At 34.8% G+C, this 59394-nt stretch overlaps 2 protein-coding genes across 4 annotated transcripts in view; one reads left to right on the forward strand and one right to left on the reverse strand.

Moving 5' to 3' along the window:
• LOC106061695 (uncharacterized) overlaps nucleotides 1-22138 on the reverse strand; it is a 305818-nt gene extending 283680 nt beyond the window's left edge. For both annotated transcript variants that reach the window (XM_056043798.1, XM_056043799.1), the window contains exon 1: nucleotides 21890-22138. The gene's annotated coding sequence lies outside the window, so the exon portion shown is untranslated. The remainder of the gene's footprint in view (nucleotides 1-21889) is intronic.
• Nucleotides 22139-46400: 24262 nt separating this feature from the next.
• Nucleotides 46401-57011, forward strand: LOC106058900 (farnesyl pyrophosphate synthase-like). Of its 2 annotated transcripts, none has more exons than XM_013216415.2 (9): nucleotides 46401-46499; nucleotides 49827-49981; nucleotides 50178-50312; nucleotides 50631-50711; nucleotides 51154-51276; nucleotides 52014-52178; nucleotides 52610-52687; nucleotides 52824-52958; nucleotides 55316-57011. In XM_013216415.2, the coding sequence occupies exons 2-9, from the start codon at nucleotides 49832-49834 to the stop codon at nucleotides 55514-55516; spliced, it is 1068 nt and encodes a 355-aa protein (XP_013071869.2). In that variant the 5' UTR covers nucleotides 46401-46499; nucleotides 49827-49831; the 3' UTR covers nucleotides 55517-57011. The 2 variants fall into 2 exon arrangements, with proteins under 2 accessions (XP_013071869.2, XP_055900830.1); XM_056044855.1 differs by having other exon boundaries at nucleotides 46473-46495.
• The last annotated feature ends 2383 nt before the right edge of the window (nucleotides 57012-59394 follow it).

Raw genomic sequence — 59394 nt, forward strand, 5'->3', positions numbered from 1 at the left:
CTATGTTTACTTATGTGAGAGCACGGGCGAGTATCAGACGTTGATCTCCCCTTCCCCTGTCATCTCATTTATCTAAGAGATGTATGTACTTGCTACTCACCGTGATTGGTGAACGTCACCTGTATTACTTATCATATGTCACTTACTACTGTTTGTTATTTCCCTTTATGGGGGTCCCCATTATTATTGTTATCTCCCTTGATGGGACACTTTATTCATTTGTTAGTTCCCTTTGATAAATATGAAACTAGCTTATGGTTTCTATACATCAGTCTGAAGATGTCCTTCACGGAAAGGCATCTACCTCCCAGTGTTATCATTATGGCTAAACCGACGCATACATCATATCGTTGCAGCTTTTATCTATAGGCTACACACGCCTGAAATCTTAGAAACCTAAAGCTGATAACAGATTTGCTGGCACCAGATCTGTAGACATCAGTCCTACTCATCCTTCAAGAGTCCAAGTAACAACGCTAGCCACAGACTCGTCACTGGCTTGACTGATTGGTAGACGCAGCTTAGCTCTGCAACCATACAAGTTGGACTGCAACCGGAGCCTGGATCCACTACGCCAGCCCACCAGCAGACAGCATCAGTACCAGCCACACCCGTCTCACCAGTGCAGCACAGGACCAAAAGCTAAGCAACCAGCCTAATGACACTCAGACCACTTGGTTCTAATATCTGATGATGATAGTCTCCTAATGTAAATACGCTAGATCCCATTCTAGCATCTGTACAGCATTTTACCTTTTAATTATCCTTTGTATAATAAACTGTACATAATTTTACATCTAAAATATAGTATTTGTTGCCTGCATTATAACGCTGTGCTTGTAGTTTATATGTGCAAGTAAGGATTCTCAAACCATAAAAATCCCCTAGACACCCAAAACGGCCAATATCATAATCCGACTTGTCACAGCAGGTAAAATGGAAAGTTTCAATATTTTCAGAAAGAATATCATAATGAAATTCTATCAAAGGCAAATGACAGAGAATAATGTAGAAAGAAGGTTGACAGATCCTGTGTGGTGCCACAACGGTCCATCAGACCAAGGGATAGGTGAAAGTGAAGATGAAGCTAGATGTCAACCTGACCTAACTGATGTCATATAATGATTATCTAATTGATCTAATTGTTTTGTAAAGGGTCAATCTCTTATTCAAAGTCTCAAGATAAAACAACATTTCCTTTAAAAAAAATATTAAAAAATCCGTTAGTTAAATTTCCTAGGATTATGTCGCGCATCTGCAGTTAACGCTATAATATGAAAAACTACTTATAAATTGTTGTTTTAAATTATGTTCTACTTATATGTACATAAAATTTATTTTTTCTCTTTCAAAAAAATAGTAACCATTTTTTTTGGTAAATCTAGTAGTTAGTATGACATAACTTACATAACTTAGCAATACATTTATTTAAAAAAAAATTTTTGTCAAAAAATCTAAAACCGTTTGCATAAATGTGTAAAAAATATGGTATATGCTTATCTTCTTTACTAAACAGCCTCCTGGGTTTGTGACTATTAATAGTGAATAGTTTCAAAACAGAAAAAAGTAGCCGTTGCATCAAAACTTTGAAAGGTCTAAAATATCATGATGTCGGATTTTCTAGTTTACGAGATCTAAACGGGACGGACGGACAGGAGAACAGACATTCCACACAAAACTAATAGCGTCTTTTTCCTTTCGGGGGCCGCTAAAAATTGCAAGAGAAAGGCGACCATAGTTGTTGCTTAGTGAAAAAAAGTTTTGACATATATATTCAATGACTAGATGTAGAACTTGCTAGAAGGAAAAATTTAATCATTACAAGCGAGTGAAGCCTGGCTCGTCCTGGTCAGAGGTTATCTCTGTTTGGGAACCCCTCAACTCAAGAAAACATTAAGAAAAAACTGGAGCAGACACAAAAAAGAGCAATGAGATTCATAACAAACGAATATTCACATTTGACTAGAGTAACACCTTTAGTAAAATCTCTAAATTTAGAAAGCCTTCAGGACAGAAGGCTCAAAAGTAAAGTAGCAATTATGCATAAAACACTGAACCATAATCTTCAAATACAAAAACAAAATTTAATAAAACACTCTGAAAGACACAAAGATAAAGGCACGTGATTTAGAACAAATCTGTACAAATTGCTCCTTCTTCCATAGTGCTATTAGAGTAATAGTAAACGCGACTTTTTGCTAATGTAGAAGTTAGTATGACAGGAATTACTTAACTTAGATATAGAACGGACAGACAAACAACACAAAACTAATAGCGTCTTTTCCCCTTTTTGGGGGCCGCTAAAAATGGTTAGGGCATGTATGGGAATCGAACTCATGACCAACGTGATATTAGCGAGACGCTTTATAATCTGGGCTAACAGGTTGTTACTGTTTTTGAACGAAATTGTATTTTGAATTAAATCCTTCAATTTTTTTATTCCAACTTCCTTAGTCTTTGTGGACAAAGGGAGCTAACAGTAAGCATAAAAAAAGATCTCTTAATTAAGTTCTCTTACAATTGGTCTCTAAACGCTCTCTCTTACCCTCTTCTTCTTCTTCTCTCTCTCTCTCTCTCTCTCTCACTCTCTTTCTTTTCCTCTTTTCCTTTCTCTCACTCTCTCCCCCCTCTTCTCTCTCTCTCCAACTCTAACCGCACATTAGTTATAATAATATTAATAATAATAATAATAGTAACGGCAATGTCTTACACTAGCACGTGAACGCAGACTGATTTATAGCCTGCTTGTAACCAATACTCTTCTAAGTCACGTGATATATTACTGTTATTAATTAGCCATTGTATCTCAGTTATCAAACGATAATTATTTTGATTTAAAGTCGCCATAAAAAAACATAGATTTATAGCCAAATGTTCAATCTGTTTCTGTTTCTTTAACCATTTATCTTCCAAAGTCTCTTCTGGTTTCATTTTCTTTCTTTCTTTCTTTTTTTTTTTTTTGCCCTTAGAGAAAAATAGTACAGGCCTACTTATTTACAAAACAGGTTCAAATTGTTATGTGTTACGCATAACGAAATCAACTTAGAGAATATAGACGCAGGCGTCATTAGTAGAACCGGAGCCCAAGGCGAGTGCCATATGCTCGGTCGACAGAATTTTGTTATGTGTAACCTAACCCTACCCCTAATAAATGCTCCTTATACCTTACGTGCTATTAAACAAAATAAATGGGTTGCCTGAATCAGTCTAGAAAAACAATGATTTATTAGAGTCTTTAATTATCATGCATATTTACATTGACACGTGGATACGGCGTAATTATCTTTTTCTTTGAAGAAATGTCTGTAATTTATAAGATAAGATAAGATAATCCTAACGTTATTTGGTGACTTACCAATTATAAACGCCGACAGAAACGACTAATTATCACGCAGTGGCGTAGCTAGAATATATATATAAAATATGCAGTCTCGCAGCACGAGATTGTTTGTGTGCGAGATTACACCTCAACTGGAAAAGGAACAGCTGTCAAAAAAATATTTTTTTTAATTTGACGAAAGTGTTAGTCAATAGTATGTTATCTACAGACGTAACTTTAAGTCAATCTAGCTATGCATGTTAATCAATGACTTAAACTCTGCTAAGTCGTTGATTTTTATGACTGATACGCGCAACCCATTCTGACTTAGTTGCACTAGGGAAAAAGGGTTATTTGTACAAATTCTTCCTAGCATATGGGACAAGATATTAGCCTTTATCTTCAATAGGGATTGAAAATCAGTTTAAAACAGAGAGAAAAAAACCCACTATAATTCAAGAAAACATTAAGAAACTGGAACAGACACAAAATAGAGCAGTGAGATTCATAACAAACGAATATTCACATTTGACTAGAGTAACACCTTAAGTAAAATCACTAAATTTGGAAAGCCTTAATGAGAGAAGACTCAAAAGTAATATAGAAAAAATACATAAACACTGAACCATAATCTACAAATACAAAAACAAAATTTAATAAAATACTTAAAGACACAAAGATAAAGACAAAACCTGGTTCCATATGCTAGGACAACTTTGTACAAATACTCCTTCTTCCCTAGTGCTATTAGAGCATGGAATGGGTTGCCTGAGCTAGCCAGGAAAACCAGTGACTTGGCAGAATTCAAGTCATTGGTTAGTATGCATGACTAGATGCATGACGCGTAGGACTTAATCATCTTCATTTTTGAAGTAACGTCTGTATCATATAAGATAAGATAAGACAACTACATATCCAATTGTGTTTTCTGTGAAATGAGAACCTGTCTGGCCTGGACATGGAAAGAGTCTAGAGATCACAGCAGACGGTATGAACTGTTATTCAACAGCATCTCTCACGGCCGAGCGGGATTCCCTCACAAGTGGGGGGAAATAAAAAAAAAAACGGTGTCATGCCGAGAATTCATTTACTGCTCGATGCCAGATCTTGAGCAGACGTTGAAACTGCACCACGTGATATAATAAGAAAAAACACAATTCTTTTCAGCGTCGAGTCTGGTCAGACATTTTTTGGGATCAACAAAAAAAGAAAAGATATAAATCTGGTTTTTTTTTTCCTGTCTTATTTCTACGCTGGTTTATAACACTGAAGATAAAATATTTAAATAGTAATACATATAAATTACTTGATTGTAGATCTATTAGATCTAGATCTGATTTAGTGCATACTCAGGTTTATATCAGTAGTGGCCTTAAGGGGTGGCAAGTGGGGTAACCGATCCAGGCCCCGCGTCTAAGAGGGGCCCCGCGATTGGGGATTCCTAGCTAGTGTCATCTTCGAAAACCAGATCAGTTCTCATAAACTAGGATTTGTTAAATTTGGTACACGTTTTATTGCAAATCTTAGGCCTCCTTATATCGTTGTCCATCACTATTATTTACATGTTTATGTTCCTATAACTTTTAGGCGGGGTGATTGTAGCGTAACTGAGTTGATTTTTCTGCGTGCGTCCAGTGTGTCGGAAGGTCATGTCCAGTGTGTGTGTTTCATGTCCAGTGTGTGTGTATAGTACTTCATCAGTGCTATGCGAGACGTGCTGGTTTCATTCATTGTATCTTTTAGTTTGGTTTTGTCGAATAAAGCCATGCTATTGGTATAATAGTATTTGCTGTTTCATTACAGTGGTACGATATGTATAGTCTTCCCTTACTGCTCAGGGCCCCCCATAGGACACTCGCCCAGGGTTCCGAGCACTGCTAAGGTCGCCTCTGGTTTAAATTATTCGGGTTGATATAAGACTCTGCAAAGTAGACATTTTGAGGTCTATTGAAATGGATTATAACATTGTATTGGTTCGTTTAAATGTCTATGGCTTCAAACCTTTTGTTAAAAATGGTGACTAGGGAATTCTATACAAGGGAAAACTCTGGTTTTACCGTTATAAATTTTGAAAATATAACTTTCTTAAATTTGGTCTGGGGATCTAGTCATTCTATATATTTCACTATAAATACTGATTATATCAGTAAAAAAGGACAGCAAAGATTACGATTACTGAGAAAACTGTCCTCGTTTAATGTTATTGAAAGAAAATGCCTTGGTTATGTTTTATCACGCTCATATCTTCAATATTTTAAGTTTTAATATGACTGACTGGTGTGGCAATATGAACATTAAAAATAAATATAAACTTCATAGAATACTAAATGCTGCTGGTAAAGTCATAGGCAATAAAACAAACCCCATTTGGGCAGCTGTTTCACAAAAACATTCATAAAAAGCTAAAAAGATTCTAGCAATTAAACAAATCACCCTTTGTGTCAGGTTTTTATTATTTTACCATCACAAAAGAGATACAAGACACCGATAGCAAAGACAGACACAAACACTCTTTTGTTCCTCTGACAATCAAATCATTAAATAAAAACAATCTGGTATAAACTTTGTCACATGTAAATTATGAGTGAGTCTGGTGTGAATATAATTACAATGTTTTGTTTGGTGTAATGCACTAATTGTGAGACAAATTTCCTTATGGACAATAAAGATTATTATTATTATTATTATTATATCTTGAACACACGTTGTCAGCGAGTATTTCCGCTTGTCTTTAAGAGTTCCCTAGTGCTATTACCTGAGCCAGCCTGGAAAACCAGTAACTTGGCAGAATTTAAGCTATAGGTTAACATGCATGACTAGATGCATGACGCGTAGGATGTAATCATCTTCTTTTTTGGAAGTAACGTCTGTATTATATAAGATAAGATAAGAGTTAAATAAATAAATAGAAGTAGAGAAACAGTTTGCGCACTAACTTATAAGTCCGGATCTATAGCCTTATTCTTAGAATTGTTTGTATACTTTGTGTCTATGTATACATTCGCTGGCCAGGATTTTTTCGAGAGGGAGGGGAAAAAATTGAGACAGTTACCAAAAAAAGCCTTCATTTTAATCTACTAGTTTTGACATCTTCAAAGCAAAGTATTCGCTCTTACAAAAAACTAAATTTTATAAAGGAGAAATGGTCCTTTTAAAAAGTACTTTAAAAATTTTACTAATTAAAAAAAAAATGTCTTTGACAGAAATGTACATTGATAGAAACTAAATAAGTGCAATAATAGCATTGATAATTTTTGAATACTCCAAGATGAAACAAAGTGGAACATATAGGCTATATGAAAAGACTTTATAAATTAAATCCGATCATCGCCCTTAGTGCACTTTGGTGTCAAAAAAATCTTTTGGGAAAAACAAAAAACATATCTAAGGGGAAAAAACTCCGCACTTACAAATATATCGATCAAGAATGTAGACGTTATTAGCGAGTAAAGAGCTTGGCTTACGAATCGACGTCGCGGGTTCGAATCCTGGTGAAGACTGGGAATTATGTTTGGATCTTTTGGTGCCTCTAAACCTACCCAGCTCTAATTGTTACCTGACATTAGTTGGAGAAGTAAAAGCGGTTGGTGGTTGTGCTGGCCACATGACACCCTCGTTAACCGTAGGCCACAGAAACAGATGACCTTTACATTATCTAACCTAGAGACAACAAGGTCTGAAAGGGGAAATTTTTTACTTTTTTTTTTGTTTTCCTTTTTCGTCATCAAACAAAATAATCAATGACCAAAAATTGATTGGCTAATTTGTTAATTATATTTTATTGATTTTCGTTTTGTAATCTACAAATAGATAACATCTTATGTCATAAAATACAGACATTATTTCAAAAAAGAAGATGATTACGTCCTACGCGTCATGCATGTTAACCAACGGGTTAAATTCTGCCAGTAATTGGTTTTCCTGGCTTACTCAGGTAGCCCACTCCATGCTCAAATAGCACTAGGGAAGCGGAAGCAATTTTACAAATTTGTCCTAGCATATGGAACGAGGAATGTGCCTTTATTTTTCTGTCTTTCTGAAGATTTTATTAGATTTTGTTTTTGTATTTGAAGATTATGGTTCAGTGTTTTATGTATAATTGCTACTTTACATTTGAGTCTTCTCTCTTGAAAGCTTTCTAAATTTAGTGATTTTACTAAAGATGTTACTCTAGTCTAATGTGAATATTCGTTTGTTATGAATCTCACTGCTCTATTTTGTGTCTGTTCCAGTTTCTTAATGTTTTCTTGAGTTGAGGGGTCCCAAACAGAGGATGCATATTCTATTATTCGCCTAAGCAAGGTTAAATAAAATTTTAGTTTTATGTTCTTATCTGATTTGTAGACATTTCTTTTTAATAAACCCTAATGCTTTGTTTGATTTGTTGATAGTTTCATCAATATATGGATTTTTAGTTTTTAGTCTGTCTTACTGGTTTACCATGAATAAGATAAGTGAAATTAATTTGTTTTAGTTTGTTTGTTACTCTCAGTAACTGACATTATTCTAGGTGAAAGGCATGTTCCAATTTGATTCCCATTTCTGTAATTCATCTAATTCTCTTTGTAAAATTTCTGTATCTTGTGTTGTTTTTATTGTTCTATATATTATGCAATCGTCTGCAAATAATCTGACTTTTGTTCCTGACATATGCAATTCGGTAAATCATTTATGTAAATTAGTTGACCTGTTGACCTAAGACTGTTCCTAAGGTGTTGATTTAGAACCATTTATTATTACAGTTTGTTCCCTCCCTATCAGAAAATCATTAAACCACTGATGCAATATTTCAACGTTATGAAAGAATGGCTGTGGGAGAAATAATGTTTACAATTATTTAAGGTGACAAAACCCGACACATTTAGTCATATCTGTAAAACTGTAAGATTAATTTCCTTTCTTGGTACCAAACAAAATAAGTAATTACCAATAATTAATTGACTTATTGTTTAAATTTTTTTTATTATTCATTCATGTATTGTCTACACCAATTAATAATTTTGTAAGGTTTCAACTTGATCCGAGAACGGTTGTGGGAGAAATAATGTGTGCAAACATTTTACCAGACAGACAGACAGAATGTGTTGATAAAAACTTTGTAATAATTCTTGTTTTCATAGCTTTTTTTTTTCCTTCCATGATCATTTTATGTAAAGGAGACTTGATCCACAGCCTTTTCAACCCGCGTCTCCAGTCAACCGTGACCGAGAGCAGTTCGCGCCGGGCTCGAATGATAAAACTTGTCGACCCCCTTCCCCACCCCTAAGACTGCGACGCACCAGACTTGCTAGGGGGGATCGTGTGTGGTCCACTTGGGGAGGTAAGGCGAGGTACGCAGCGCCCAGCAAGGTTCAAATACGGCATGTTCTGAAATAAACTTCTAAAATCATTTAACCCGGCGTTCTCTCATTGCCCCCCCCCCCCTGCCCCACCAACACCCACCGCCCCCCTCCAAACCAGAGAAACGTAAGAAGGTAAACAAAGTCACGTGATAATGACGTGTATCTCATGTTCACCAGCTCGAGCACAAGTTGAACATTGCCTCAGCAGGACTGATGACAAAAACATATGTCGGGAATTTCGTTCCGTTTCTTCCCCCTTTTGTCTTCGGCAGTTTTTTTGAAAAATTGTCTGTCAAGCTTTGTTAAGACACCAGGACTACACAACTATGGAGTCTCCCACGTAGACGCGTAGAGGGGGGGGGGGCGGTGGCATGATGCCCCCAAGTGGACGTTTTGCTAACTGCGCCTCTGCTCTCACGATTTATCTTTTGACAATTTTTTGTAGTCTGAATCAATCTAAATCCTTATTTTTAGCAGCCCCTAAAAAAGGGAAAAAAAGACGCTATTAGTTTTGTGTGGTTTGTCCGTCCGTGGGTTCGTCCGCCACACATGGAAGTGTCAAAAAACTAGGAAAGCGATTGAAAATATTATTTCCATATCTTGTAGAAAAGAACGTCCCATTGAATCAGCTATGACCTTCTTCTGACGACACACCGTTTCGCTTTTCTAAGTTAAATATGCAATACAATTTGTAAATATAGAAACAGACCTTAAAAAAAAAAAAAAAAAACAATATATGAAAGACATAGCATTTTTTATTGACAGCAGTAAAAGAAGATCATAGAGATCATAGAGGTGTTTTTTTTTAAAGGTAATAATTTATTTAGTTCTTCTTATAAAATACAGACGTTAAGAAGATGGTTACGTCCTACGCGTCATGCATCTAGTCATGCATGTTAACTAATGACTTAAGTTCCGCCAAGTCATTGGTTTTCCTGGCTGGCTCAGGCAACCCATTCCATGCTCTAATAACACTAGGGAAGAAGGAGCATTAGTACAAAAAAAGCTACCTAAATGCATATTATTTAAGTAACAAATGTAAAAACAACAACATATAATAACAAAACATTTTTTGAAGGGTGTTTATTGAGATAATAATTTTTGTTTGAAAATAAAATGTCAAAATCGGAATGATTTGGATATGGTTGATGAAGGTTTTAAGAGTGTGTTCATGCCCGTTACAACGAGTACCAATATCGAGTCGATTTCTTTGATTTGGGATGAGGTTCATTAACTTCATGACGGAAATGACCAAGTTAACTACAAAATCACAAATAGTAATAATAACCAATAATATGGTCATAATGCAGGATGTATGCAAACGCGACATATGTTTAAGCTACTCGTTTGTGGATATTTCCTGAAGCTGGTCCTGCGTAAGTATGAATTCATCTCCCATTTGGGATTGAGCTCGTCCACGCGCAAAAGGGTTCAATACCTATTAAGGAATATCCAAGTGAAGAATGTTTTTGAATCTTTGATTTAGGTCGTCATAGAAAAGTACCTAATAGACATGTTAAACAGTAGCGAGAGTAAAGTTGATTTTTATTCAACTTATCATATCGGATAAACTGGCGACGTTATTTTAGCTGTATACAATTTTTTTTTATTTCTGCGGACCCCCCTTGAGTCGACTCGCGCTGGGGTACCCAGACCACAGTGTCAAAGGTCTCACCAATTACTATTAACGAAACATGATATAGGATTAACATACATGCAAAGCAACTTTGAATTATTGGATCATCCGCTGCATGTAGTGACTTTCATATATTTCAGGAATTTCTATTCTTTAGTTAGGCTTAAATTAATCTATTTTATTTATTTATCACACATTAATTAATTTTTATTTTTTAAATTTATTTTTCATAGGGCTTTTTATTTGTGTGACAGTAAGTAACGCTACGGCAAAAGCACTGTATATATGTATATAAGTCATAGACCAGTCAGTCACCTACTAGTACCATGCCATTCACATTTGGATATATTTTAATTATAGAGAAAAAATATTTGTGTACAAAATTAAAACCAAACATTTGAAAAGGTGATTTATCCATGTAAACATCAGGTCATTTTGTAATGTATGTACTGAAACAACAAATACTAGTCTACCAATACCATGGCTTTATTCGACAAAATTAGACTACAGTAGACAGTGAATGAAACCAGCACGTCTCGCATAATACTGATGCAGTACTATACACACACACACACACTGGACATGAAACACACACACTGGACATGAAACACACACACTGGACATGAAACACACACACTGGACATGAAACACACACACTGGACATGAAACACACACACTGGACATGACCTTCTGACACGCTGGACGCACGCAGAAAATCAACTCAGTTACACTAAAATGTAGTAATGTAATTTAGTGGCATGTGTGGCTTCGGCTTGGCTTCCCAGCAAGGGTGCACGAGTTCAAATCCTGAGCAAAGTTGTGTTTGCTGAGCGCCTAAAAGTAGCAGGAAAAAAACTTCCTCCAGATGCTTCCCTCCTCCAGCTGCTCCACAAAAGAGATTGGACCCACAGCTCACCGAGCAGCTATAAGCATGAAAAATTGTGCGACATAGTCGCAATTAAATAGTAAAATAAGAATGTAATTTTGTAGCGCTGTGATAACGTGGTGTAATATATGTCATAGTAATATCTTGTACTGATGTAATGATTTATCGATGTAAGGGTGCAATACTGTGATGATGTATCGCTGTACTGATAATGATATTATTTTGTTATTCTATTTATTCATTTGTAACAGAGCATATATAGTAGACCACAGACGATGGGCGACATTGTTTACGCTGGTATTCTGGGCTTGACTTTTTTCTTCTCCTGTACTGAAAGCAGTGTGTCCACTTTGTCAGAGATTTAATTCTTATGCCAAGGCTTGAGCATTAATATATCAAAATAAGGCGGAATAGTGTCCGCCTGTTAATGCGGTATTGTTTACGATGTCAGAACTTTCTAACGGTCTTCAGTTACGAAGGATCCTCTGTCGTCTGCTACGTTTCAAACCACACCAGTCTCTCCCCAACCCTTCAATAATAAATCATGGTCATCCTACGCCCTAAGTCAGCTTCTGGGTTGTCAACGCGGAAACAAGGAAAGGCCACAAGAAGTCAATCTGTTTTAATGGTAGGGGCTCCGATTTCTTTTTGTGACAAGTGATTTCATTTCAAGTCGGACCCGGGATGTCACTTTCAAATGGTATAGGACAAATGACTGTTTTTCCGATCACATGAAGCCACAAACATAAAAAAAAGACATACACCATTAATTTAAAGCCAACAAGTAATTTCAGGCAACCAAACCAGAAGAGAAATAGATCTATATCAATGTTTTAACTCTTTCTCTCTGTAATTATTTACCACATTCTGGTGGAATCAACGCTGGTATTGTCAGTTAGGAGAGAAAGAGTTAATGTATACAGAAAAATGAATGTGTTACGACATCTTACAAAAAACAAACAAACACAAAAACATTATAATAAATAAGATAAAGAGATAAAAGAGAGAGATAAGAGAGTTGTTTGTGTGTGTATGAGAGAGAGAATAAAGAAAACAAAACGATAGAGAGAAAGAGATGGGACGAGCACTTGAGAAGTCTTAGGTCAACTACTGTTTCTATAAATAGCCTACCTAAATACATACGTTAAGTAAAAAAAAAAAAAAAAGCTAGATTACCTACTGTTGTGGTGTTTAAGTAATAAATGTAGATACTTGATATAACTATTATACTTTATTAGATCAAATCACTCACAGTCTGGATTGCGGTTCATTCACCCAACATATATTCAAGTACAGAACTACTTGATAACTCTTGTTCAACATGAAAATAGAATTTAATCCATAACATGAAGGGGCACACTCCATATGTCAACAGTACTACTGAGTTGTTGTCTTGCATACGCCATAAAAGAGTGAGTCGTTACTAACTGTAAATTATCCCATCATTCCTTATCCGGTTAATATCCCATAATTCACTAGTTGCGTCTAAAATAGTCTATTTATAGTCTCGTCAAATTCCAGATTAAACTAAACCTATAACTCTACAGATATTTGTACAATATATAAAAAAAACAAGATACAGACATGCTACAAACTGAATTACATGAAATAAACATATGGGTTTCGAATTTACGCTAAGAAAAAAATTATAATTATCAAGAAAAAAAATGATTTAAATTAAGTTGTTTGTTTTCAAATATTTTTGTTCTTATTTTGTAAATCATTCGATATTTAAATTGTACATTTTCTATTCGTTTTTTTTATTGCGCTCTGGAGAAGAGATTCAAACTACATTCTTATCTTCTTATCTTATATAATACAGACGTTACTTCAAAAAAGAAGATGATTACGTCCTACGCGTCATGCATTTAGTCATGCATATTAACCAATGACTTAAATTCTGCCAAGTCACTGGTTTTCCTGGCTAGCTCAGGCAACCCATTCCATGCTCTAATAGCACTAGGGAAGAAGGAGCATTTGTACAAATTCGTCCTAGCATATGGGACGAGGAATGTGCCTTTATCTTTGTGTCTTTCAGAGTATTTTATTAAATTTTGTTTTTGTATTTGAAGATTATGGTTCAGTGTTTTATGTATTATTGCTACTTTACTTTTGAGTCTTCTGTCCTGAAGGCTTTCTAAATTTAGTGATTTTACTAAAGGTGTTACTCTAGTCAAATGTGAATATTCGTTTGTTATGAATCGCACTGCTCTATTTTGTGTCTGTTCTAGTTTCTTAATGTTTTCTTGAGTTGAGGGGTCCCAAACAGAGGATGCATATTCTATTATAACATTTTAGTTTTATGTTCTTATTTGATTTATAGAAATTTCTTTTAATAAATCCTAATGCTTTGTTTGATTTTTTTGTAGTTTCATCAATATGTGGATTCCATGACAGTTTTTCATTTATTATAACACCTAGGTATTTTGCGTTTTTAGTCTGTGTTACTGGTTTGCCATGAATAAGATAAGTGGAATTAATTTGTTTTAGTTTTTTTGTTACTCTTAACAACTGAAAATTTTCTGGGTGGAAAGACATGCTCCAATTTGATTCCCATTTCTGTAATTCATCTAATTCTCTTTGTAAAATATCTGTGTCTTGTGTTGTTTTTATTGTTCTATATATTATGCAATCGTCTGCAAATAATCTGACTTTTGTTCCTGAACTAATGCAATTTGGTAAATCATTTATGTAAATTAAAAATAGTAGTGGACCCAAGACTGTTCCTTGAGGTACACCTGAGTTTACTGTTATCGGTGTTGATTTAGAGCCATTTATTATTACAGTTTGTTCTCTCCCTATCAGAAAGTCTTTAATCCACTGATGCAGTGGACCATTAATGCCGAAATATTTTAATTTTTTAAGCAAACTATGGTGGTGAACTTTGTCAAAAGCCTTAGAAAAATCTAGTAAGATAGCATCTATTTGTTCACTATTATCTAAACCTTTTGAAAAATCATCAATTAGTCCTATTAGTTGTGTTTCACATGATCTATATTTCCTAAAGCCATGTTGGTATGGTGTGAGGACATTATGTTTGTCTAAGTGGTTTATGATGTTGCTACATATTATGTGTTCTAGGATTTTACATGTGATGCTGGTAAGTGATACTGGTCTGTAGTTTCCTGGGTCAGATTTTTCTCCTTTTTTAAATAGGGGGGTGACATTAGCTTCTTTCCAGTCCTTTGGTACTCTGCCCTGGTTAAGTGAAGCCTGAAAGAGTATTTTGAACACTGGGGCTAGCTCATTACTTAGTTCTTTGAGTAATCTAGCTGGAATACCATCAGGTCCAGAAGCTTTATTTGGTTTGGTGTTGGCTAATAGTTTTTGAATTCCATTTTCTTGTACTACTATATCTTCTATGTTGTCTACTTGGTTCAAATTCAGTAATATGTCTTTGTCTCCTGGGGCTGAGAATGCTGATGCAAAGTATTTGTTTAGAATGTTTGCTTTAGTTTCATTATCATTATGTATTATGTTATGTTCATCTTTTAATGGCGCTACGCCTGTTGTTTCCATTTTCTTAGACTTAATGTATGACCATAGGTTTTTGTTGTTATCTTTAGATATTACATTGTTTATGTATTCACTCTGCAGCTGTCTGCTTACTTTTTGGGTTAAGTGTTTAATTTTTATATACTTTTTGTAAACTCTTTCTGCATTAGTTTCTTTAAATTTTCTATAGAGGTTTTCCTTCTGTTTACAAAGCTTCTTTAGTCTATTATTAAACCAGCATTTATTTATTTTGTTTGATGTGTATTTAGTTGGTATATGATTTTCTATAATGCTTTTAAGATGGTTTTTAATGAAATTCCAGAGGTCATCGACTGGTTGGTTAATGTCTTTTTCTAATAAGAATGTTTGTTGAAAGTTTAATGCAGCTTGGTGTAGTTGTGTTAGGTTACATTTATTCCAGAGTAAGATTTTTCTTTTGGGTTTTCATCGCATGCCGACTGTGAGAACTATAAGAGACAGTTTTAAAAATAAAACTAATGCACAAATTGTAGATCTAAGACAAATTTCCTTATGGATAATAAAGATTACGATCCGACCCGCGGCGTTACATACGCCCCCCTTTTTTTTTTCTGAGCCTCACTCTCTGTCATCGCGAAGGTTACGTGGGAAAACTCTAGTCCGACTTGCAGGAATAAAAGAGTTATCTTTCCATGACTTTTTCATCATGGTGTCCCGAATGGTTGGGCCACGAAGAGAATTATATGTATAGATTATTATTATTATTATTATTATCATTATTATTAACTTCTAATACTGGCTAGAAAAGAAATCCTGCTTTCAATAATTAAAAGTTTTGACAAGTGTGTTTGCTTTATGCTTTACTGTTCATTTTCTATTTGGGGAAAAATTGATTAACTATGTAACATACTACGAGGCCAGATAGCTGAGTGATAAAGCGCTTAGCTTCCGATCAGTAGGTTCACGGGTTTGAATCCTGGTGAAGACTGGGATATTTTATTTTGAGTTTAATAGGAGAAAAATAAATGCGGCGGTTGGTCTTTGTGCTGGCATTATGACACTCTCGTTAACTTTGGGCCACAGAAACAGATGGCACATAGATGGCAAGGTCTGAAAGGGCAACTTTACTTTACTGTATATAAACCGTATCATATCCAGAGAGGCCAAGAAATATACAATTCATAAGTTTTAATATGTGAAACAAGTAAGATTCTTGGTAATTTCACATTTATTTACCAAAAAATTTTGAATTAGTAGTTATTAATTGTTATAAATTAATAATTTTAAACTGATAGCTATAAACTAAAATCTATAAACTAATATTTATAAATATCTGGTTAAGAAAGTATATCTACAAACAAACAAAAAACACTGTATATTCTGGTCTGTATTTAGTGAGCGATTCCAATTAAACATAACACCACATTTAGGAAGCCAAGGGGATACAACTCAGTTTATATCAGAATTTTGTCAAGTGCCTATCTGCCAGTGAGTCCTCCTCTGTCTACTTTTGTGTGTGTGATTTCTACTGTGGTGGAGACAGTGTTATCATGCTCATGAAATACTTCAAACTTTTTAATCTGGCACTAAAACATCTTGCTCGGAAGTCTACGTATCTAACGGTATCATTCAGTTCAAATAGATAATCCTCCTCAAATATTGTATAATGCAAAAATAATAAATTAACAAAAAGGTGATAAGAGATAGTATTTCGGTGTATCTGGTGTACGGAATTATGGGAGATTCGAGAAGTAATCAATACATACAGATCTATGTTTCTCGTGCACAATCAGATTTTATATGTTATATTCTCAGGTAGCCTGAAGGCAATAGACGTTTATTTTAGCGTCCTGAACATAAATTAGTTTACCGCGATGATCCCAACATATTCACTTCTTTAATGATGTTAATACTATATCGATATGTTGAATAGATAAATGGTCATTTTAAGCATTACACATAAGGATAAAAAAACAAAACAAAAGGCCGAACAATCACTAGAAGGTAGTCGACGCTGATACTGAATTTCGAGCAAGTTTAAAAACAATGAAGGGAACCATCGAATGTCAGCTAACGTCTATAAAAATGCGACTTATTTCTACGTTGTCCTGGAAGTACATGTAATTCCGTTTACGACGACTTCTATTTTGTTCTCTCTAAAACCCGATCCTAGTTTTTACTAGTCACGTCAGTGTCACTAAGTCAAAACTTCCCCCTATTTCCGAAACAAATCATAAATTCCTAATCGTGCCATGACAATATATAAGGACTTCTTTATTTCACTTTCAGTCAAGGTGTTTCAATGGCATCTGTCGTCACAGAGATGTACACAGAAGCCTCTTTTATACGGCGCTGATTGTGTGTGTGTGTGTGTATGTTTATGTGTATGTGTGTGTGTGTGTATCTATGTGTGTGAGTCTTGTTCGTGTTTGTATCAATATTGTTGTAGCCTAGTTGTTGAAGACAACTGAAGTCAAACTGAATTTCCATTTGTTTGAACCAATAAAATTATTTTATGTTATCTTAATAATAATATCAATTTAGAAATATTTATATAAAAAAAACGCTATGTGCAAAAAAAATAAATATTTTGTGACATACAACTTATTACATATTAAATTAAATAATTAACATTATTATTATTATTAATAGCTTTGTTTAAAAAAATATGCAAAATGTTATTTAAAATATATATGCATCTATTCTTTTTAATGATACAATATGCTATAAAAATTGCAAGTAGATAACAACAGAAAATATTGTCAACTTCTATTCTCAGTATTTGTAAGGACTTAAATATTAGTATATCATAATTTTATTTCAATTTTGGAAAAACCGTATGGGGAGAAAAAAATAAAAGTCTCGGTAATTTTTTTCTTCGACATAAATAGTTTTTGGACAAGGTGAAACCTCAGTTATGCAAATATAATGCTCACTATGAAAAGAAAAAAACAACATTTTGAAAGTATCATATACTATAATTACAAAATATTAAAATTACAGTATAAAAAAAGCAACAAAGAAACTACAACTAAGAAAAAATACAGTATTCCTTATATGAACATGAGGCGAGGTGGTTGAGCGTTTTACTTTCCGAACCGGGGTCCGAATCCTGGGATTTTTATTTTCGGGATCTTCGGGCGCCTCTGAGTCCACCCAGCTCTAATGGGTACCTGACATTCGTTGGTTGTAAAGGCGGTTGGTCGTTGTGCTGGCCACATGACACCCTCATTAACACCGTAGGTAAATTAAGATATTTTATAGATAATAAAAAGAATACCTTTTGTTACATTTTATGTAAGAAAAAAAAACTAGACTTTTGTGTCGTCTTTGAAAGTAGATATCAATAAGTAGAAAACATTGTACAGGTTTAATTTACATTTACATCTAATTTACATTTACATCTAATTTACATTTACATCTAATTTACATTTACATCTATTTTACATTTACATCTAATTTACATTTACATCTAATTTACATTTACATCTAATTTACATTTAGTGTGGGTCTTATAACGGCAGTGAACAAAACTGGACCTAGACTGACTAGTGTAGTATTTTACGAGCCCTCACTTAATTATGTAGAATTTGAAATTTTAGTTCTATCTAAATTAATTCAACACTACCAAAGTTTTATCAAGTAAAAAAATCGCAAAAATTATATATATATTAATATATCAATAATATAATAAATAAGTTGGCAATAATTAATAATTAATTATAACAGAATTAATGTTTGCTTTTTAAGTCTATTTTTTATAAGTCTATGGTCTATTTCACATCTAGGGTCCATAAGTTAGTGACAAATATGATTTTCGGATACATAGAGGGTTACTGAAATATATTTTAAAGTATATAGATATTCAAATAATACATCTTTTAATTAAAAATATTTATTAGTATTAATAACAAACTCGAGCTAATGTTTAGGAGGTCTCCAGAAAAGTTTGATCCAAAAGCTATAAATTGTGTAGATTCTCTACTAGCTGTGAATATCTTTTAACAATTATTTGAACCAAGTTGCTATTTTTCAACAATGCCAAAATAACTTTTTAAAAATTTGCAACCCCATTTATAAATGTTAAATTAATCAGTAGTTACCCGCAGTTTTAATTCAGAAAATTTTGTTTGGTAATTGTAATATAAACACAGGCGGATAGCTATAGCTATAGAACATAGAAAAACCGTATGGCGAGAAAAAAATTTTTTTTTCTTCTACATAAATAGTTTTTGTACAAGGTGAAACCTCAATTATGCAAATATTATGTTCACTATGAAAAAAAAACATTTTGAAAGTATCATATAATTACAAAATATTAAAATTACAGTATAAAAAATTTAATTGTAAAAAGAAATAAATATATGTAAATTAATAGTAATAATATTATTCATTTTGTAGTAGTTAGATTTTTTGCAACATTTAATAGCAAATGGCATTTTATAAAAAAAACTTCTAATTGATTCAGTATACCCAGTAATGTGAACACAATCTGGCTTTACGGGTTTATTTTAAATTGGCAATACTAAACCATAGGGCATCACACCATAAAAACTTTAACAACGAACGTGAACTTGTCATTTAGGTGACACAACGAGGCGCCCCCCCCCCCCCACTACACACACACACACAGATATTATACATTTGTGAGAAAAGGGTTAAAAGGACAACATCAACAGAAATGTCTGTCTACCAGCCTACACGTTTACATGTCAATGAAGCACAAGGATAGCGATATATCTAATACATCGAATTATTTAAACTAAAATTTGAAAACAGAACGGATTTAAAAATATTAATAACTCAATTTCATTTTATAATCTGTATAAAATTTCATATATTTATATATTATTTATTTATATTATATTTGATTGACTTTTGATAATAAAATACGGTCTTTAATAGAAAATGTATAGTCATTTATATTAGAAAACATTTCTTTATAAAGTAATTTAGAATAACATGTAAAGACCAAAACATCATCTCCTCATAATTTATATATGTAAATTACTAATTAGAATAAAAAAAAATACGTGACATATTTTAATTTGTATAGATATCTTTCGAATTGCTGGAATGTTTATTATATTCTTCGATAAAAGTGTAAAGAAGCAAACTAAAAGTATAAGTATAAGATTATAAGACTATAAGAGTTTTGTTGTAATGATTCGAGTACTATCATCCTAATTTAGACCCTAGTTAGTCCATACAGTGTTCCTCTTGTAGCATCCCTCTTTCTTTTTAGTCAAAATGTCGTTAATCATCGCGTCATAGTTTTATTATGAAAATGCAATTACAATTAGTGCATTAAAGAAAAGCTTTTTTACAACAACAATTACTATCTAGATAAAATATTGTTATATGTCATAATGAGGTGGCCGGAAAATAGATCTAGATATTATCTGCAACTATTGATATTCCCTTGTAAAAGTGGTTTAGTTTATTGCCATAATTTTAAAAAGCTGCTTATGAGCTGTTATTTTATATCATCGTAATGTAGGGTTGTCGTTACTTTACTTTGTAACGTAGTCCGGTGGAGATTATTATTTATTAAATGTTTCTATGCTTATAAAGAAATACAAACTTGAAAGTATCTAGGTTGAGTACAAGTAGAATATGAACATTTGATATTAAATTAGGTCAAGATAGTTTAGGAATGATGTGCAATTGTGAAAGTATTTTTCCTGTTAGTCTCCAGATGACACAGTAAATAGACTAGTAACACAACTAGTCATGTCAGTGTTACAATTGTGTCTAGATGACACAGTAACTAGACTAGTAACAAAACTAGTCATGTCAGTGTTACAATTGTGTCTAGATGACACAGTAACTAGACTAGTAACAAAACTAGTCATGTCAGTGTTACAATTGTGTCTAGATGACACAGTAACTAGACTAGTAACAAAACTAGTCATGTCAGTGTTACAATTGTGTCTAGATGACACAGTAACTAGACTAGTAACAAAACTAGTCATGTCAGTGTTACAATTGTGTCTAGATGACACAGTAACTAGACTAGTAACAAAACTAGTCATGTCAGTGTTACAATTGTGTCTAGATGACACAGTAACTTGACTAGTAGCACAACTCAATTGAGACACATTAACACTATTTAAGAATTCACCATAACATTACTTAACTTTCTATCACAATTCTTATACACGGCCATAATTATCATGCAATAAATGTCAAGATTTCCTACAATAGATCTAAATCTAGAAGATCCTGTTTGTTTTGCATTTCTTTCTAATATTCCTTCAGAATTAAAGATGATCACATCCTAGCCAACACCACCCGAAGGACGGGGGAGGGGGGGATGGCAGAGGGCAGGGTTTGAAAACGTAACCGTGGAGAAAACATTCCAAAGCGCATACCACAAGACAGTGCAGCCTTCAATGCTTAATATTTTAATAAATAAGTAGCTACTTTTAGTCATAGTTGATGTTTCTGTCAGCTACGTTTATTATTTCAAGTTATTATTTTCGCAAAGCAAAATGTTTCTGACACAGACAGGTCATTTCTGTGCAATTATTATTGCAGTTATCACCGTGTATGACATGGTTGTTTAGAAATATCCTGTTTTAAAATTGAAGTGATTGTGAGGATGGATGCCTGGTCGAGCAGTATGCGCGCTAGACTGTCGTTTGGTCGTCTTGATGGCTCCGGGTTCATACCCACCCCCCGTCGTCCAGCGGGAGGTTTGGACTAGTAGATTATCGTAAAACTCTGGATGAACAACCAAAACATGTAAATCATTTCACAAACGATTTGATGCTGTCCAAAACACACTGAGCTAACACACTCAACTAGCACAATCAACTAGCACACTGAACTAACACACTGACCTAGCACACTCGACTAACACACCTTCATAAACACCTACATTCACATCTAAAGGCATGTTTAATTGTATTCACTAAATCTAGTTAGTGCGCAATGAAAAATAGTTCATTCGTTCCGGTGTCAAACTGCATAGCTCTAACCATCCAGGAAAACCAATGGCTAAGCAGTGCGAACGTGCCCAATTAACACAAACGACTATATGACTAGATTAACGACATAATTATCTTATCATTTGAAGGAATGTCTGTAATTTATAAGAAAAGATACAAATAGGCCTACACGAGTAGACTCTTCATTTAATTAGAAATGTATATTATTAATTGTATTACATTAGGCATCTTTCCAATATAATAATGTAATAATTAGTTCAACATAATCAATTAACAAACCTTAATTTGGCCTTGAATTAATTATCGATTCTTTCGATTCTATGTATTTCCACTTTGAGATTAATCCAAGCTAGAATAGTCCGGTCTCGGGGGGGTATCTCGGAGCTATCCAACACTCAGGAGTGTCTATTAAGTGGCTAAGCATCGAATGTACTATGTCCTCTTTGGGTATCGATTCCAAGTCTACTGCACCAATCTGGTTCTCGTGTTTAAATTTTTCTCTCCTCATTTACATAATCCAGCCTTTCGCCGCATCAATCAGGTAGCGAAACCATTGCTGTGAACTGGCGTTGATGCCTCCCCCTGGTGGAAGAAAAAGGGGGGCGACGGAAGGTGGGTGGTAGATGTACGCGAGTGTGTGCGTGATAGAGTGTCTGTGTGTGTGTGTTGCTCGCACCAAGTCCTGTTTCCCTTCCCGCCCCCCTCCCCTCTCCGCCACACACCCGTATCGTTTCGCGTGCGCGACGAGGCGGTGCGCGATGGTCCCTCTTTTTGTGTGTGTGTGTCCGCATGGATGAGGGCGCCAAAGAAAGGGGGAGGTGTCAGCAGGTAGAAGAAACGAATGTACCGGGTGGTCGCCATCATTACAAGCGGCCCCGCGTTGAACTCCTATTGCAAGATTTACTTGATTGAACCTAGCAAACCCGAACCGCTCACTCCCTGGTCAGGTTGTGTAACAATTTCTTCCATTTTTTTTTAAATCGTTTCCAATTCATCAAAATATACAATTTTAAATTACTGATTATTCTAAATTGGAAGTAGATACAATCAATCTTATCACACATATAGATTATTAGAGATCTATACATCATTGGAGCTTTCTCATAAATAGCGGAAATCTTATAAATAGCTAGCTTCTTGGTGTATTCGGTGTATAAAATATATGAAGCGTTGATAAGTTAGTTTCATATTCAAGGTATTTAAAAATTTTATGCACTTTTTACGGAATAAAATATTCTGACCTCTTCCGTTTATAGCATAAAGAAAATTTCAAATTATTAAAGGAAAGAAATTACTTTAAAAATTCAATTAAAACAAATGGACAACTAAATAGCGATTATATTGAGCTCTAATATGAGGAGGAAGTTCAACGTATTGAAATATTGTTAAAATAATAGCTAAGCCCTTTTTTAGTGGCCCTCGAAAGGCGCTTAAACGCTATTAGTTTTGTGTGGTCTGTCTGTCCATCCGTCCCGTTTAGATCTTGTAAACTAGAAAAGATAGTGAAAATCCGACATTAATAGTAACAAACACGGAAGGCTATTTAGAAAGGGAGACAACAATTTACCATATTTTCAGAACATTTATGCAAACTGTTTTTAGACTTTTTTGTCAAAAAATTTTTTTTTCTACAATTGTATTGCTATGTTAAGTAAGATTTTCATACAAAGTCATAGCTTACAAAAAATGTTTACTTTTTTTAAAGAGAAAAATCTATTTAGTATGCATTTAATAGTAGGCTTTACATTTAAAAACAACAATTAATAAGTAGTTTTTCATATTATCGCGTAAATTGCTATTACACGCATTGTACACTTAACTAAAAGAAATTAAGAAAATTTTATTTTATTTTTTCTGAATTTTTTTTTTTTTTTTTTTTTTTGTGGCTTTGAATAAGAGATTGACTTTTTACTAAGCAATTAGATCATTTAGATAATCATTAAAATACATCAGTTAGGTCAGGTTCACATCTAACTTCACCTTCACGTTCACCTATCAGTTGGTCTGCTGGACCGTTGGGGCACCACACAAGATCTGTAAACCTTCTTTCTTCATTCTTCTTTGTCATTTGCTTTTGATAGAATTTCATTCTGATATTCTTTCTAAAAATATTGAAAGTTGCCTTTTTACCTGCCTGGGTGGACCACTTTTGATAGAATTTCATTCTGATATTCTTTCTGAAAATATTGAAACCTACCTTTGTAACCTTAATTTTAAATGTATTTAGTTTGGAACTGTGACGTTCCATTGATATTGTTTAGTTTATTGAGAGAATCTATAATAGAGTATTTTTTTTCTTAAGATACTTGTTGCAGTGTGGCAAACAGTCTCAAGAGAAAATGTTCAAGTGATGGCTGCCTGGTCGAGTGGTATGTGCTCCGGATGGTCGTCACAATGGTCCTTGGTTCGAATCCTTCCCAAACCAGCAAGAGGTTTCTGCTAGGATGTACCGATCTCCGTTTTTAAAGGAACCACCGAGTCATAACACAGAAAACTTCAGGATGGTTTTGCCTAGCCTACTACCCGCGGGCCGGATTCAGCCCGTGACAAGGCTCTATCCGGCACCAGGGAATTCTGCTAACAGTATAAAATGAAGCTGCTAAGGCCTTGGTTTTCATTGTAGTAAAGTAGAAATAAAATCCCCCTTTCAGACCTTGCGATCTATAGGGAAGCTGACGTAAAGGTCATCTGTTTCTGTGGCCCACGTTTAACGAGGGAGTCATGTGGCCAGCACAACGACCGACCGCCTTTACTTTTTCCCAAACTAATGCCAGGTACGTTAGAGTCCCTGGTTTCGCTGCCATTGCCCTCATCGTGGCGCCCAGGTGGAAACGGTCGTATTGAGGGGACGACTAGGCCCAATGGGCGGCGACCAAAAAGGCTCCCGCGCGAGTGCCTAAGAGGATACGAAAGTAAACTCATTGCACTGGCGGGGATGTAACAAAGCTCCTGCAAAGACCTGTCGATATCCAGGCGCCGCTTGACCAATTAATAAACTACTTTAACGTTGTAAAAAAAGAGCAAGCAATATGAGAAATGTAGTTACGGTAAAATGGCGCCTAGAAAAAGATAGGAATCGAAAAAGAGGAAGGCTGGAAGACATTTGAAATAAATAGACACAATAAACAAAGGCAAGGACACCATAAAGAAAGTTCACTTTTACCAAGTAAATAGTAAAAAAAAAAATATTAGTGTTTCTGGCAAAGCACAAAATATATGTAATTCTAGAGTGCTCAAATGTGCTTGCCTACATGTATGAAAATAATTTTAGAGTGCTCAAATGTGCTTGCCTACGTGTATGAAAATAATTTTAGAGTGCTAAAATGTCCTTGCCTACATGTATGAAAATAATTTTAGATTGCTAAAATGTGCTTGCCTACATGTATGAATATAATTTTAGAGTGCTCAAATGTGCTTGCCTACATGTATGAAAATAATTTTAGAGTGCTAAAATGTGCTTGCCTACATGTATGAAAATAATTTTAGAGTGCTCAAATGTGCTTGCCTACGTGTATGAAAATAATTCTAGAGGGATTAACGTGTTTACCTACATATAGATATGAATCATTCTATAGTGCTTTATCTTGTTAGGTTTTGTTTTTGTTTTTGTATTTGAAGATCATGATTCAGTGTTTTATGTATGATTGCTACTTTACTTTTGAGCCTTCTGTCCTGAAGGCTTTCTAAATTTAGTGATTTTACTAAAGGTGTTCCTCTAGTCAAATGTGAATATTCGTTTGTTATGAATCTCACTGCTCTATTTTGTGTCTTTTGCAGTTTCTTAATGTTTTCTTGAGTTGAGGGGTTCCCAAACGGAGATAACCTCAGACCAGGACGAGCAGGGCTTTACTCGTTTTTAATGAATACTTCTTCTTCTTCTTCTAGCCAGCTTTATTGCTGCTGAGCTGTCAGCTCTTTTGCAGACTGTGCCAAGGAAAAAAAGTGTGCTGTTTTCTTCAGTTGTTCAGCACTGCCGTACAGGGTGTTGGTTATGTTGGGCTGTAGTGGAAGTAGGGTCTGCCTAAGGTGGATTAGGTGGATTCGAAGAGGATATGGTTTACTGTTTCATAAGGGTGGGAGCAGTAGCAGTGTCTGCAAAGGGGAAGTTGTGTGGAGTTTATTTTGTTAAGATGGTAATTTAATAGAGTTGTGTGTCCTGTTCTTAGATGAAAAATTGTAGATTGTTCTTTGCGGGGGAGGAAGTTAATACTGTCCAGTTTGTTAAGCGTAGTCATTTCTTTGTACAAGGCTCTGCCTGTGTTTCCTGATGCCCATTGGTTGAGCCACTCCTCTTTGTGATTGTTGACTAACATTGACCTTAGGGTGAGGTAGCTTACTGGTCTGTCTGATTGTTCCATAGATGAACCTGCCTTTGATAGCTTATCTGCCTTTTCATTTCCCATGATGCCAATGTGTCTAGGGATCCACTGTAGTGTGATATTGATATTTAATTTTGATATCATCTGGTGAATGATCACAATTAGTGTTGTCAACTCTCTTAGGTTGTTTGAGGTGTTGCTGTAAAGACAACAATATCTGATGGTGATTGCACTCCCTCATATAATTTGTTTTCCACTGTCTGTAGTGCGTAATAATTACATTTTCCCTTCTGGCGAGTCCTACATCTAGTCTTTGAATATCTGTGTCAAAATTTCACTAAGCAACAACCTCGCCTTCCATTTTTTTTTTTAAATTTACAATTTCTCTGAACATTTAAAAGTGAAATAGGATCGCATCTTCTTTGATACTTGCTATTGAATCCGACTGGATTAATGTCTCTACCATCAAATGCAATAGTTTAATCCCCAGGGATCATAAATTTCTCATCTCACATAGACTACCAAAGAAATGCCCCGACGAACGACAAATCTGTGACCAAACTCCTTCCACTTGAACCCTTAGTCGCTAGCATTAAAATCTCTTTCAAAATACTTTTTCATCTAATCGCTCATGGTATCAATAGATGAAGGACCTCCCAATAGCCTGGCTTCGTTCCTGGGTTTTGTGACCGGTAATCCAATCAATGGGCTATTCCCCGCTGCAGTGTATTCATATTTTTACTATATAGCTAACTCCGCCAATTCAGATTTTTTTTTTTTTTTTATGTATCGCCAAAATGCGAATGAATAGAAGCGGGAAGTTCCAAAAACCGAAATAAGAAACAAAAATTCTAACGATGCTTCGGCATTTTATTTTTAATTCGCACTTTTATTGGCCTTTTTTTTTTTTTAATGGACGAGAAATTTTTGAAAAGGAGAAACTGGTGGCGGGCTTTCTGTCACTTAACCCCCAACCCTCTCAACCGCCCTCACCAACCTCCTTGACATGCATTGTTGGGACAGGGATGAATACCCACGATCGTACGACATGGGGGGATACCCCTTCCCACAAACAACATGCGCCTTGGTCGTCGCTAGCAGTTTATCGTTTGAACAACAGACGCCGAAGTTAAAGATGTTGACACTGCTTCGCGTTGAGGTGTCCGCGCGCTGGAAGAAAGTGTTGGAAGACGGTCAACACCTGGAAGTTTCATACCTGTCTCAAAAGTGTGTGTGTGTGAATATCTGTGAAAAGATCGTGTGGTTAACTATCTATCTATCTATCTATCTATCTATCTATCTATCTATCTATCTATCTATCTATCTATCTATCTGTCTGTCTGTCTGTCTGTCTGTCTGTCTGTCTGTCTGTCTGTCTGTCTGTCTATCTATCTATCTATCTATCTATCTATCTATCTATCTATCTATCTATCTATCTATCTATCTATCTATCTATCTGTATATTGGTTATGTTATGTAAATACATCATCAATCATTACAGTCACAGATCGATGCATGAAAGATACTAGATAAAATACAAGAGATAAAAACGTGGTTAACCTTGACCTCTGAGGTCATGACCAAACTGTGGACAATCTGGGACAGTACCATTAGCCTCCTAGTCAAATTAAAACTGTATTCTTTTCGCTAGTAGACTCTACACTACTAAATGGTTGTGAAAGTTGGACACTGAACGCCGAGGCTAAAAAGAATCCAAGCTTCTGAGAGTAAATGCTACAGAAATATGCTGGGTAACAGATACCAGAAAAAGAACACAAATGAGTTTGTACTTTTACAAGTCAAACAATGTGGCTGGTAGGTGCAAGCACCATATATAAAGAGACAAAAGCTGACCTAGTTTGGTGATTCACTATACAAAGTCATTCTTCAAAGTACAGTGAAGGAAGCACAAAGAAAGGGTCATCCAAAGAAAACCTGGCTGGACAACGTAAAAGAATGGACCGGCCTCTGTACTGATATCCTGCTAAGCACAGCTGCTGACCGGGAAAAGTGGAGGGATTTGGTTACGCAAACTGTCACTGCACCCCTACAACAAAAGCCAAGAAGCAGTCGAGATGAAATACATCAACATTATATCAATAGCCCATTAATACAAGTTTATGAAGCTGATGGCGGTCTTTAATTTCACATTTTATTTAAATCAGTAGTTCCTCAATAGTGTAAGGAGTCCTTCTAGTGATCCTTGAGCAATCTATTTCTGCTATCCAATCCTGCGAACTGCTACGTAAGATGGTGAGATATTGAGTGCAGGAACGTTCAATTGATTCAACTCTTTACTAAACACAAAGAAACATTTGAAGGGAGTGCGGGAATTCCCATTGAATTGTGTTTCTAAAAATAGACCTAATTTAATTTTAAGGTGATTGTATGTTGAAAAATTATAACGGTCAAACCAGAGCCTTTACCGTGAGAATAATTGGGCGTTTTTGTTTTTTTTCAAAAAAGATATCCAAAAAAACAGTTACATTTCTCGGAAAATCATTAGTGCCATTTTCGAAATTCGTGTCCACACAGTGTTCGTCCTCCCATTAAGAGTTCGTAAGCTTATAAGAGGTATTGTAAACAAAACAAAAAAATACTTTCAATGTATAAAAAAAGCATATCAAAGCGGAAGAACTCTACATTTACAACCATATGTGTCTAAGTACTGTAAGATAATGTTTTTTGTACACTAGTGGTTTGATAGAGTACACACAATAATAAATCCAGTGAATAGAATGGTGCCGGTATTTGAAAATAAATCCAACTTGTATTAACTTGTAATAGGCTACATTTCTAATTGATTTATGTTTTATGTATCGCTGTTTTTTTTTATGTTAGGTACAACAAATAATTGTGGAAACTTTCAACTTGTTCCGAGAATGAGTAGTGGGAGAAATAACGTGTTCAAACTTTATACCGGACACACCGAGTGAGTTGATATAAGATTTGTAAAAATAGGTAAGTACCGGGAATCAGGTTGCACAACAAACGATCTTAATCTAAGCGTCCTCTACAAAAAAAAATAAATAAAAATGGCGTAGTTGTGAGTTTGTGTAAGTACAGTCCCAGGCACGTCCGGTCTGTGTCAGGGCTATGACCTTAACCCCAGTGTCCAAGTTAATGGAGAGCGGGTGACGGGTCGGTTACAAATAATTGCAAAACCGCGAAGACAGAGATCCTCAATTAGTTGATCATTAGTGTCTACACTCAGACTGGACGCTGACACTACAGTATCAGTCATTTGAGGACCAGGTCATTAAATACACAGACAGTCACGTTGTAACAGAATATAAAAAAACATAAGAAAAAACCCAGACATAAATCTAGATATAGATAGACACATTCAATTATAAAGCTTCTCTTCAAGTCCGAATAATGGACTTACTTCGCAGTCCCAGCTGTGATCCATATATTTTGTAACATTTAGCGCATCTAAACAGATTCAGAAAATGAGACAAGACTAAATGTGGCTCAACAAAGATGACAGAATGATTTTAGGAATCAATTATAGAGAACGGATCTCAAACAAGGAAATCCTATGGCGAACTGGGAGTCGACCACTTAGTGAGGTTGTGAAACAGAATATCGCATGAGGTTTGCGGGACATGTTCTCCGACAAAATGAACAACGCATACCAAGAGTTGCGATATGGAGGCCAAAAGGGACGCCCTCGTATAGCTTGGCGCCACACTCCCATGTAAGACCTCAGACAGTGGACACCAGGTGAAAAGAAGCTTCAGACATTGCCAGAGATTGCCACCTAATGCGCCGAACAGCGAAAGAGGATCTAAGTCCTAAGTAACTAATCAGATATTTTTTTCTTTACTTGTTTTTGTTTTTTCAAAAAAAGTTGTGGTACAACAAAAACAAAAAAAAAATTTTCTGGCTCATTCATTTAAAAATTGACAATGACAACCCTGCGCTAGGATATAAGACTGTAAAGTAAGTGTACAGTTGTCCCACCATCCGTCCTTTTTTTTTTTAACGCGCATGTAGAGAGCTGTGTTTGTCGACACACACAGGGCCGGCCTTAGGAATAGGCAAACTAGGCAGCCGCCTAGGGCTCCCATATCATGTCACAAAATAATGCAAATATTTAAAGAAGTGGAAAAGTTTCTTTCTTGAGTCCCTTTGCAAAAGCATCACTTAAATGATTATTCAATAACGTAAGGTCAGGCTCACACTGAACCATATCTTAATAACAATCAGTTTATTGAATATAAACAATGTTGTTAGTTAAGTTAGTTAAGTAGGCTACATTAAGTCTAATGCTTAAAATGATGCTTTTTGTTTGAGTAGTCTCTCTTTAGTTTTATAGTTTATTATGATTCCATGCAATATGGAGGCAGCCAGGAATGCAACTTGTTGACTATTAAACTACCTGTCGTTTTAGTTGATCACTCAAAGTGTTTGTTGAGTCTTTGATCATCTGGCTATTAACAAATGTAATCATAACAAAAATAAATCTCGGCATCCTGCGGTATCATATCGTCAGTCGGCCTAAAAAAATAAGTCAAGTTCCCCTTTCAGACCTATGGGGCAGATAATGTAAAAGTCACCTGTTTCTGTTCGCCAAGTGGCTCCTAACAAAATAATAATATCGGCAACCCTTTCGAAATTTGCACGTCTCTTCTGTTTGTATTAGCAGAGAAAGGGTTGTGATTGTTGATAGTTTGAAGTTCATAGCTTCTGGTTATCATGCTGAAAATATTGAAACCTGCCTTTTTACCTGCCTGAGTGGACCACTTCGGGGGCCGATTCGGAGTTTGTGTTTCCACGCAAACTCCCTCTGCAACCTTGCTTAAAGAAAACGAAATAGGAACGGACGCCTTCTTAAGCCACTCGTAGTAAAGGAAAGTAGAGCAAAGTGTGTGTTTGCCCGTTGGTGTTGTTACATGAAGGGGGGAAATGTTAATTAAGTGATATACATCTTGACATGATTTTGTAATATATTTTCTTGAGTTTGTTTAGCTATTCGATGATTACATGCATCTATCTTTTGCTGAGTTTGACCTACTTCAGCAGACGAACAAGACGTACAGGTAGTTAGATGAATGTCAAATAAAGGAGTGAAACTCATTGGAAGAATCCAACAAAGATTTAATGCAGAACGGTGACTAAGACTACGACTTCGACTAAGACTAAGACTGCTTTATTGATCCTTATGGATATTTGTTGTGATTACAAAGACGCTTTTCTATATAAAGTCAACCATACAGAAACAAACATATAAATATAACAGACACAACATGAAGAGTTCATTCAGTGACTACTTACAGGCAGTGGCGTAGCAAGATAGCCTACCCGTGGGCCTGGGTTCAAAAATATATTGGTTTGCCCCTTCCCCCAATAAGATGTATGACAAAACTATTGAGTGATTTGAATGTATCGTTACATTTACAGTTCCACGTCCATTGTTTTACAGTAAATAGATGGAATATTTATTTACCAACATTTCTCTGGCCTTCTATATATATTTCTAAATGCGCGAGTGGCTTCTTCTGAAAAAACAAAGCCCGAAGGTTATTCTAGTATCCAGTCATATTGGAAGCACCATCATAGCTTTAGCCTCGCTGTTTATTTAAGGATAAATGGGGATTTTTTTTAATTACTTGGAACATTTGTTCAGCCAATTCTGCTGATGTCTGATTCTCATAAATATGAAAACCTATGAATGACTTTCTAATTGCTAATTCTTTGGATGTTCCGTCATCGGAGATCCCTAAATAGTATGAAAAAAAGTATACTTATTCGATCAACCTTTTATGTCTTAAGTGCTGCAACCACTGAAAGAAAACAAATGGCACAGAATGGATGTCCTAAAGTATCGATATTTTTCCCAGCACTGCATTGCCAAACAAGCCTATTATCTCGTTTTGAATCTGAGGGGCTTTGATTTCCTGTCAAATTTGAACATTCATAGCAATATTCTCAGGTATTTGTATAAATATATGGTGTAAAATTTCTTTAAGAGCTATGAACCAAGTTTTAACAAAATACCAAGCATTGCTCAGAGAAAGACACTATTCCATGATCGATTTAGTAATCTCTTTCTTCTAGGTCTTTGTTATAAACCTGCTCCCCATTTCGGTTTCCTCATTAATTGCAATAGCACAAAGCTATTCAACTTGAACGATTCCTATGTAACATTCTGATGTTTCTTTGGCTTGCTAAATATTGAATATTATTTTTGTATTTGTCTTTGTTTACATTTCTTCTCCTTTTGATTCTGTTCTAATGCTTACATTTACATTGTGTACTCAATACAGAAGACAATAAAACAATGTGGTGAAGACTTTCGAGGAAGTATCGTCCCGACCGAATGTTTCTTATCTTCTTATCTTATATAACACAGACGTTACTTCAAAAAAGAAGATGATTACGTCCTACGCGTCATGCATATTAACCAATGACTTAAATTCTGCCAAGTCACTGGTTTTCCTGGCTAACTCAAGCTATTTCACAATAGCAACCTCATCGGACTCAATAGTTTTAGAAAAAAAAACAACAGTAGAGACAGTTCAATGTCTACAAACATTACAAATCCAGTTGAAATCATCAGAATGAGATAAGATGGAGAGACAATTTTAAAAGCAAACTAAAAGGTTTTGATTTTAATATTTTAAATACAAAACAAAATAAAAACATATTAAGCTTAGAAAAAAATGAATAATTAGCAGCTGTATCGAAATTTTAATTGGTGACAATCAAGACTATCCTTATTTAATAATAATAATAATAATAATAATAATAATAATTTTATTTAAAAAAGCGCTGTTAACAAACAAAATGTAGGCTCAAGGCGCTGTATTTCTTAACCAAACTCTCCCCAGTCCGTACATTCACACCGCATTCCGGTAATGCTCCCAATAGTTTTATGAACAGACAAGGGAAACAAAAAAGAATGGGACAATGTGGAAACGATTGTCACCTCAAGCGCACGCACGATTAGGGCTAGTGTGAAGAATTAGTGTGAAGCATTATAGAAAATCATATACCAACTAAATACACATCAAACAAAATAAATAAATGCTGGTTTAATAATAGACTAAAGAAGCTTTGTAAACAGAAGGAAAACCTCTATAGAAAATTTAAAGAAACTAATGCAGAAAGAGTTTACAAAAAGTATATAAAAATTAAACACTTAACCCAAAAAGTAAGCAGACAGCTGCAGAGTGAATACATAAACAATGTAATATCTAAAGATAACAACAAAAACCTATGGTCTTACATTAAGTCTAAGAAAATGGAAACAACAGGCGTAGCGCCATTAAAAGATTAACCTAACATAATACATAATGATAATGAAACTAAAGCAAACATTCTAAACAAATACTTTGCATCAGCATTCTCAGCCCCAGGAGACAAAGACATATTACTGAATTTGAACCAAGTAGACAACATAGAAGATATAGTAGTACAAGAAAATGGAATTCAAAAACTATTAGCCAACACAAAACCAAATAAAGCTTCTGGACCTGATGGTATTCCAGCTAGATTACTCAAAGAACTAAGTAATGAGCTAGCCCCAGTGTTCAAAATACTCTTTCAGGCTTCACTTAACCAGGGCAGAGTACCAAAGGACTGGAAAGAAGCTAATGTCACCCCCCTATTTAAAAAAGGAGAAAAATCTGACCCAGGAAACTACAGACCAGTATCACTTACCAGCATCACATGTAAAATCCTAGAACACATAATATGTAGCAACATCATAAACCACTTAGACAAACATAATGTCCTCACACCATACCAACATGGCTTTAGGAAATATAGATCATGTGAAACACAACTAATAGGACTAATTGATGATTTTTCAAAAGGTTTAGATAATAGTGAACAAATAGATGCTATCTTACTAGATTTTTCTAAGGCTTTTGACAAAGTTCACCACCATAGTTTGCTTAAAAAATTAAAATATTTCGGCATTAATGGTCCACTGCATCAGTGGATTAAAGACTTTCTGATAGGGAGAGAACAAACTGTAATAATAAATGGCTCTAAATCAACACCGATAACAGTAAACTCAGGTGTACCTCAAGGTACAGTCTTGGGTCCACTACTATTTTTAATTTACATAAATGATTTACCAAATTGCATTAGTTCAGGAACAAAAGTCAGATTATTTGCAGACGATTGCATAATATATAGAACAATAAAAACAACACAAGACACAGATATTTTACAAAGAGAATTAGATGAATTACAGAAATGGGAATCAAATTGGAGCATGTCTTTCCACCCAGAAAAATGTCAGTTGTTAAGAGTAACAAAAAAACTAAAACAAATTAATTCCACTTATCTTATTCATGGCAAACCAGTATCACAGACTAAAAACGCAAAATACCTAGGTGTTATAATAAATGAAAAACTATCATGGAATCCACATATTGATGAAACTACAAAAAAATCAAACAAAGCATTAGGATTTATTAAAAGAAATTTCTATAAATCAAATAAGAACATAAAACTAAAATGTTACTTAACCTTGGTTAGGCCAATAATAGAATATGCATCCTCCGTTTGGGACCCCTCAACTCAAGAAAACATTAAGAAACTGGAACAGACACAAAATAGAGCAGTGAGATTCATAACAAACGAATATTCACATTTGACTAGAGTAACACCTTTAGTAAAATCACTAAATTTAGAAAGCCTTCAGGACAGAAGGCTCAAAAGTAAAGTAGCAATCATACATAAAACACTGAACCATAATCTTCAAATACAAAAACAAAATTTAATAAAATACTCTGAAAGACACAAAGATAAAGGCACATTCCTCGTCCCATATGCTAGGACAAATTTGTACAAATACTCCTTCTTCCCTAGTGCTATTAGAGCATGGAATGGGTTGCCTGAGCTAGCCAGGAAAACCAGTGACTTGGCAGAATTTAAGTCATTGGTTAATATGCATGACTAAATGCATGACGCGTAGGACGTAATCATCTTCTTTTTTGAAGTAACGTCTGTATTATATAAGATAAGAAGATAAGAAACAAGTCCTTTTACGCTTACAGTGCCTTTTAATTGTGGAACATTTTTAACAAAACATATATACACGGCAACGTTATATACAGATACCCAGCTTCACTCGCTGACTTCCTCTCTTCTTGTTTACACACTCGTCACTTCCCCTAAGTCCCCTAACTCTCCGATACCCAACACTTGACCGTGTGTCACGGTTGACCACACAGTAACCGTGTCACAACAGTCCTCCCAGGGCAGAGAAAGATTTTGATCGTATCAAAATTTCATGAACCCACTAGTTTGGGTGTACATTAATAATGTTTTACATCGACAAGAAAAAAACAACAACAATGACATGTAATACCATGACAATTTACAAAACCTGATGGAATTAAAACACTGATTTTGAATTTAATATACACATTATCATAAGGTTCAGGATATTTTGAGAGAGCTGTTTAAATTCTAATTTGTATCGGTTTTTACAAAAAGTGCATTTATTTTTTTTTTCACACCAGTGTCATCCTAAAGTATTCATGTGGGCCCCAACGCTGTGGGCCCGGGTTCATTGAACCCCTTTGCGCCAAAGATGCTACGCCACTGCACACATGCATCTTGGTCCTTTTCTCTGTCTCTGTCACTACAAAGTCCAGATCGCGGACAACGAATTTGCTCACGCTGCCACCTCTTTCGGTTTATCTATAAACTTTGGGAAAACAGAAGTCATGTTCCAGAAGTCACCCAATAAAACCCACACAGCCCCAAAATATCCCCACTTCACATATCTAGGAAGAAAAGTTATCTCCAGATTACAGTCTATGTTTCGTTTTGTGTCGTCATCATGTCGCGTTCTGAGTCGGTCTCACAAAGTGAGTCGTCACAATATACAGTCCTACACCATGATCTGACTTCATGGTTGAATTATCCAGCACTAAACATATAACACAATGATATCACAACTTCTGGGATTCCCAAGTGAGATGAAAGGTTTAGGGGAAGGAAGTAGGAACAACCATCTTATCCTTAAATAATGGCATCCTAACGGGGAAGGAAGTACTAACAACCATCTTATCCTTAAATAATGGCATCCTAACGGCTAGAATTTAGATTACATCCGAAATGCTGTACACAGACTTATGGACTAAAATGCATTCTCCACTTAACCAAAACAGACTAACTTTTATATACCCTTTTATTGTTATTGTATATAAGCTTTACATTTTGAATCCAGGCATGCATAAAAAACCAAGACCAAACAATATTTTTTATTCATATAGTGCGATAAAAAAAAAACGTCAAAGTTCGGAACAGGGTGGCTGCCTGGTCGTGCGGTATGATCGTTGAACTGTCGTTCGGACTTGTCGATGGTCCCGGGTTCATTTCCTGCCCACTGCCATCCCCCGTCGTCCTGCGGGAGGTTTGGGCTAGGAAGCATTATCTTCAACTCTGAAGGAACATCCGCAACATGTAAAACATTTTATAAACAAACATAGAGCAGAAACTAAAAAGGGTAAGTAATCTAAATTACTTAGTTTGAAATGGTAGAGCTAGATCTTACTGTTCCCTTTGCCTGAATAAGCCAGGAAAACCAACAACTTAGCCTCGTAAACCGCAGGCCACAGAAACAGATGACCTTTACATCATCTGCCTTATAGGTTTGAAAGTGGAACTTTGCTTATCTAGATCAGGGGTTCTCAACCTGTGGATCGCGACCCCTTGGGTGGGGGGTCGATTGACGATTTGCCAGGGGTCGCCTAAAACCATCGAAAATATGGATTATATTTTGCCTATTCTTCTATTGCTGTATGTGTGTGTGTGGGGGGGGGGGGATCGCAGCACAGTGGGGGCTTATAAAAAGGGGTCGCCGAGTCTAAAAGGTTGAGAACCGCTGATCTAGATTGACACGTGAAACGTGTAGGCCGTAATTATCTTCTTTTTTGAAGTAACGTCTGTGATATATAAGATAAGATACTGTAATGAAGCAGCCAGCCATCTCCCATATATTAGGCTACTCTCATTTGGTTAGTGGTTGCTGTTACTAAAATGTGCTACAAATCTAAATATGTCCCTAACTTATCTTATATAATATATAATACAGAAGTTACTTTAAAAAAGAAGATGGTTACGTCCTACGCGTCATGCATTTAGTCATGCATATTAACCAATGACTTAAATTCTGCCAAGTCACTGGTTCTCCTGGCTAGCTCAGGCAACCCATTCCATGCCCTAATAGCACTAGGGAAGAAGGAGTATTTGTACAAATTTGTCCTAGCATATGGGATGAGAAATGTGCCTTTATCTTTGTGTCTTTCAGAGTATTTTATTAAATTTTGTTTTTGTATTTGAAGATTATGGTTCAGTGTTTTATGTATAGTTGCTACTTTACTTTTGAGTCTTCTGTCCTGAAGGTTTTCTAAATTTAGTGATTTTACCAAAGGTGTAACTCTAGTCAAATGTGAATATTCGTTTGTTAATAATCTCACTGCTCTATTTTGTGTCTGTTCCGGTTTCTTAATGTTTTCTTGAGTTGAGGACAATGCAACAGCAGCATCCTAAATAATTTACTACAACGTGAGAATTCTAGAAATACTAAAGGGCCCTTAACTCTATATTACTATGTAGTTTTTACAAAATGGAAAGCAGACGACATTTGTGAACAAGTTTTATTAAATAAACTTTTTTCAGAGAACAGACATTCCTTCCCCAGATGACCTCTTTTGTTCTGACGGCAGACAGTTACGTAGTACTTGTCAAGCCTTGTTAAGTGCACAGTCCGTCAAACGACACCTCGTCCCCCATTCCACCCCCAGAGAAGGGAATTCTATCATTTCATAGTCGTAGACTACAGGGTCATAGGGCCAAGATCTAGATTTAGTTAGACAAAGACGCAGTAAATTCAATATGGCACTGTCTATAAGTAGTTACGTTCAAACCAACTAGCTTATTTGCTCTGCTATTCGTAATCTCAGTTGCCACCCTTTTCTTTCTTTTATACATTTTTTTTTAAACCTGACTAGTTCAAAGTGTGGCATACGCCAGATGGTCACCGTATAGGTGGCAGGACGCGCGATTTCCATTTTTACGTCACAAAAGGAACAATTTATGTACATTTTAATCTCTAAGATGCGTCTCTGGGTCCACATGTGCTAATAATTATTTTGGTTTTGATTTCGCGCGTATAGCATGCTCACTGCGCTATGGTCCAATATCGTTTGTGGACAAGGAAAGGGGCGGGGGCTAATATGAAAGAATATTTCCATGCTGCCTTGAGGCGCTCAGCAAACTCAGCTCGAGCTAGGATTCGAATCCGAACCCATTGATAGATAGCTAAGCGGTGGGTTTTTTTTTTTTTTTGCCACTAAGATACATATCCCATGCTAACCTACACAAAATAGAGCAGTGACATTCATAACAAACGAATATTCACATTTGACTAGAGTAACACCTTTACTAGAATCACTAAAGCTAGAAAGCCTTCAGGAAAGAAGACTCAAAAGTAAAGTAGCAATTATACATAAAACACTGAACCATAATCTTTAAATTCAAAAACAAAATCTAATAAAATACTCAGAAAGACACAAAGATAAAGGCACATTCCTCGTCCCATATGCTAGGAAAAATGTGTACAAATACTCCTTCTTCCCTAGTGCTATTAGAGCTGGAAAACCAGTGATTTGGCAGAATTAAGTCATTGGTTAATATGCATGACTAGATGCATGACGCGTAGGACGTAATCATCTTCTTTTTTTGAAGCAACGTCTGTACTTTATAAGATAAGATAAGATAACCTTTCGAAAAATGAGCTTACCAACAAAAATATGTGTGCTTTATTCTTTTAGTTGAAACATAATGTCAAGTACTAATTACTAATGAAAGAAGCACTATACAAAAGCATAAGATTCTTTGTGTTAAACTCATTGCTTGGTACATAAGTACATAAGTATAAATTGTGTGCAATATTTTTTAAGCCATTTTTTGCCATTTTATTCTTTTAGAATTCCTACCTGATGACATTCACCCAGTGCGGTCTGCAACCTCTTAGCATTCGGCAGGGCCGGCCTTGAATAAAAGGAGGCCCTAGGCTAAATAAATATGAAGGCTCTAAATGAAAAAAAAAAAAAGAAAAAATAAAATTACCCAGTTTATTGAAAAACTGCCTGTGTCTATATTTAAATTAGTTTAAAAAATATATATCGCGATTTCCGTAGTATAGACAGATGTAGACTAGTAAATATGGAGTCATAGTGTTCTACTATCTTTGAAAATTTAGAGAAAAGATTCGCATTTTTTTATCCATTTTTTTTAGTCTTGTGCGAAGCCCTCGCTTTTTTTAAGGCCCTAGGCGGCTGCCTCGTTTGCCTATGCCTAATGCCGGTCCTGCTTTTGGGCTACTCTTAGTTTTCTTTTGCAGATGGCTGTCCTCTTTGCCTCTTATCTTGTAGCTCCACGTCCGATCATTACAACATCAGCTTTTTTAAATTCTATCGAATATTACAATTTATTCTGCAGGATTATATCTCCATATAACATTTCCTATTCAATACGCTAGAACAAATATTTGAACGATATTTGTTTGTAAAATATTGTTGCCTGGTCATGTGGTATGCGCGCTGGACTGTCTTTGGGACTTCGATGGTCTCGGCTTCATACCCTGCCTGTTTCTATCCCCCGTCGTCCTGAGGGGGGTTTGGACTAGTAAATTATCTTCAACTCTGTAAGTAGCCAGGAAAACCAACGACTTAGCAGAGTTTAACCCATTAACCCCCAAAACCTTATTACTGCATTAAATATATATTTTGTATTAGATATCAATTTCTATGGGTCAAACTAAGACATTGCAAAAATAATTTTTGAAAAATTCCATATAGCGAAGATTCTGTGAGATGTACACTGGCAGTGTACGCTAGCAGGAAGTGACCCCGTGAGGAAAACTATATTATTTTTTTTCTTACTATATATAAGTTAGTTTAGTTATAACAATGAAAAACACAAAATTAAGCATTTTTACGCTAAATAGTACATGTTTTAATATTTTGTTTTACTATAAAATTATAACAATATAGTAAAAGAAAAGCATGAATTGTAAAACATTATCTGGTACTACCCAGTAGGCCCTACTATCCAGGTATATTTTTTCAAAAACAAATAATAACCTGCACCAATTAAACCACTGTTACATAAGATCTGAACGAAGTGGTCGTCTCCTTTCCATTAAGACTAAAACAGAAAGATTTAAAAACTCCTTTATCCCACTTTCGGTCAGAGTGTTACAAGATCAGCTGTCATCATCGAGAAGTACATAGAAGTCTTATTCATAAAGCGCTGGTTGTGAGTGTGTATGTGTTTCGTGTGTGAATGTTGTTCGAATTTTTCATCTATAATATTATTGTACAGTAGTTACGCTGATGTTGTCAATTGTCAAACTAAATTTCCATTTGATTGGATCAATAAAATTATCTTATCTTATCTTATCTTAATAGTGTAGTGAGATATTCAAAGATCATGTCCATAAACAAATATTTGAATATTTGAAATGCGGTTGAACCAAACGCACTGAGCATCCACTGTATATTCATATGCTTATCTGTTATGTAATAATCATAAATTCCACTTTTTTTTCAAATTCTTTTCATTAGGTCGCAGTCATCATTTGACTAATTTCAAGTTTGTTAGCTTTGGTAAAGTTTATAGATTTATACATAAAACACTGAACCATAATCTTCAAATACAAAAACAAAATTTAATAAAATACTCTGAAAGACACAAAGTTAAAGGCAAATTCCTCATCCCATATGCTAGGACAAATTTGTACAAAAGCTCCTTCTTCCGTAGCGCCTTTAGAGCCAAATAAAGCTTCTGGACCTGATGGTATTTTAGCTAGATTACTCAAAGAACTAAGTAATGAGCTAGCCCCAGTGTTCAAAATACTCTTTCAGGCTTCACTTAACCAGGGCAGAGTACCAAAGGACTGGAAAGAAGCTAATGTCACCCCCCCTATTTAAAAAAGGAGAAAAATCTGACCCAGGAAACTACAGACCAGTATCACTTACCAGCATCACATGTAAAATCCTAGAACACATAATATGTAGCAACATCATAAACCACTTAGACAAACATAATGTCCTCACACCATACCAACATGGCTTTAGGAAATATAGATCATGTGAAACACAACTAATAGGACTAATTGATGATTTTTCAAAAGGTTTAGATAATAGTGAACAAATAGATGCTATCTTACTAGATTTTTCTAAGGCTTTTGACAAAGTTCACCACCATAGTTTGCTTAAAAAATTAAAATATTTCGGCATTAATGGTCCACTGCATCAGTGGATTAAAGACTTTCTGATAGGGAGAGAACAAACTGTAATAATAAATGGCTCTAAATCAACACCGATAACAGTAAACTCAGGTGTACCTCAAGGAACAGTCTTGGGTCCCTTACTATTTTTAATTTACATAAATGATTTACCAAATTGCATTACTTCAGGAACAAAAGTCAGATTATTTGCAGACGATTGCATAATATATAGAACAATAAAAACAACACAAGACACAGATATTTTACAAAGAGAATTAGATGAATTACAGAAATGGGAATCAAATTGGAGCATGTCTTTCCACCCAGAAAAATGTCAGTTGTTAAGAGTAACAAAAAAACTAAAACAAATTAATTCCACTTATCTTATTCATGGCAAACCAGTAACACAGACTAAAAACGCAAAATACCTAGGTGTTATAATAAATGAAAAACTGTCATGGAATCCACATATTGATGAAACTACAAAAAAAATCAAACAAAGCATTAGGATTTATTAAAAGAAATTTCTATAAATCAAATAAGAACATAAAACTAAAATGTTATTTAACCTTGGTTAGGCCAATAATAGAATATGCATCCTCTGTTTGGGACCCCTCAACTCAAGAAAACATTAAGAAACTAGAACAGACACAAAATAGAGCAGTGCGATTCATAACAAACGAATATTCACATGTGACTAGAGTAACACCTTTAGTAAAATCACTAAATTTAGAAAGCCTTCAGGACAGAAGGCTCAAAAGTCAAGTAGCAATCATACATAAAACACTGAACCATAATCTTCAAATACTAAAACAAAAATTAATAAAATACTCTGAAAGACACAAAGATAAAGGCACATTCCTCGTCCCATATGCTAGGACAAATTTGTACAAATACTCCTTCTTCCCTAGTGCTATTAGAGCATGGAATGGGTTGCCTGAGCTAGCCAGGAAAACCAGTGACTTGGCAGAATTTAAGTCATTGGTTAATATGCATGACTAAATGCATGACGCGTAGGACGTAATCATCTTCTTTTTTGAAGTAACGTCTGTATTATATAAGATAAGATAAGAAGATAACTCCCAAATAATAGATTTTAAAATCTGCTTTGTCATAAAGTAATAATTGTTGAAATAAATTTGGTATATAATGAGTTTATTATAACTAGTAAAAAGAAAAGGGAATTATAAAAATTGATTTATCAAATAATGGTTAGGCAAAGTATGAAAAATAATTAAAACTACAATTTAAAAAGATTTCAGCATTTCAATATTTAATCAGAAGATTAAGAAAACTATTTAACATATTTCACTGAAAATATCTGGCCACTTTGAAGACGTTACGCAAGAGATAGAATTGCCAGGAGAGAGAAAAAAACAAACTCAGACTATGTTTAAACAGAAAATTAATATTAGCAGGAGATTGTGATATGAAGAGGCGAAAAAATAAATAGGCTGGGGAGGGACACATGGGAGCGATGCCCACCTCTTTCCAGATTTCTCTTTGTGCTGTTCAGAATCAATCTGCGGGAGGTAACCCTTCCTATGTTTACTTGGTGTCAAAAGTGTGAATAGCCTCCTCTAGGCCAAATTTCGTTTTTCGCTGAGCCTTGAAAACATTTCTTTCTTGATAGGAAAAAAAAAGTGTGTGTGTTGGGGGGGGGGGGGAGGGGGGAAGAAAAGCGGGTAGGGAAAAAAGATCGAAAAGCAAATAAAAAAAAAAGTGCAATGGATTCGATATCAAGATTTCTTTTCCATCTAATGGTGTAAAATAGTGGAAATTTTGGGTACAAAAAGGGGATGTCCATTTAATTATCTCACGAGGATGGTCTTTTCCCTCGGTAAACTACTTAGCGGAAGTATACACAGACTTTGAAATGGACTCTTCTATAAGCGCATACTCAGCAGTGACTGATCGCAAACAGAAAAATAATTTCCAACTGTTTTCAAGACAGGGAACGATTTTTAAAAAGTCTTTGATTGGTTTGTATGGTGAAAAGAAATTACTTTGGCACAATTTCAAGCATACTTTTATGTTGACATACTAGACTATGATCAACGAAGTGGAAATGAAGCATACATCATTGAAGACAGTATTACCAAGGGATTAGGGCGATAGTAAATATTGAAATAATTCTTTTGAATGCCATATAGAAAAAAAGTAATTGATTAAACAAAAATGATCAGTAGAATGACTCCTACTCTCTGATTCACAATAAGTTTGCATATAAAATATTCAATTTAAGCGTGTGCACATCCTATATATAAATTACAGGAGATCTTTTTAGCAGACGATAATGACGTCCTACGAATATTTCATTAGAAACTTAAACTCTGCAAATTCATTGGTTTTCCTTGTTCATTTGCATAACCTGTCTCGCGCTCTTACAGGAAGAAGAAGCACTTGTGCCAATTTAACATAACATATGGCAATAATGGCATAAGGAATGTAAAATTATCTTTATGTATTCAGAATATTTTAATAGGTTGTGTTTTTTGTATTTGTAAATTATGGTTTTGGTGTTTTATATATTATTGTTTCTTCACTTTTTAGTCTTTAGTCCTGAAGTGTCTCTAAGTTCAGTGATTTTACTAACGATATAGCAGGGACTCTATTGTCAAATTGTGCCCCTCTCGTAAGACAGTTAGCATTAAATTATTTTTTTTCCTAGTATCCTAAATATTGAGACAGTTAAAAAGAAAATGCTTCAAAATGAGGACAAAGTTGTGTTTCCGAAGCTGATATCAACTCACTCTGTCTGATAAAAAGTTTGTAAGAGTTATTTCTCAGACACCCAATCTCAGATCAAGCCGAAATTTCTCAAAAAATATTTTGTTCTGTCTGACAACACGAGAATCTTTACTGAGGTTAATAATTAGTTCAAAATAAAGTGGTTTTTTTTTTTTGTTTCATGCTGAGGAGGTTCGCGTCCATTCACAATAAAGGCATTTAGGCTATGCTATATGTAGGGCCTATTTTTAAACAGCTTTATTGCCACTTGTACTTTGATATTCAACACTGCACAACATTTAAATCACTAACTTAATTAGTTCATCAGTTTGTCAACAAGGGACTACATTCACAGCTGACTTGTCATTGCTGTCAGGATACACACATAAACATACAGGTCTCTTTAAACTTCACATTAACCGAGGTCAGACTTTCCATAATTTTCATCAATTTTACCTTCACATATCTCTTAGACGGCTGGGGCCCAACACAAGATCTATTGGCCGTCTTTCTCCATCCCCCCCTCTCTCTCTTTTGCCTTTGATAGAATCTCTTTCAATGACAGGCTTGTCCATTCTTTGATTTTATCTTCCCATCGCTTTCTCTGTCTGCCTCTTCTTATTTTTTCCTGGTACTGTTCCCTGAAGGAAGGTCTTTGCGAGCCCTGAGGATCTAGTGATATGGTCATAGAGTTTAATTTTGAGTTATTTTGACAGACTTGTTAGCAGGTCATCGTGAAGTCCTATTCGCTGTAGTCACCCTGTCTCTAATCTCTTGGTTTGTGATGCGGTGTTTGTATATGAACTACTGACTTATTATTTTGGCCTAACACTATTCGTAACTCTAATTGCCTGTATGTTGGCACGTTCCAAGCTCGAGTTCGTTGAGATGACAGTCCGAAGCGAGTTTGACATGACCACCTATCCAAATAAACAACTATATTGGAAGACGGGTCAAAAATAACATTAACTCTTTCTCTCTGATACCAGCGTTGATTCCACCAGAATGTGGTAAATAATTACGGAGAGGAAGAGTTAAAAAGATGAACAATAAAATAAATAAAAAAAAGAACTTATTTTCAAACGCATTGCTTTGTTGCATATACTTTAAAGAAATAAATAAAATAGCAGCACAAGAAAGTGTTTTTTTTCAAGTGATTAAAATTTCTCAACTCTTAATCGATCTATTTTATAAAACAAGTTTTCAGCATCGCCTTATAGAGCTAACATCGATTTTATGAAAAAAGAAGGGGGAACAACTCACAAAATGTTTAATAGTAATTTTTAAAAAGTAATTTTAACCTCCCTTGTCTCTGACACAGCTCCTCGGATTTCTCTACAGTCGCAGACATTTAAAATTGTCTCATTACTTTTTAGCTACTAGTATTTAAAAAAAATATATTGTTATTATTTGTTAGTAAAAATTGAAATCTTTAACCGATTAAGATCGAGAAAAAAAAAGGCTTCACCACCATTGCACTGGCTGGTAGCTCTTGACTATTAACTAGCCTTCAAGTAACATTTTTCTATTTATATATAACTGTTAGAAAAATATATCATCTATTGTTCAAATTATATAAATATTACTAGACTTCAAATTTTCAAGTTAAAAGTTTTACAATAAGGAACTTATAAAAGGCTTTTGAGAAAACATTGACATAGCCATTGCCTATATCGATTATTCGAATATCAAGTAGAGTTAACAGAGAGGCTGTGATGAGACCCATTCGACCTTGGAAGAATTCCTTGATAACAAGCTCTCAGCAATAATAAGCTTCAAAATGTCGGGGGGGGGGGGGGTAAACCACGGCTGCATACAATTGAGGAACAATACATAAATCCCTAGTCTACCATACCTCTGTGTTGAGCACTCTACTATATGGTAGCGAAACATGGTCCACCTACCGTACTCTTAGTAAGAAAAAAAGCTGAATAAAATGTCTTAAAAGAAGGTGACAATATAAATAAGCTGACGAGAAAATCCCGTGAAGTGGAAGTGCTATCAGCAGTAAACGTCTTCGCTGGTTCGCATGTTGAAAGAAAGCCACAAGATCGACTTCCATAAGACATATTGTATAGTGATTTAATAGAAAATAGGCGGAATAACTTGGAAGGTAGACTATATTGAATCTAGAGAAAGGCTGCTGTACTTTTACATGCTACATAGGCCTACCATATGCTTATTGATCGTATGTTTATGTTTAACAAACATCAGAAGTTGACAGACATCTTCCTTTTTAAGCATTAATTTACCTCCTAGACTACATATGGATCTAGATCAAGACCTATTTATCTGATATTTTCAGACAATTATCTTCTTTTTTTTTTTTTGAAGTAACGTCTGTAACGTGATATAGATCTACAAGATACGATAAACAAACTTCTTTATCGATATATATATATGTTTTGTGGGTCAGTGAGAGACAGGAGCTTGAGCTCTTCAATTCATAAGCTTAATAAACTACATCTAATATTATTGAGAATCGGATTGGTTATTTTTTCTCGACTCATTCACCGGCTTGTGTTGTGTTGTCTTCAAAGTATACTGTCACTAACTTAGCACAGAAGTGTAGGTAAGCTAGACCTCGATGTTACACATTGTAAATTAGACATAAAGCTCAGTTATTATTATAGGGATCTATATCTATTGTTAATCTATACTCTTTTGTCTTTAGAATCTAGATCTAGATTATTCTATCTGGTTTGATTCACTTTGAACTCTACTAGATCCTAGATCTAGATCTAGATTCTATCTAGATCTAGATCTAGTAACTTAGTTAGACTAAGTAGACTTAACTCTTTGATTACTTTGAAAATTTGAAGACGTTGATTTGTTGAATTATTCCTAGCGTAGCCTACGCCGTAGGCGTAGTCTCTACTACAGACTCTACTACTTACTACTAGATTCTAGTCTACTCTTATACTCTTAATAGTCTTAACTCTACTCTTAGTAATAGTAGTCTTACTTAGATAATAGATTCAGATTTAGATTAGTTAGAACTAGATGTAGTCTAGCCCTAGCTCTAGTCTACCTAGATTCAGATTACTAGATCTAGATGAGATCTAGAATCTAGACATTCTAGAACTAGTCTAACTAGATCTACTGATTTAGATTATAATTAGATCTAAATTTCTAGCTGGCATGATTATTATTATTATTATATCTACTAGATTAGATGACTAGATATAGTATCATATAGGTCTATCTAGATTTAGTACTAGTCTAGATTCTAGATATTAAGTAAGCCTCCTGTATCTGTAAGTTAGTAACTGTAAGCCTGGTGACTTAAAATCTCTAGATTATAGATCTAGATTCTAGATTAGTCTGATTAGATCTACTAGAACTAGATTGACTAGGGACTAGACCTAAATCTAGTTAGATTTATAAATAGATCTGGGAGCGCGGTGGCTGAGTGGTTAAGCGCTCGGCTTCCGAACCTGGGGTCTTGCGTTTGAATCTCGGTGAAGACTAGGATTTTGAATTTCGGGGGTTTTAAGGCGCCCCTGAGTCCACCCAACTCAAAGTGGTTTGAGTTTGAGTGCTGGGACAAGTCTGGGAGCGCATGAGGCGCCCTGACCGCACTTCCCCATGGTGGAGGCTGTCCAGGCCTGAGCAAGCTATTATAGCACAGTGCAGGACAGGCCATTGTCTTGTTGACTCATATTTCTCATGGCTATGGCCAAATTTCGATTCACGGTGCCCCTGCTGCAGGGAAGAAGAGGAAACCGTGCCTCATATTCTGTTTGTCTGCCCCAGACTTGCTGATCTCCATCTTGACAGGTCTGGGAAACCAAAAATTCTCGAACTGTATGGCGACATTTATGCACTATGCAAGACAGCAGGGTTTCTGTCCAGGGCTTTTACAACCGAGGATTTGAGCCTCTCAAGCCCTCACTCAAATAGAGTTTGATGATGATGAATGGGTACCTCACTTAAGTTGGGGGAAAGTAAAGGCGGTTGGTCGTTGTGCTGGCCACATAACACCCTGCTAGTTAACTGTTGGCCATAGAAACAGATGACCTTAACATCATCTGCCCCATAGATCGCAAGGTCTGAAAGGGAAACTTTACTTTTTTTTACTTTTTATAAATAGATCTACCATTTTGCCTATATTTATCTAGAGTGAATCTAGCTAGATTCTACATTGTATTTAACCAGTGACAATATTGCATTTGCATTGTGGATTGTGTCAAGCTTCTGTTGTTCAGCAGTGCCATACACAGAATTATTTTATGAGAATTTTTACTCTTGACCAAATTCCTCTTCAAATTAGGCTCACCTTTAATTGCAACTGCGTAAAAAAATATATTTGGGCATTTTTAATCTAGTCTTTTAAGAACATACTATGAAAGTTTGTTTCTTTTGCATGAATTGGATGTAGATTTTATAAATTGTATAATATAAAAGAATAAACCCTTACTTTTTCTTTTCAAAATGCTGAAAGCTGATTGAATTGTGAATAAGTTGGATGGTTTGAAATTTCACATATTTGTGTTTTAAAATAATTCCTATTAAGTATTGTTTAAAAAATAATTCCTATTAAGTATTGTTATAGATCTAAATTTCGTCCAGGTTTTTTTTTTCGGCCATGTATCAATTTTCTAACTCGGTCTCTCTCTTTTTTTTTTTATCAATAATTCTCAATAAATTGTTAATATCTTGGGAGTGGGTGGGGTGGGGGTGTGTGTGTGAAAAAACAACAACATGCTGATGTTATAGCTGAAAGTATAGATTTTGCAGTTGATATTAAGGATGGTGTAAGGTTTTTAATAGTTTGTTTGAGTTTCAAACAAAATTATATGTAAAAACATTAAACATGCATGTTTGGCTATCTAAGTCCAGCTACTGTTGCTAATAGTTCAAGGCTATTGCAGAATAATTCTAGATCTATGTTTTAATGTGACAAGCTTAAGCTGTTACTAGAGATGTTTAAATTATCATCAAATTGTGGCAAATACACATTATTTGAAATGGTCATTCCTGCACAATTCACCTTAACCTATCCCATTAGACTGTTGTGAAACCACACATTATCTGTCAATTGTCTTTTGCCTTGCAATAAATCTCTTTCAGTGCTCATTCTTTTATGTTGTCTTCCCATCGCTTTCTCTGTCTGCTTCTTCTTCTTTTTCCTGGTTCTGTTCCCTTGAGGAAAATCTTTGCAAGCCCTGAGGTCCTTGTGATATGGTAAAATGTTTTAGATTGCGTTTTTAATAGTGATCGCAGGTACCCAATAGTATAGTGTATTACATCTTAAGATCCTTTTATAGCATCTCAATTCCACTGCTAGGATCTCATCTGTCACTTTCAACAGTTTTCAATGGCGTATTAAACTTTAAAACAATTATGTTGATAGTTTTTCAGATATAAATCCTATTTCTTTAGTTATCATTCACTATTACCATCTTCAGACATGGAAATATTTGTTCACAGATGTTTGAGACTCTGTATAGCATTTTTTATTTTTACTTTAAAAAAATACATTTCAATACTCAATAAAATTGCAATGAAAATAAATAGGTTACAAAAATATTATGCTGTTCTACCAAGCTACGCATGCTGGTGTTGAAAGAAATAAAAGGTGTCTCTGTACGTTTAGTGCAACATCTGTTCCCATCCGTTGTTTTTTATTCACAATCCCACAGACCAAACGAGGTTACCAATGCCCTCCCACCATGTCATGAATGGGAGAATAAAATGTTAACCTTGATTCTAATAATTGAAAAAATAACCCCATTCTGAACAAAATTCTATTGAAAAAAAATTTAAACTGTTTTATGAAATTTTTTTTATTTGATATGAAATAGAGATAATAATATATTGAAATGCTTACGAAATTGTGTCTCTGTAGCTTCTACTTATTTTTCTCCTTTGTATATTTCATTTCACTGCTGTATAGTAAGGATGGACTCATGCAATACAGAATCTAAGAAAATGAAAGTATCAACAGAACTATCTGAGTTTGATGCTATATTTGAGGAACTAGTGGAGAATCTCACAAAGGAAGGTCTACAAGACAAGGAAATTAAAGATGCTTTCACTTGGTTCAAAGAGGTTTGTCAAATCATTAAATTCCTGGAAGGCTGCTTTCATTATTTATTCTTCAATGTTCCTCGTTGAGTTGGCAGTTTTCTGCACAGTAGTTACATATCACCATTTTGTACTTCACATGTTCAGCTATTGATATTATAATAAATATATATATGATGAATAAAAACTAGACTAAAGCTTGAATGTAATAACATTTCAGGTTCTTATCTATAATGTTCCTCATGGCAAGAAAAACCGAGGTATTTCCGTGGTGACTTCTTTCAAGCATTTAGTTCCTGATGCCTCAGAGGACGACATAAAGATTGCTCGAGTGATGGGATGGTGTGTTGAGTTGGTCAGTTTTTGCTTTCTCTGGAAGTTTAGAAGCTTGTGAAATATTGCTGACTCTGAGTTGCTTAATTAATAAAGTTCTGTGTGGAAACGTAGTACAACTTAGATATTCTTTCTACATTTTGCTCCGATAATGTAAATCTAGTTGTTAGTTTGAAGCGACTTATTTATTTATTTTTCCTTTTTTAAAATGGCTCCGTGTGTTTTTACAGTAATGAAGTTATTTACTTGTCTGTAAGTCTATATGTTGATATTAATATAATCATGATGATATTTACTATCTTGTGTTTCTTTTTTTTTTTTTTTTTATTATTTGCTGTAGTTGCAAGGTTTCTTCTTGGTTGCTGATGACATAATGGACAACTCCTTGACACGCAGAGGTCAACCCTGTTGGTATAAGAAGGTGAGGAAATATGCCCTGTTTACAAAGAAAAAAAGTAAAGTTTCCCTTTCGTGATCTATAGGGCAGATGATGTTACGGTCTTTGGCTAACGGTTAACAAGCAGGGTGTCTTGGCCATTACAATGGTCAACCGCTTTTACTTTCCCTAAGTCAGGTACCCATTAGAGTTGGATGGACATGCATATATAATGTTTTAATTTTTCAACTGTATGGCTTTTTTTTTCTTTCTTTAATAGCCAAATTATTTCTGCAATCTAGCTTCATTCACTTGTAATTAGGAAAACAATGCAATAGCACTTCTGTCGGCTGAATTCTGGGATTAAAAGTATGCTTCCTGCTTAACGTGTAGTTGGATTCATCCATTGTCTTGTTTTCACAGAATTGGTTTATAAAAACTTTGTAGCTTTATAGTAACAGTCTGGTCTTTTTGTTTTTCTCTATAGGAAGGTGTTGGCATGATTGCAATCAATGACAGTTACTTCTTGGAGAGCTGTATATACAAGTTAATCAAACGCTACGCTGCAAGCAAGCCATACTATGTTCATTTATTAGAACTTTTTTTAGAGGTGAGATTTTAAATACATATATTTATATATTCAATATATTGCCTGTCCAGTGTAGAAGTACTATTAACCATGGGGGATGACCGCATGCCATATGTGATCTTTTTTGGTGAGCTTAAAGGAGGACAGCATTATAGAGTTGCCTCCAGAAGCACTTTAAAGATCAACTTAGCCATTTTGCTCCTGTTGGCTTAGAGGAAAGTAGCTGGCAGCAGTTGGCCTCTGAATGAGACAGTTGGAGAGCTCTTGTGAAGGCCTGGGACACACATTTGATGCCCTAAAGATAAAAGCCCTTGAAGAAGACGAAATATATATACCCCTGGTGGACAACCGGTTTGGTTTGCAATAGATGTGACAAAATGTGCAGTTCGCATCTGGGTTTGCATGGTATGTGAAACATGACACTGAGCCTAAATCCTGGTAATCGAAGATATTGCCATTAATTAATTAATTTTGCCTAAGTTAGCACTGCGTGAATAAAATTTAAAAAAAGTGGTCTTAGTTATTTTTTACAAAAGCAATAAGGTGGACCAAGAGTACATTTTAATTTTTTATATTTCTTGACATAGATCTAGAATACCAAAAAAAATACAACTGGAAAAAAGAATTAAAATATTGGCACTGGAGTGTAGACCTATCTGAAAAACAATATTTCTTGGTATTCTTGGTACTAGATTTTGAAATATATTTCATAGCATTTAATAGTAATTTTAATAAAACATGTTTCTCTCTTTTGATAGACCACTCTCCAGACTGTTATTGGTCAGTGTATGGACCTAATCACTGTCCCTGTGGAAGGCAAGCTGGACTTGTCTAAGTTTGACATGGAAAGATACAGTACTATAGTCAAATGGAAAACTGCCTTTTACTCATTCTATCTCCCTGTTGCTATTGCTATGTACATGGTGAGTCCTCTAGTCAGCTGACATCTTTAAATAACAAAAATGTATCGTTAAATTTAAAAGTAAAGTTTCCCTCTTGCACCTTGTGATTTATATGGCTGAGGATGTAAAGGTCATTTGTTTCTGTCTGATTGAATGCATTGTTAAATTTCAAATGGTAGCTTTTTTCAGTACTTAAAGAAAACTACCCAAAATATCTTAATTGGCCCTTAGTATTTATTTTTATAGCATTTAATGTTTTAAATATTCAATTGAGCAACTTTCTACATTGTACCAGAAAAAGGTCCCTAATTACGCACGTTTTAGAATCACTTTAATAAGATTAAATGAAAGTAAAAATATTAAATAACTGTAATACGATTAAAATCTTCTGTCCTATTACAAGATTCTTAACATTATTGAAAAAATGTATTTTTTTGTTTGTCTGTTTACAGTCTGGTATAACGGATGAAGTAGTTCTTGCTAAAGCCAAGGAAATTTTACTAGAAATGGGACATTTCTTTCAAGTACAGGTAAGTTGTTAAATGCCTTATAATTTTGCTTAAGGTGTAAACAGTTCTTTTTAGATATTCATAAATTATATAACAGGTAATTTCTGCTAGTTAAAAGAAAAAAGAAATGATCGATGTCCTGTTATTTTAACTGCAGGATGATTATTTGGATTGCTATGGAGACCCAGAAGTCATTGGCAAGATAGGCACTGATATACAGGACTGTAAGTGTGGCTGGCTTGTCGTCCGAGCCTTAGAGGTAGCTAGCGAAGAGCAGAAGGACAAATTAAAGGTACAAGCTATGAGTTTATTGTATAAAGTTATGTCTAGTGTGTGTACTTTACTAGAGCAGAGTTTTTTTAAATGCCAAAAAGGTTTTCTTTCTATACATTCTGTTACATTGGAATACGAAAAGTGGGCTCTTTCTTTGATGTTTACACTAAAATTACTAGTCATCCCATTTTAAGACATGCATATAATGAAAGCAATAGGTTTTATTTTTAGTTCATGTAATTTACTTGACCCCCTGATTCATCAAAGTGGAGTTGCCTATTATTGGTTGCGTACCTAACTGGCATAAAGCAGCTTCTATTTCTTATTTACAGTTCTTATTTTTTAAAAATATAACTGTAAACGTCCTATGTGCGTTGAACGTATATTTTAATATTTCTATTACACATGAGACTGGTCACAACTAATGTGTCACGACTGCCGTAGAATGCTGGGTTCGTGCTTGACATGTGACAAACATAGATACTACAGATTGACTTAAGTCCATTTCAGCAGACAAAATATAAAGTTTATTTGATAACAATAATAATACTGCACTCCTTGTCGGTTACATAATCCAATAAGAAACAAAGTCACATCCGCATAACAGCGGTATCAAATATATCCTACATGTCAAATTCTCCAAAATAGACTTCAAGTAACGTCGCATCACAGCGGGTAACAAATGCTTAATAATAATAATAGTACAGAATAATAACTACTAGAAATACATGTCTCAAGTGACCACTGGCTTTGACTGCCTAAAAGATACTTCTTAACTCAAAATTACTACTTGACTCTCTAAGTCACTACTGTCCGTACTGGACCAGAAGATACTACTCGACTGACTGGTCCAAAGGATACCACTTGACTGACTGACTGACTGACTGAACTAAAAAGTCAATTTTAGTCATTTTACTTCCTGTTTCTATATCAGGAGTTTCATATGTCTTATTACCGTCTTAACCCGAGGTGAACATTTAACAGGCGATGTCAACCGAGACTGTGACAATAACTAGCTGGTTATCCCATTTCTGGAAACCTTTTTGCCTGCGAGTTTAGTTAACACTTTAAATGAGGCTCAAATAAGTGAGACCCTGAGGTTAAAGCAATAGTTTGTTGTTGTTTTTTTCAGTCGATTCAGGAGGTAATATACTTCACTCCGAATCACCAAAGAGGAGTTACCTATTATAGGTTGTGCTCCTTAAATCTACTGGTTAAAGGTTAAAAAATAATGTTTTAAAATGGTGGTTTTCATTCCCAGAAGGCATCTTCACTGTTTCACATCTGTTATAATCTGAAAAGAATGTTGACTTGCAGGAAATCTGATATCCTGGCTAAAAGCAATATATGAAATCTGATATCCTAGCTAAAGCTAATATAGGAAATCTGATATCCTAGTTAAAACCTATATAGGAAATCTAATATCCTAGCTAAAACCAATATAGGAAATCTGATATCCTAGCTAAAGCTAATATAGGAAATGTCCAGCTTTTATAAATTGCTGTTGAAAAAACAACTGCTTTAACCGAATGATGATGCTAAACCCTGCATAATTTCCCCATTTCCAAATCAAAACAGGAAGTGCTTGTGCATAGTTTAAGACTACAAATTACTTTATTCTTAATAAATATCATCAGATGTAAAATAATTTCTGTTGACTGCCAAAAAATAGTTTTAAAGGAAAGTCTAATCATAACAATTCTTTCAAACTTGATAAAGAGAAAAAGCTCCCACCATTTTTCCCCCCCATGTTTCTTACTTGATGGGGAAGGGAGAAGGTATACATTGGCTCTCTTTATTGGTAACACCCTGACCCAAATAAATTCAGTCTAAAACCATATTCTTGACATAATGTCCACTCCACTCAGCACATTTAACACTTTTTAAGACTTTTTCTAAAGTTTGACTGGCATATCTAAAAAAAATCTATACAGTAAAAGTAGAGTTTCTAGTGTAAATACAAACACAACTAAAACTGTTTTCTTCAAAAAAAATGGGCACCGTAGCCGATTTAGTTTAAGCACTTGGCTTCTGAGCCTGGGTTCGAATCTCTAGGAAAACTGGGATTTTGAATTTCAGGATTTTTAGGGCACCCTTGAGTCCAGCCAACTCTAATGGGTACCTGACTTTAGTTGGGGAAGTAAAGGGGCTTGGTCATTGTGCTGGCTACAAGACACACTGCTCATTGACCAAAGAAACAGATTACCTTAAACATATCTACATCATCTGCCACTATAGATTGCAAGGTCTGAAAGGGAAACTTTACTTTTTTTTTTACTCGAGTATTTTATATTTTTAAATAACATTTTGGGGACTGCCAGTGGAGACTGGGCAATGACGCATTGCAATGTTTGATTCCTTCTTGAACCTTTTCAGGAGTACTATGGAAAGTGGGACGATGAAGCTGTGCAGAAAGTGAAAAACATTTACAAAGAGTTGAAAGTTGAAAGCTTGTATCTTCAGTTTGAGGAGGAGAGCTACACCAAGATCACCCACATGATCAACACGCTCGATGTCAAACTACCAAAGAGCATATTCCACGACTTTGTGAACAAAATCTATAAGAGACAAAAATAACTGTTCTCATTTAGTCTCAACTAGTAAGGGTAGATAAATAAATATATTGGTGCATATTTTTTGAAGGTATGTCCATAATCTTGTATAAAAAGTGGACATGCAAGGTTGGATCGCAGAAGAACCACATATCACTGTGGCTGATGAACACCATACTATTGCATATGACTCAAACGTTGAACTCATTCTATTCATAACCAGCATTTTTAGTTGTATAGCAAATAACAATTCTTATGTATTAGAAGAGAGGCAAAAATACTGAATTTAAAAACAAAAAGGTGGGGGGGGGGTTACATAATCTGAAATATATAGCGACTATTGCAGTCATTTGGATTTGTTATGACTGTGTCATTATGGTGTTTACATTGACAGACTTAGTCTTGTCCTAATCAGATCTGTTAGCAGGTAATATCATTCATTTCTATCATTAACTGATGCTTCGTCTGTTCGTTGATTTTTAAAGCTGGAGGGTTATCTTGATTAAAATATTGTTCGAATGCACTGTACCTTTTTCTTCCTATCTGCTATGCCCAAGCTTCAAGGAACATGGGAGCCTTGTCCAGATCTTGGAGGCTTAGACATAGTGGTGCTGAAAGCAGAACATTTTTAGGAAGAATGAATTGTGGTAAACACAGCCAAGAAATAATAGATTTTGTATCTGCTCTTTTTTTCTTTTTAGTTTTTAAACTTGTAACAATTCAATATTTTTTTTTATTCTGCATTTTATGTAGGTGTGTTTTACACTGGTTTTAAGTGTATTTCTTTTCACTGCCGCAGTACAAACTATATTATTGTTTAATTTCTATAATTGTCAAAGTGATTGAGTGAATTTGTTGAAATTTTAACTTGTTACAACTAAACATTGTACATTAAATAAATGGATGTATTATTTTTTAAATGTCCATCTCTGCATGTTTGTGAAAGATCTAAATAGTGTTGACTGTAATAGTGTCAAAAAAAATCTAAGTGTTGAATCCAATTTGAACTACAAGTCGGCTGGGGTCGGTGGGGGAAGGAAATGACTTTGGCTTAGGTCCCTTGCTCATCACATGGTTTTTTACCATACAACCAAAAAAAAAACAACTGAATGAGATTTTGCTGTGAGGTAGATTTTACATTGGACAATTTGTTTTATTTATTTCATTTCGAATGGCTAATAACTGCTTTGTTGTGATTGGTTCATCTCTTGTGGCCATAAGATGATTATAATTTAATTATAGTGTGAAGCATACAATTGGTCAAGTAGGTCGCTGATTACTGCCACCCTACTTCACTCCTTCAGCCTTACTTTTTTTTTTTCGCTGAAGAGTGAAAGCCGTGTAATGCACGAGGGACCTTAGTCTTTTATCTTTTTATTTTTATTTTCTGTTTTCTTTATAATTGAGGAATGTCTAGTCTGTATTTATTATCAGCGAAGAGATTTGCAAATGTAATTGTTTATGTTGATTTTTTTTTTTTTTTGTGAACTCCAAATAAATTTTGTAATCATTTTTATATACACGAGTTTCCTTGAGCTAACTTTTGTAATATAACTCAACCGAGACCAATCTCGTAAAAGAACTGCAACATAACATGTGAGCAGTGAAAACCAATAGCTCGTTACCATGTCGTAAAGACCTATGACTTGGCATCGGACTAATGGTTTCCCCTGGTTGTGACATCGCAGGTCAGTGTTGAGGCTTACTATAGTCATTGGTCTCGACTAAACACTAGTACAAACTCTAAATCAAAGTAATAATCTAAAGCTCTGTCAGTTACCATTATTGTGAGAGAACTCTTATGACAACATTAAAAGTTATAAAACAGGTTGAGGGCATGGTGGAATAGTTAAAGAGCAATGGGAATTTCCTCACAATAATACGCCCCCAAAAAACTTATTCAAATGACTTTTATTTTAACAGTTTACCAAACTTGCTAAAATGACTTATATATTAGGTCACAGGCAAGCTGGACTTATCTAAGTTTGACATGGAAAAATACAGTACAATAGTCAAATGGAAAACTGCCTTTTACTCATTCTATCTCCCTGTTGCTATTGCTATGTACATGGTGAGTCCTCTAGCCAGCTGACATCTTTAAATAACAAAAATGTCTCATTAAATTTAAAAGTAAAGTTTCCCTCTTGCACCTTGTGATTTATATGGCTGAGGATGTAAAGGTCATTTGTTTATGTCTGATTAAATACATTGTTGCTAAAATGACTTATACTAAGGCTAGAATAGATTAATTTAAAAATAACTGTAAGAGGTGAATTTGAAGTTTGTTTCAGTCTCAATTTTAGAAGCAAAATATTTTAGATTAAGTAAAGGTCTTTTAAAAAAATATATCAAAATCAAGGGGTTGAGATTTTATCCCTGCCAGACTCTTGTACTGATTTATTATTCCTTCTGATGTTCTATCACCTCACCTTCCCTTAGTCTGGTAAACCATTGGGGCACTACACACGATCGACCGTCATTCTCTATTCCTTTCTGTCTTTTGCCTTAGGTTGAAACCCTTTCAATGACAGCTCCTTCCTTTCTTGTATGTTTTCTTCTGTCTTTCTCTGTCTGCCTCTTTCTTCTCTTCCATAAACTTTGAAAACAAAAGAAAACTTTGTAGAACTGCGAGAGGGATTTGAAATAAAATGAAGAAACAAAGACACTCAATAGATTGGACGAAGTTCCATCAGATATGTGCAGCCCTGTTTTAAATTCAGTTCCCAATAGCTGGCACTTTCTTGTTAGTCAAAACCGCAAGCCAAAAAGTTGTCATTCATTTCCAGCTAAAGTTGTGCACCTAGTAGCTTTCACATTATACAACTTGTATTTCAGCACATAATATTTCTATGAAATAAATAAGTCCTCTTTTTTTATTTAAATTATAGGCCTACTTTATCTACAATCAACTTGTTCTGTTTTTTTTTTAACCGAAGCAATAATTTTGGATTTGATTATGGCATTGAATATTTATCAAAATTACTTAGTAGATTTTGATCCAAGATCTTAAATATAATTGTCAATTATCTACAAATGGAATAGTTGAATTATTTATAAAACTGCAAGTCCCAATTATTCTTTCTTCAAATTTATTAAAATTGTGATTGTAGATTTGGAAAACCTACCCACAATCTACATTATTGTAACATTGTCACTACAGTGTTATATTTGATGATCACTTTTTTTTCGGAAATATTTAGTTAATGTTTAAAAATAAAAAAATAAAGAGCGTAGCTAAAACTTGACAACAATGATGCTAATAACGCCTGGTTGGTTATGGAAACACAAAGGAGGGGTTACTTATGTGGTTTCTTTGGTGTCTATCGACTAACAAGCGCTATCTTATCTTATCTTATACAATACAGACGTTACTTCAAAAAAGAAGATGATTATGTCCTACGCGTCATGCATTTAGTCATGCATATTAACCAATGACTTAAATTCTGCCAAGTCACTGGTTTTCCTGGCTAGCTAGGGAAGAAGGAGTATTTGTACAAATCTGTCCTAGCATATGGGACGAGGAATGTGCCTTTATCTTTGTGTCTTTCAGAGTATTTTATTAAATTTTGTTTTTGTATTTGAAGATTATGGTTCAGTGTTTTATGTATTATTGCTACTTTACTTTTGAGCCTTCTGTCCTGAAGGTTTTCTAAATTTAGTGATTTTACTAAAGGTGTTTCTCTAGTCAAATGTGAATATTCGTTTGTTATGAATCGCACTGCTCTATTTTGTGTCTGTTCTAGTTTCTTAATGTTTTCTTGAGTTGAGGGGTCCCAAACAGAGGATGCATATTCTATTATTGGCCTAACCAAGGTTAAATAACATTTTAGTTTTATGTTCTTATTTGATTTATAGAAATTTCTTTTAATAAATCCTAATGCTTTGTTTGATGTTTTTGTAGTT

The sequence above is a fragment of the Biomphalaria glabrata genome, chromosome 10 (assembly GCF_947242115.1).
Source record: "Biomphalaria glabrata chromosome 10, xgBioGlab47.1, whole genome shotgun sequence".
NCBI classification, from domain to species: domain Eukaryota; kingdom Metazoa; phylum Mollusca; class Gastropoda; family Planorbidae; genus Biomphalaria; species Biomphalaria glabrata.

Excerpts from the sequence above, each read along its gene's own strand:
- LOC106058900 (XM_013216415.2), top strand. The coding sequence starts at position 49,832 with ATGGACTCATGCAATACAGAATCTAAGAAAATGAAAGTATCAACAGAA. Across the intron at positions 52,179-52,609 it reads TTGCTATTGCTATGTACATG|TCTGGTATAACGGATGAAGT; the intron begins GTGAGTCCTCTA and ends GTCTGTTTACAG. Across the intron at positions 52,959-55,315 it reads AGCAGAAGGACAAATTAAAG|GAGTACTATGGAAAGTGGGA; the intron begins GTACAAGCTATG and ends GAACCTTTTCAG.